The 72089-nt window shown below is 38.3% G+C and overlaps 1 protein-coding gene across 1 annotated transcript; it reads right to left on the bottom strand.

The window, feature by feature from the left end:
• Positions 1 to 32974: 32974 nt before the first annotated feature.
• RTL4 (retrotransposon Gag like 4) lies at positions 32975 to 62935 on the bottom strand. The gene is made up of 2 exons (XM_003822045.5): positions 59114 to 62935; positions 32975 to 35793 (listed from the first exon to the last, which is right to left on the bottom strand). The coding sequence occupies exon 2, from the start codon at positions 35561 to 35563 to the stop codon at positions 34631 to 34633; it is 933 nt and encodes a 310-aa protein (XP_003822093.1). The 5' UTR covers positions 35564 to 35793; positions 59114 to 62935; the 3' UTR covers positions 32975 to 34630.
• Between the last annotated feature and the right edge of the window lie 9154 nt (positions 62936 to 72089).

Genomic DNA, 72089 nt, shown 5'->3' with positions numbered 1-72089 from the left:
TGATCTTGGTTATTTCCATTCTTCTGCTGTGTTAGGGTTTGGTTTGTTCTTGTTTCTCTAGTTCCTTGAGGTGTGACCTTAGAGTGTCAGTTTGTGCTCTTTCAGTCTTTTTGATGTAGGTGTTTAGGGCTATGAACTTTTCTCTTAGCACCGCCTTTGCTATATCCCAGAGGTTTTGATAGGTTATGTCATTACTGTCAATCAGTTTGAATAATTTTTTAATTTCCAACTTGATTTCATTTTTGACCCAATGCTCATTCAGGAGAAAGTTATTCAATTTCCATGTATTTCCATGGTTTTGAAGGTTCCTTTTGGAGATGATTTCAAGTTTTATTGCACTGTGGTCTGAGAGAGTGCTTGATATAATTTCAATTTTCTTAAATTTATTGAGGCTCATTTTATGGCCTATCATGGTCTATCTTGGAGAAAGTTTCATGCACTGTTGAATACATGTGTATTCTGCAGTTTTTGGATGAAATGTTCTGTATATATCTGTTAACTCCATTTGTTCCAAGGTATAGCTTAAATCCATGTTTCTTTGTTGACTTTCTGTCTTGATGACTTCTCTAGTGCTGTCAGTGGAGTGTTGAAGTCTCCCACTATTATTGTGATGCTGTCTATCTCATTTCTTAGGTCTAGTAGTAATTGTTTTATAAATTTGAGAGCTCCAGTGTTAGGTGCATGTATGTTTAGGATTGTGATATTTTCCTGTTGGACAAGGCCTTTTACCCTTATATAATGTCCCTCTTTATCTTCTTTAACTGATGTGGCTTTAAAGTTTGTTTGGTCTGATATAAGAATAGCTACGCCTGCTTGCTTTTGCTGTCCATTTGAATAAAATGCCCTTTTCTACCCCTTTACTTTAAGTTTATGTGAGTCCTTATGTCTTAGGTGAGTCTCCTGAAGGCAGCAGATAGTTGGTTGGTGAGTTCTTATCCATTCTGCAGTTCTGTAACTTTTAAGTGGAACATTTAGGTCATTTACATTTAATGTTAGTATTGAGATGTGAGATACCATTCCATTCATTGGGCTATTTGTTGCCTGTGTACCTAGGTTTTTTTGTTTTTTGTTTTTGCTTTTTAAATTGTAGTTTTGTTTTATAGGTCCTGTGTGATTCAGACTTTAAAGAGGTTCTGTTTTAATGTGTTTCCAGGATTTGTTTCAAGATTTAGAACTCTTTTTTTTAGCAGTTCTTGTAGTGGTGGCTCAGTAGTTGTGAATTCTCTCAGTATTTGTTTGTCTGAAAAAGGCTGTATCTTTCCTTCATATATGATGCTTACATTTGCTGGATACAAAGTTCTTGTCTGATAATTATTTTGTTTGAGGAGGCTGATGATAGGGCCCCAATCCTTTCTGGTTTGTAGGGTTTCTGCTGAAAAATCTGCTGTTAATCTGATAGGTTTTCCTTTATAGTTTACCTGGTGCTTTGTCTCACAGCTCTTAAGATTCTTTCCTTCACCTTAACTTTAGATAACCTGATGACAATATGCCTAGGCAATGATATTTTTGTGATGAATTTCCCAGGTGTTTTTTGTGCTTCTTATATTTGGATGTCAAGTTCTCTAGCAAGGCCAAGGAAGCTTTCCTCGATTATTCCCCCAAATAATTCAAACTTTTAGATTTCCCTTCTTCCTCAGGAACAACAATTATCCTTAGGTTAGGTTCTTTAATACAATCCCTGACGTCTTGGAGGCTTTGTTCATATTTTCTAATTCTTTTTTCTTTGTCTTTGTTGGATTGGGTTAATTCAAAGACAGATTCACAGCAAAACTCTACCAGACATTCAAAGAAGAATTGATGCCAATCCTTTTAACACTATTCCACAAGATTGAGAAAGAAGAAACCCTCCCTAATTCATTCCATGAAGGCAGCATCACTCTAATACCAAAACCAGGAAAGGACATAACCAAAAAAAAAAAAAAAAAAAAAAAAACTACAGACAGATATCCTTGATGAACAAGGATGCTAAAATCCTTAACCAAATACTAGCTAACTGAATACAACAACATATCAAAAAGATAATCCACCATGATCAAGTGGGTTTCATACCAGGGATGCAGGGATGGTTTAACATACGCAAGTTAATAAATGTGATACACCACATAAAGAGAATTAACAACAAAAATCACATTATTATTTCAATAGATGCAGAAAAAGCATTTGACAAAATCCAGCAACTTTTATGATTTAAACTGTCAGCAAAACTGGCATACAAGGGACATATCTCAATGTATTAAAAGCCATCTATGACAAACCCACAGCCAACATAACATTGAATGGGGAAAAGTTGAAAGCATTCCCTCTGAGAACTGGAGCAAGACAGAGATGCCCACTCTCACCACTCCTCTTCGACATGGTAGTTACTGGATGTCCTAGCCACCGCAATCAGACTAGAGAAAGAAATAAAGGGCATCCATATCAGGAAAAAGGAAGTCAAAAATGTTACTGTTTGCTGACGATATCAACATTTACCATGAAAACCCTAAGGACTCCTACAGATAGCTCCTAGAACTGATAAAAAAAATTCAGCAAAGATTCCAGATACAAGATTAATGCACACAAATCAGTAGCTCTTCTAGACACCAACAGCAACCAAGTGGAGAATCAAATCAAGAACTCAACACCTTTTACATTAGCTGAAAAAAAAAAACAACCAAACAAACAAAAAACCAAAAAACTTAGGAATATACCTATATACCTAACCAAGGAGTTGAAAGACCTCTACAAGGAAAACTACAAAATGCACTGAAAGAAATCATAGACAACATGAATATATGGAAACACATCCCATGCTCATGGATGGGTAGAGTCAATATTGTGAATAAGACCATATTGCCAAAAGCAATCTACAAATTTAATGTAATCCCCACCAAAATACCACCATAATTCCTCACAGAATTAGAAAAAAAACAATTCTAGAATTCATATGGAACCAAAAAAGAGCCTGCATAGCCACAGCAAGACTAAACAAAAAGAACAAATCTGGAGGCATCACACTACCTGATTTCAAACTCTACTATAAGGCCAGATTCTCCCAAACAGCATGGTACTAGTGCAAAAATAGGCACATAGACCAGTGGAATAGAGAATAGCAGAATAGAGAACCCAGAAATAAATCCAAATACTTACAGCCAACTGATCTTTGATAAAGCAAAGAAAAACATAAAGTGGGGAAAGGGCACCCTTTTCTACAAATGGTGCTGGGATAATTGGCTAGCCACATGTAGGAGAATGAAACTGGATTCTTATCTCTCACTTTATACAGAAATCAACTCAAGATGGATTAAAAACTTAAACCTAATACCTGAAACTATAAAAATTCTAGAATATGACATTGGAAAATCTCTTCCAGATATTATCTTAGGCAAGGATTTCATGACCAAGGACCCAAAAGCAAATGCAATAAAAACAAAGATAAATAGCTGGGACCTAATTAAACTAAAGAGCTTTTGCATGACAAAAGGAACAGTCAGCAGAGTAAACAGACAACCCACAGAGTGGGAGAAAATCCTCACAATCTATACATCTGACAAAGGACTAATATCCTGAATCTACAATGAACTCAAATACATCAGTAAGAAAAAACTAAACAATCCCATCCAAATGTGGGCTAAGGACATGAATAGACAATTCTTAAAAGATCATGTACAAATGGCCAATAAACATACGAAAAAATGCTCAACATCACTAATGATCAGGGAGATGCAAATCAAAACCACAGTGCAATACCATCTCACTCCTGCAAGAATGGCCATAATCAAAAAATCAAAAAACAGATGTTGGTGTGAACATGAACAGGGAACACTTCTACACTGCTGGTGGGAATATAAACTAGTGCAGCTGCTGTGGAAAACAGTGTGGAGATTCCTTGAAGAACTAAAAGTAGAACTACCATTTTATCCAGCAATCCCACTACTGGTTATCTACCCAGAGGAAAAGAAGTCATTATTCGAAAAACATACTTGCACATGCATGTTTATAGCAGCACAATTCACAATTGCAAAATCATGGAACCAACCCAAATGCCCATCAATCAATGAGTGAATAAAGAAACTGTGGTGTGTGTGTGTGTGTATATATATACACACACACACACACACACACGAAAATATATATATGTGAATATATATATTCCATATATACATAGTATTCCATCATATATATATTCACATATATGTTTTCATATATATGTGAATATATATGAAAAAATATATATATGAATATATATATGAAAAAATATATATGTGAATATATGTATGAAAATATATATATGAAAATATATATATGTGAATATATATATGAAAATATATATATGTGAATATATATATGAAAATATATATATGTGAATATATATATGAAAATATATATATGTGAATATATATATGAAAATATATATATGTGAATATATATATGAAAATATATATATGTGAATATATATATGAAAATATATATATGTGAATATATATATGAAAATATATATATGTGAATATATATATGAAAATATATATATGTGAATATATGAAAATATATATATGTGAATATATGAAAATATATATATGTGAATATATATATGAAAATATATATATGTGAATATATATATGAAAATATATATATGTGAATATATATGAAAATATATGTATGTGAATATATATATGAAAATATATGTATGTGAATATATATATGAAAATATATGTATGTGAATATATATATGAAAATATATGTATGTGAATATATATATGAAAATATATGTATGTGAATATATATATGAAAATATATGTATGTGAATATATATATGAAAATATATGTATGTGAGTATATATATGAAAATATATATATGTGAATATATATATATGATGGAATACTATGCAGCCATAAAAAGGAATGAATTAACAGCATTTGTAGTGACCTAGATGAGATTGCATACTATTATTCTAAGTGAAGTAACTCAGGAATGGAAAACCAAACATTGTATGTTCTCACTGATGCTTGGGAGCTAAGTTATGAGGATGCAAACACATAACAATGATATGATGGACTTTGGGGACTTAGGGGGAAGAGTGGAAGGGGGGCAAGGGATAAAAGACTACAAATATGGTGCATTGTATACTGATCGGGTGGTGGGTGCCCCTAAATCTCACAAATCACCACTAAGGAACTTACTCATGTAACCAAATATTCCTGTTAATTTTTTTAACTTATGAAATAAAAATAACTCTGGATGGTTTAAAGACTTAAATATAAAACCCATAACTATAAGAACCCTAGATGATAATCTAGGCAATACCATTCAGGACATGGGCATGGGCAAAAATTTCATGACAAAAACACCAAAGGAATTGCAACAAAAGAAAAAGTTGACAAATGGGATCTAATTAAACTAAAGAGCTTCTGCACAGCAAAAGGAAATATCATTAGAGTGAACAGACAACGTACAGAATGGGAGAAAATTTTTGCAATCTATCCATCTGGCAGAGGTCTCATATGCAGTCTACAAGAAACTTAAACAAATGTATAAGAAAAAAACAAACAACTCCATTAAGAACTGGGCAAAGAACATGTACAGACACTTCTCAAAGAAGACATTTATGTGGCCAGCAAACATATGAAAAAAGCTCAACATCACTGATCATTAGAGAAATGCAAATCAAAACCACAATGAGATATCAGGTCACACCGGTCAGAATGGCAATTATTAAAAAATCAAGATAAAACAGAAGCTAGTGTGGCTGTGGAGAAATTGGAATGCCTTTACACTCTTGGTGGGAATGTAAATTAGTTCAAACATTGTAAAAAACAGTGTGGCAATTCCTCAAAGACCTAGAACCAGAAATACCATTTGACCCAGCAATCCCATTACTAGGTATACACCCAAAGAAATATAAATCATTCTATTATAAAGATACATGCACACATATGTTCATTGCAGCACTATTCACAATAGCAAAGACATGAAATCAACCCCAATTTCCATCAATAATAGCCTGGATAAATAAAATGTGGTACCTATATACCATGAAACACTACGCAGTCATAAAAAGGAATGAGATCATGTCCTTTGCAGGCACATGGATGGAGCTGGAAGCCATTATCCTCAACAAACTAATTCAGGAACAGAAATCCAAACATTGCATGTTCTCACTTATAAGTGGGAGCTGAACAATGAGAACACATGGACATGTCGGGGGAAAGAATACACACTGGGGTCTGTTGGGGGATGCCAGGGGAGGGAGAGCATCAGGATAAATGGGTAATGCATGTGAGGCTTAATACCAAGGTAATGGGTTGATAGGTGCAGCAAACCACAATGGCACATGTTTACCTATGTAACAAACCTACACATCCTGCACATGTACCCTGGAACATTAAATTAAATTGAATTAAATTTTTAAAAAGGAATAGGGTATTCTATTTTATTTAAGAAGATCATATGTGAATGCTTAGTCTCTCAAACTAGAACCTTATCAAGTCCTTCCAGGGCCATAACTAACTCTCTTATTTCTCATATGTCCTTAGACACACATAGACTAATGTCTAGTACAAAATATTGTTTAAGAACATGAATTTCAATCCTAGCTTCATCACTTATCAGCTCTATGACCATGGACAACTTTATTATTTAACTCATCTGTGTCTCTTTATGAATTCATAAATTGTGAGCTAATAGTAACATTTACCACATTAGGATTTTGTGAGGATAAGTGATTTAATGCATATGTAAGGCACTTAAGATAATGCCTTATTCTAAGTCATAATTAGCTATTATTATAGCTATTGGATGTTATTAACTTTATTAGTCAATATAGCAAATATTAGCTATTATCATAATATTTTCCATTAGTAGTGGTAGTTGGGGTCTGGTGAAACTAAGTTCAAATTGTAGATCTGGAGGACACAAATAAATGGAATGATATCCTGTGCTCATGGATTGGGGGAATTAACATTGTTAAAATGTCCATACTAGGCACAGCAATATATAGATTCAATGCAATCACTATCAAAATCTCAATGCTATCCTTCACAAAAATGGAAAAGAAATCCCTGAAATTCGTATAGAAACAAAATACCCCCAAATATCCAAAACAATTCTGTGAAAGAAAAACAAATTTGGAGGTATCACAGTTCTTAATTGAAAATTATATTACAAAGCTATAGTAATAAAACAGTGTGGCACTGGCATAAATACAGTCATATAGATGAGTGGATTAGGATAGAGAGCCCAGAAATAAATCCAAACATATATGGTCACCTAATTTTTGGCAAGAGCACCAGGAAGACACATGGGGAAAGGACTATCTCTTCAATAAGTGGTGGGTAAACTGGACTTACACATGCAAAAGAATGAAGTTGGACCCTTATCTTACACCAAACACAAAACTTAAGTAAAAATGAATAAAGACCTAAATTTAAGACTAGAAACTTTAAAACTTCTAGAAGATAACAAGGTAACATAAGGATAAAGCTCTTCTACAGAATATATATATACATATGTAAATAAAATAAAATAGCAACCTATCGTTTGGAAAAAAATTTGCAAACCATATGTCTGATAAGGGGTTACTATTCAAAATATATTAAGAATTCATACACCTAAATAGTAGACAAACAAATAATATAATCATAAAAATAAGCATATGATCTAAATAGACATTTCTTCAATGAAGACATACAAATGATCAATGGGTACATAAAAACATGCTCAACATCATTAATCATCAAGAAAACGCAAATCAAAGTCACTATGAGATATCATCTCACATCCGTTAGGATGACTATTATCAACAAGTTAAAAGGTAACAAATAGTGGCGAGGGTGTTGAGGAAAGTGAACTCTTGTACGCTGTTGGTGGAAATGTAGATTGGTACAATTGTTACAGCAAAAAGTAGAGAGGCTTCTAAGGAAATTAAAAATAGATCTACCATGTGGTTCAGCATTTCCTCTTCTAGACATACTGTATTAGTCCCTTCTCATGCTGCTATAAAGAACTGCCCAAGACTGGGTAATTTATAAAGGAAGGAAATTTAATTGACTCACAGTTCCGTAGGACTGGGGAGGCCTCAGGAAACTTACAATCATGGCAGAAGGGGGAGCAAACACATCCTTCTTCACTTGGTGACAGGAAGGAGAAGTGCAGAGTGAAGAGGGAAAAGCACCTTATAAAACCATCAGATCTCATTAGAACTCACTATCATGAGAACAGCATGATGAAACTGCCCCCATGATCTAAACACCTTCCAAGAAGTCCATTCCCCAAAACGTGGGGATTACAATTTGGATTAAAATTCAAGATGAAATTTGGGTGGGGACACAGTGCCAGAGTAAGTCATTCCACCCCTGACCCCTCCCAAATCTCATCTTTGTTACATTTCAAAACACAATTATACCTTCCCAACAGTCCCCAAAAGTCTTAACTCATTTCAGGCTAAACCCAGAAGTCCAAGACCAAAGTTTTATCTGTGAGAAGGCAAGTCTTTTCTGCCTAGGATCCTGTAAAATCAAAAGCAAGTTAGTTACTTCCAAGACACAATGAGGGTACAGGCATTGGGTGAATGCTCCAATTTTAAAAGGGAGAAATTGGCTCAAGGTCTGCAGCCTTTACAGGAAGCATAGTGGCATCTGCTTCTGGGGAGGCCTCAGGAAGCTTCCAATCATGGCAGAAGTCAAAGGGGGAGCAGGCACATCACATGGCGAGAATGGGAGCAAGAGAGAGAGAATGGAGGCAGGGAGGTGCCACATACTTTTAAATGAGATCTTGTCATTTACACACACAAGAATGAGATCTTGTCATTTGCCATAATATGGATGAACTTGGAGGAAATTATGCTAAGTGAAATAAGCTAAATACAGAAAGAAAAATAATTCGTGATTCACTTACATGTGGAATATTAAAGAACAATCAAACACACTGTGGCACTTCATATCTGTAGTTTCCACATCCACAAATTCAACGAATCGTAGTTTTAAAATATTTGGACAAAACAGAAAATACACAGTAAAAAATACTAAAAAGTACTACAAATAATAAACAATACAGCATAACAACGAGTTACATAGTGTTTACATTGTATTATATATCATAAGTAATCTTGAGATGATTTAAAGTGTACAGGAGGCTGTGCATAGGTTATATGCAAATACTACACCATTTTATATAAGAAATTTGAGCATTGGTCGATTTTGTTATCCACAGGGGTCCTGGAACAAATCCCCCACAGATACTGAGGGACAACTCTATACAGAAATAGGGAACAAAACAGTGGTTACTAGGGTAGGGTTGAAGAGGAAATGGAGAGGTGTGGACCAGAGGAAACAATGTAGGAGATATATAGAATGAACAAGTCTGGAGATCTATTGTACATCATGAAGACTACAGGTAAAAAAAAATTGCACTGTATTTAAGAATTACGTAAAATGAATAGATTTTAGTTGCTCTTGCCAAAGAAACTCCCACAAAATAATGGGTAACTATGTGAGATGATGGATAGGTTAATTTGTTTCACTATAGTAAGCTTTTAACTATCTATATGTATTTCAAAACATTGTGTTGTATACCTTAAATGTACGTAGTGAAATTTATTCTTTTAAAATCCTGAATCTGTCAATTACTAACACTTTCTGTGGCTCCCACTTCCATTCTGTGTCATTGTGAACTTGCTGCTTAAAAATACACATGCACATACATGTACACACATGTGCAGACTCCTGTGTTATATCTCTGTGTCAGAGACTTGCTAATTTTCCACCATCATCCATGTTTTTCCCTTTGGTATTCTACATTGCAGTTAGGTAGGGGCATGTAACTACATACTGGCCTTTGGGATGTGGGTGGAAGGGATGTGCATGATTTCCAGGTTGGGCTCATAAAATCTCCCCTGAGGTCCTCTTTGCATTGGTCTCCAGTTTGGATGCAGAAAGTGGAGTAAAAAATACCAAGGCCCTAGAAAATGATTGGAGGAGATTGGACACCAGAGTTACTATGTGGGAGGTTGCTTGCTGACCACCTGATTGGACTATGATGTGAATGAGGAATAAACATTTTACTATGTTAAATCCCTAAAATGTTGAGGTTGTTTGTAATAGCAATTAAAATTTTAGACTAATATAATAATCCTCTAATTTGCATGATCAGTGCTCAATTAGTGCGCACATGCCATGGATTTCCTAAATGCGAGAGCTATAGCTACAGGGTCAAACATACTTTATTTAGAAACCAAGCCATTTTCAGGCCTGGCTCTTATGCTGACCAAGGGTGGCTGCATGTATTCCCTCTCTACCAGCTGCTCTCCCTTGCAGAGCTGGCTGACCTGCCCCAGCCTCGCCATAAAAATGGTCTACTCTGCCATCATTTCCTTGGGAATTAATTTGCCCTTTGTTTTGGCTTACTGGCTGCCTCTATCTCAGGGAAATCTCTTCAATGGCCTAATTTGGCCTGGAATGGGCTCCAGATCCACCATTTTGAGCCTAGTGATAAGCCAAGCCTAGGGGAGCACTATCAGTCCAGCAGTCTCCACCCACAATATGGCTTTGACACACATACCTACACATCTACTTGTGTGCCTGTTGCTAAAATATAATCACCTAAAGATTCCAGTAGAAGTAGTTCCTAGACTGGCTGCTCCACCTCTCCCAGCTCATATTAGTAGTCTAAGGGAATGGGCTCCCATTCACTTTAATTTGAATGAGAGAAGCTAGGGACTGGGAAGAGGAAAGGAAATACGGAGAATGGAGATGTTCTGCTGCTAAAAAGTGTGGAGAGAGAGAAAGAGAGAGATGGACGTACGCCAGGGGATAGAAAACCCAAGACAGAGAGGTCTGGGTGATGCCATGCTAAAGGAGATGGGAACAAGATTTTTTTTAAAAAAAAAAGAAAGAAGGAAAATAGAAAACTGTTCCCCATAGTGTCTCTACAGTACCCTGTCTTCCTTTTCTCTCTCTCTTTTAAAAGATTCCTGTTCCCATCCCTTGTAGCATAGCATCCCCCATACTTTCCTATCTTGTGTTTTCTATCCCCTGATATATCTCCACTTCTCTGTCTCTCTGTCTCTCTGTCTCTCTGTCTCTCTCTCTCTCTCTCTCTCTCTCTCACACACACACACCCACATATGCACACAGTTAGCATTTTTTTTTCAGTAGCAGATCTAAAAATTAAAAAAATCGAACCCATGGACATAGAGAGTAGAAGAATGTTTACCAGAGATTGGGAAGGGTAGTAGGGGGCTGGAGAGGAGATGAGAATGATTAATATGTACAAAAAATAGTTAGAATGAATGACTAAGACCTAGTATTTGATAGCACATCAGGGTGACTTTAGTCAATAATAATTTAATTGTAAATTTTTAAATAAAAGCATAAAATTGGATTGTTTCTAACACAAAAGATAATTCCTCAATGTCTCCTTTGTTTCTCCACAAGGAAACAGATAATTATGATTTTTTAAAGATAAGCCAAGAGTGCAAAGAAGGGGAAAAGAAAGGTGGAGGTGGGATACCATAGAAAGTCACATTACTATCCACCCTTCCTGGACCTTGTCTTAATGATGGTGGGAGGAAAGAGGAAGTATGTGCTAATACAACCAGCCTGGGAGAACCCACTCCTGCTCCTCCGCCTTGCCCCATACCTGAAGCCTCTTGGAGTTAATGCCAATTCCTAAAGGCACAATGCCCTCCCTAGAACATGAAACCCAGATGAGCCTCTGATACTACTACTCTTGGGGTGACTGTGTAGAACAAGTAGAGTTGGTACAGAGTTGTTAGGGGCCAAGGGTGAGTGAGGAGCATTGTAAATTAAATAACTATCTTCTAAGTCTTTCCAATTCTCCAATCTTTTCTGTCTCTTTTCCTATCCCTTTCTCCCTTTCTTTCTTGTCACTCTCTTTTTACATCTGGTGTACACAGTTGGAATATTTATACTCCTGGGTTCATAATACACTATTATCTCTGGCTCCTAAATGGCCTTGTTTATGTATTTATAAACCCAATATGATAAACACACCTGTTAATCTACCACTCAATGAACAAAGTACATTACCAACAAATTTAGATCTGTTTTATCCTAATCTGTCTTATCCCTTTATGCACTTCCTTGCTGCAAGAGGTAACTATTTTGTAGTCTTTGTTTATTGTTCTCATGATTTACTTTCCACCTTTTCACCTTCACACACACACACACACACACACACACACACATCTATATCTATCTGCACCAGCAGTTTGGCCATTCAACTATTTACCTAGCTGTATGACTCTGAGTCTTAGTTTCCTCTTCCATATAATGACAATAATAACAATACCTACCTCAGAGAGTTGTGAAGATTCAGTGCCTTCATGAATATAAAGTACCTAGAGAAGCACTCGGCATATGATTAAGAGTAGTAGTAGTAATAATACCCTGCTATTCCCTGAATTGTCCTTTTCTTCCTTTGCTAGGTCATGTGCCACCTCCTCCAGGAAGACCAACTTGATTTCCCCAATTTAAACCAATTCTTAATTTTTCTACATTCCCAGGGTACCTATTCACACCTTCATTCTGGCCCAGAAGTCTAATCCCGCTCATTGCCTATTTTGTAAATAAAGTTCTATTGGCTCATTTATGTGTTGTCTATGTCTAATTTCACACCACAATACCAGGGTTGAGTAGCTGTGACAGAGACCATACATCCAGCAAAGCCTATATCATTTACTATGTGGGTAATTACACAAAAAAGTGTGTTGATCCCTGCCTTAGAAAATAATCTCTTTAAGTATAGGGGCCATGTCTTATGCATCACTATAGTCCCCCACATGCCTAGCACAGTGTTTTGCCTACAGTTGGTTAATAAAAAATGCTCAAAGAATAGATATAAGTGAGGTGGAAGGTCTTGTTTGTCAAATTCGAAGCTGAAGTTTTATTTTTCCGACAGTGTTGACATCAGCCAGTGTTTCAAAGTATGTGGATTCCAATCTCCTTGTTGGTGGGAGAAGATGACTTGGAGAGGGCACTGGAAACATGATGTCAGAAAAGCTAGCTTGCTTTGCTCCCTGCACTGGCTTCCTCATCACTGCCATCTGGCAGTCTTTGATTTTAGAATCTCTAGTTGGCCTCCAACTCTTCCCAGTTCCTCCAGTTTGAGAAACAGTTGAACTGGTTGACCTTTGGAGATCTCACCCAGATTTTACACACATATTGGATCTTACTTTCCCTCTGTGTTGTGGTTCAATTATTTCTGTCACAGTGGTTACAACGAGAGGATTCAGACTCAGGGAAACCTGAGTGTGATTCTTGACTGTGTGAACCCAGTCCTATTGCTTACTGGCTCTGAGCCTCTGTTTCTGGATCTACAAATTGGACATAATAGTACATATCTCATAGGGTTCTTAGAGGGTGTAAATGAGATAATGCCTGTACAACACTAAGCACAGTCCTGGGCAAATAGTAAGCACTTGTTAAAGGTAGCTATTGTCATCTTCATCATAGCTATCATCATCACCAGAGGACACATCTTTCCTGCCATGTTTAAGCCACTTGAACACAGGGGCTGTGTCTCAGCCATTTCTGCATTCCCACCATGCCTGGTACATAGTCAGCTCTCAATGTGCATTAATTGCTTTAATTTTAACCTCTCACCCCAAAACTGAAGCTCATGGCAGGGACACAGATGTCAAGCTCTGCCTTACCTCACACTCTCCACTGCCTGCATCTCAAGGCATCTGGGTGTTAATCAATGCCATATATCAAAAATGGCATGACATATGTGGTAAGTATACCAGCCTTGGGGTGATTCCAAATTAATCTGTCTACATTCTCCAAATGAATAGTAGCTCTATTAAAATTCTCACCTGTGACAAATACATAGTGCATTTCTTTCTTTCCTGAAGAAAGAAATTGCCACTGGGGTGGTATTTCAAAATGCTTGTTTCAACAAGTCTAAATTGCTAAGAGATTGTGCTTAGATTCAAATCTAAAGGACTAGAAAGTCTAAAGGCCAGAATTTCAGTCTTTTATAGGCACAGAGAATAAAAAGGGCATTCAAAAGCTGGCAACCATTTTTCCTGATTCACCACTGAATTGGGCTGAGAAACGGATACGTTAGCCTGGGAATAATGTACTGTGTTTTAGAAATCTCATTGCTTATATTAATAAAACGCCACTGTACAGAGGCTCCCAGCATGTCTGGACTTGGCTATTTCCATTGATTTATTTAACACTCTCCTCAGGAGGATAAATGGGATAGACAGCCAGTGAAAGATGGCTGTGGGGGCAGCATCCAAACCCTTGTCAATTCGGCAGCAATCAGCACAAAATCTGGGATCCTAATTAAAGGTCAAGCCTCTAGGTACTCAAAGCCAACAGCAAAACCCAGGAAGGGGGGAGTTTGCTTTCCTCAACTCTTGTCTCCTCTTTCTGTATGCTTTGTCTGACCAACACCCCAATCCCACATGAGGTGATACATTTCTTAATTTTCTTTTGCTTTAAAAAATTATTGAAGTAAAATTAACATGATATAAAAATAAGCTTTGAGAAACAGCTTTATTAATGTATAATTGATATACAAAAACTGCACATATTTAATGTATACAATTTGATGAGTTTGGATATAGGCATGTAACTGTGAAATCATCACTACAATTATGGTAATAGACATATTCATAACCTCTAAAAGTTTCCTATGTCCCTTTTTTGTGGTAAGAACACTTGATATAAGATCCGTTTTCTTAAGAAATGTTTGCATGCACATTCTAGTCATCCACACTTAAATAAATGATATAGCTCAATGTGGGCCTTTACCAGGGGCATTTGCATTTACCTAGAGGTCACTGGATTCAATGTAAAGGAATGACATGCTAACTAGAATTTCGGGAGTGGAGAAAGGAATTCTGGGGGACAAGGTTCTTCCTTGGCCACCATCTCATTTTCTCTTGTTACAAAACATAGTGAGATGCTTTAATGGATATCAGTGTTTTTAAGTAGACAGCAATTAAACAAAACTAAGATGAACTTTAGGAGAAGCCAAGAAGAATCTTGACATATGCTGATATTTCTAGGGGCTACTGTTTAGTTTCCTAACTTCATGTATCAAAAAGGTCTGTGAATGAAAATGGTATTATAGAATTACGGTGAAAGAAAGCCACTGGATGAAGCTGAAAACATACTTTTGCTGGAGGTTTCCTTGAGAACAAATATCCACTGGATGGGTTGTAAATAAGATTGGCTTCATGGGCATGCAACCAGTGCAGTCTCACTTGGCACCACATTCAGAAGAGTCCCATGTTTGATGTTTAATGCTTTGCAGTTGCTGTCCTGAAATTCTTAATTTTACTTCTGAGCTTGTGTTTTCTAAAATAAGCCTGATGGCACAATGAAGAATGTGCTGGTGGGCTACAGCCGTGGCTTACATGTGCTCTCATCTCCTGCCACCTCTCTACCTCCCTGGAAAGGGTTCCTCTGCTTTCTAGTGCCCCAGGCCCCACCTGGCCTTTCCTTCCCCACCCCTGCTTAATGACTACTGTCTTTCTCCATCCCCAATGGGGGTCTGGCACAGATATGCCTAGAGTCAGAGACGGGGCATGTGTTCAGCAGTGTCCTAGACAAGGGCATGCCACTCCAATGTGGCAGCTTCATGGCACATTTGGCAGGTGATTTGGTGGGAGTAAACCTCCTACCTTCCTCAATCCAGGTACGAAGTATGTCCCACTATGGAAGTTTGCAATCCCTTGGGATTACCCATTCACTGTGGGTTGGGATGGCAGGATTGTGGGAAGAGAAGTTAGACTTTTCTGTCCCCAGATATGGCACAGCATGTCAGCCTGGTGGCTGGTGGGAGGAGAAAACTCATGGGACTGGGTCCCTAAGCACTGTGAGAAGGTTTCCATTCACCTGGCATTTATTCCCATGCCCAAGAAAGCATGACATTAAATAGAATAGAAAAAAATACCATGACAGTGGACTTCAGTTCTGGATAAAGATGGAATAGATGCATTTTTCCCTATTCTTCCCAATAAGGTCAGCTAACAATCTTGTATATTATATTTTTAATTTTTTTACGACTCTGAAAGGTGAAAGAAGACTGCAGACCAATTAGGGATCTCAGGACCTGAGGAACTATGTGGCAATTAGTTCCCTGGGTTTCCTTTTTGCCTTATATATCCTGGACTGGCTGCTAGAGAAAATGCCAACTCAGTAACAATAACCCCAAAACACCAATGGGCGCAGACACAAAAAGTCCGAACAAAAAACCCTACTCTCTCTAGCCAAAGGACTAGAAAAGAAGCAGCCTAGCAAGACAGAAAACTTTTAGACAATTAATGCTCTACTCCAGCCACACACCATAGAACAAAACTGTGGTCCCATCCTCCCATGCCAGCAAAGGTGAAATGGGCAGTGTGTCCTCCAACCTCACCAGATACCTAATTGCCCACCTGCTGGGATGGTGTCGGAGAGGGCCAAATAAGGCAATGAACCTCCACGGGAAGCCTGGACTTGCACTTCAAACCAATGATAATAAGACAGTCCTCCTCCCTTCCCAGTGAGGTGGTGTCAGAGACAGCCAAGTGGCAAGCCAGGAATTTCACCACTGCTCAGTGGTTATGAAGTTTCTCCCTCACCTCTCAGTATCAGTGAAGACCATATAGGAAGAGTACAAGGCACTCCTCCTCTTCTCAACCAGGGTAGTAGCAGTGGAAGTTTAGTGGGAAGCCTAAACTCCCACTCATGCCCAGCAGTAATGAGGCACTCTTCTCCCACAAGGTATCAGAGGAGCAAAGGGGAAACCTGGACTTTTACCCCCATTGTACAGTAACATAAAAGCACCCCTCTTCTCTACTGTTGCAGCATCAGAGGAGGCCTGCTAAAACAGAAGGCTTAAATAGACCCAGGGTTGCCTAATGTAATACCCCAAATGTCCAGAATATAGTAAAAAAAAGAATCACCTCTTATGCCAAGAAACTGGAAAATCTCAAATTCAATAAGAAGACGGATCAACAATACCAAGTTGATAGATGTGTAAGAATTATCTGACAAGAATTTTAAAATAGCCATAATAAAAATGCATTAATAAGCAATTATAAATATAAAAATGAAAAAATAGAAATAGTGAAGGAAGCCTAAGCAAAGAAATAGAAAATGTAAAGGATAATCAGATGGAAAATTTTGAATTAAAAAATATAATAACCCAAATATTTTTAAAAAACTCAATGGATGGGCTCAATAGCACAATGGAAGGGACAGAGGAAATAATCAAAGAACTGGAAGATAGAACAATAGCAATTAACCAACCTGAACAACAGAGAGAAAACAGAATTTAAAAACTGAACAGAGCCTCAGGGACTTGTGAGACTATAGCAAAAGATCTAATATCCATGTTACTGGAGTCTCAGAGAATGGAAAGAGGCAGAACTGAAAATATACTCAAGGAAATAATGACTGAAACTTTCTAAATTTGGCAAGAATATTACAGTACATATTCAAGAAGTTTAGCAATCCCAAACAGGATAAACCCAAAGGGATTCACTCCAAGAGACACCGTAGTCAAACTTTCGAAAATGAAAGGCAGAAAAAATATTGAAATCAGTAAGAGACAAACAACAGTTTACCTAGAGTGGGGAAAAAATCAAATGACAGCAGATTTTTCATCAGAAATCATGGTGCCAGAGGGAAGTGGCATAAGACTTATTGACTAATGATAATAAGCTATCAACCATAAGTCCCATATCCAGCAAAATTATCTTTCGGGAATGAAAGGGAAATCAAAATTCTTAGATGAAGACAAACAAAGAAAACTTGTTGTTAATAGACCCACCATAATAGAACTTTTCTGTTTCAAGAAGTTATTGAAACAGAGAGAAAATGATAAAAGAACATCTTGGAATGTCAGGAAGGAAAATAATATTGCATTGGATAGTAAAATAATTATTAATTCTACAATAATAGTAAAGAAAGAGAGAAGAAGAGAGGAAGCCCTTCTTCTTTATGGAAGAATGTCAGCTAATAAATGTAGAAAGAATGGTAGAATTAGTAAGTTACCATTTTACATCACCCCAGTGTAATAGCAAGTATAAGCATAGACCATTACTGGAGGTTAAAGCCATTGGGTAAAGAGTTGTTAGGATAGATAGTCAAAAGGTCTCAGGGTATCACCCCACGTTTAATTTTAACTGTCAAAGAAAAAGGATACATTTACAATGTAGAGATCTGATAGATTCATTACTTAACCATGGGATCAAACCCAGAATCAGCAATATAGGGACAAACGAACAATCTGGGCATTACCTATGTAGTGGCCTTTTTCAAAACATTTAACTTGAATATAATCATGAAGAAACTATCAGAAAATTCCAGAATGTGGAATATTATACATTATGGAATAGACCTGAGCTTTTGGAAACTATCAATGTCATGAAAATCAAACTAGCAACAAAAATAGCAGGAGACTCATCAAGATTAAAAGAAACTAAAGAGACTTCACAACCCAAATGCTGTAGGTGGACTTCAACTGAATCCTGAATCATAAACAAAATTATTAAAGACAATTTTAGGAGAAATGGAAAAATAAAATATGAAGTGAATAGCAGATGATACTGTTGTATTAATGTTAAATTTCCCAAGTGTCATGTGGAAAAATCCCTTATGTTTAGAGGTGCCTGTTGAAATATTTAGAGTTGAAGTGCCATGATATTTGCAATTTTCAGAGAAAGAGAGAGAGGGAGAGAGAGAGAGAATGGTAGAGACAGAGAAAGCAAAAAAAAAATCTTGCAAAATATTAAAAATTGGTGAATCTAGCTAAAGGGTTGTAGTGGGTTGAGGAGTGTCCCCTGCCTGCCTCAATGCCCCCCAAAAGATATTTCCAAGTCCTAATTCCTGGTATCTGTGAATGTGAACTTATTTGGACAGTACAGTCTTTGTACATATATTTAAATTAAGGATTTCAAGATGATATTATACTGGATTTAGGGTGGCTAAATCCAATGACCTGTGTCCTTAGAATTAGAGGACACAGAGGCACAAAGAATAAGGCCATGTAGAGACAGAAGCAGAGATTAGAGTTTTACTGCCATAATCCAAGGAATGCCAGGAGTCATCAGAAGCTGGAAGAGGAAAAGAAAGATACTTCTTTCTTATAGGGAGCTTGGCTCTACCACCACTTTAATCTCAGACTTACAGCCTCCAGAACAGTGAAAAAATAAATTTCTGTTCTTGTAAGCCATCAAATTTGTAGTAATTTGTTGCAACAGCCACAGGAAACTAATACAAATGTATACCAGCTTTACACCACACTTTCTTTCAGCGTTTCTGTAGGTTTGAATTTTTTTTAATGGAAAAAAAATCTCTTACTATGATAGGATAAGAGTGAGACTACATGAGAAACAAATTATGTAGTACCTTTAATGATACTTTTCTCCCCCTGCTTTTTAAACTAGAGGCTCCATATCTTCACTTTGTCTTTGTTCCCACAAATTGTACAACCAGCTAAAATGTTGAAGGAGTTGTGGCATTAGGATAGATTTCTTTAAACCTCTTCTTTCTGTGGTCAGTATTGGTTAATGCAGGCTTGAATATGGGAGGACAAGAGACCCCTACAGGAGAGCCAAGGGCTGCATAGCCTGGGAACTGAGCAAAGTCTCACAGGGGACCTTGATGACCTTGAAAGTTTAGAAACAAAACCAGTTATTTCCTTGCATTGTTTGCTTGGTTTCCTTCTTGTCTTCTCAATCATATTGTAAGATTTTCAAGTCTCAAGACCTTGCGTTTCACTTCCTTGCATCCCTTATATTTTGTGGCATAGTGCTAGGCCCAGGGTTAGCTAAGTGTTCAAAGATTATTTGAATTGGGATTGTCATGGGCTTAAAGGAGTGCAGGAAACATGGGTGACATCAGAAGAAATTTAAGAATCTTCAACCTAGTCCTTCCTAGGTGCTAAAATGAAGCAAAAGTACATCTCTGAAATTGAGATTCATGTCTTTTGGGGTAAAGGGAGAGAAGCAGAAATGCATCCCTGGTTGAGAAAGGGAGAGACATTTATATGTTCATATTGACTTCTATCCATATGTAGTCTCCAAGCAAGACCATGTCTACAATAAGTCCCAAGAGATAAAAGAAGAATCCATGTAATGGGATTGAGAGTTTGACAAGAATAACCTATTCTGAGTATCAAGTTAAACATCATTTCTTATCCAAAGATATCTGTGTTATTATTTCCATCATATGTTATATGGTGTGGGACCATGTATATTTTGACAGAACCTCTGCATATATCTTTAAAATGTCTGTAGAACTTTTGTATGCCTTTTATTAATTTTTTAATATAACAAACACATGGTGCTTATTGTGTGCCAGGCACTATTTTAAGTTTGCATAAATATTAATTCATTTAGTCTTCATAACAGCTCTATACAGAATAGGAAACTGAGGAACAGACAGGTTAAGGACATGGCAAATGGTTATGTGGTGAGAGGTAGAGCCAGCATTTGAACGAAGGCAGTCTGACTGCAGAGTTCCCCACTCTTAACCACTATATCTTGCTATCTTGCCATGTACTTGGCAAAGGTTCAGGTGTTGATCATGAGAAAGATCCTGGGCCACAACTTGCCCCACAAACCCTATGCAGCCATCTTACATTTGTTTATTAAGTAATGACAGGACTTTGGAGCAGAAGCCTGTAATCCTTTTGGAGGGTGATTGGCCTACACAGGGTCAGCTTGTATCCCCAGTGGGCCAAACAAAAACTCATGAATCCAGAAGACTCTGAAAAGCTTCTCCTGACAGTAAAGCTGAGAATTTCTGTATTAAAGGATTAAAAGTGGGGCAGAGTGCATAATACTGACAGTTTTTGCCTAATACCACTACTACAATGTGGGAACTTTGTTGCTGTTACTAGGCATCCAACAACTTTTTGCTGTCACTACTCAAGTTGCTACAAGCAATTCGGCTAAAAATATTGTAGTTTTGATAGCGAAAATCAATGTATCAGACTCTTTGGTTGCAAAAGAGAGAAAACCCTACAAAGATTCCTTTTATAAAAAAATTTTCATTAGCACACATGGCTAAACACCTTCAGGTGCACCTGGATTCAGTGATTCACGAAACCATCATCAGGATTTGATTTCTTTCTCCCTACCCATCAGTTCTGTTTTCTCAGGATGTCTCCACTCTAATCAAATGGGGTCTCCTCTCCTAATCGAAAGATGACTGTCATCAGCAATCAGAGCTACTCCTATATCCCATTCCAATAAATAAAAAATCAGAGCCCTCTCCCAAAAAGTCATAAAATTCATTTCACTCTTGGAATAGTCGCAGTGGCCAGGCAAAACCCATATGATGATTTATTTACGCCTGGGTACCAGGTCTGGAGGTGGAATGTCACCCAGGAAGGTGGACTAAAGTGGGAAAAAAGTTAGATTTCCACATGAAAATTAGAAACCATTGCCAAAAGTAGAATGCTTGGTGAGGAAGCAAACAGCAAATGTCTCCCACAACCATACCTGGCCAATCTATTAGAGTTGTTTGATGCAGAAAGTATGGGTATTGATAAATAGCGCCAGAGAAACATTTATCTAATCTATGAAAAATGTTCTGGATAAGTCTCTAAACCAAGACTATTTGATCCCATCAATTCATCATATAGATAGAACTAATTTAGAAGCAGGAAACAAAGACTAGGGACAAATGGGCCATTTGAAACAGGAAATCTAGACAGTCAGATGTCCCAGGTTTGATTTAATACTTTAATATATTATAGATTCCAGGTCAGGAAAGTTGTAAAGAACCAGATAGCAAATTTTTTGGCTTTGTGGGCATATAATGTCATAGTATGAAAGCAGCTATAGACAATATATAAACAAATGGGTGTGGCTGTGTTGCTATAAAATTTTATTTATAAAAATAGGCAGTAGGCTAGATTTTGCCCATAGATGATAGTTTGTTGACTCCTGTTGTAGATAGATAGTAAGGTACGATGTAGGAGTATGGTCTCTGGTGATAGATGTATATGCATTTGAGTCCTGCCTCTAGTACTAACTCTGTGTCCATGGGCAATTTCCTTAACTACTCTAAGACTCAATTTTCTCATCAGCTTAATAGGTATAATAATAGCATCTATCTAAGAAGGTAGTGAGAATTTAAAGAGAAAGTAACCATAAATCCAAGGACACAATGCCCAACATGTAATGAATGGTCAATAAATAGTAGTTGCTACTTATTATTATAATTATTATTAAGCAAGCCAGTGTGGGAAAACTATAGGAAAATCTTGTGAGAGCACTAAAAAGGAAGAAAAAAACTTCCATGTCAGGTTTAAAATATGAATTTATTACATCATATTCCAACTACATCTTTATATTTATTATTTTTCTTTTTTTATTATACTTTAAGTTCTGGGTTACGTGTGAGGAATGTGCAGATTTGTTACATAGGTGTACACGGGCCATGGTGGTTTGTTGCACCCATCAACTCGTCACCTACATTAGCTATTTCTCCTAATGTTATCCCTCCCCTAGTCCCCACCCCCCACAGGCCCTGGTGTGTGATGATCCCCTCCCTGTGTCCACGTGTTCTCATTGTTCAACTCCCACTTATGAGTGAGAACATGTGGTGTTTGGTTTTCTGATCTTGTGATAGTTTGCTGAGAATGATGGTTTCCAGCTACATCCATATCCCTGCAAAGGACATGAACTCATCCTTTTTTGTGGCTGCACAGTATTCCATGGTGTATATGTGGCATATTTTCCTAATCCAGTCTATCATTGATGGACATTTGGGTTGGTTCCAAGTCTTTGCTATAGACTGCCACAATAAACATACGTGTGTATGTGTCTTAATCATAGAATCATTTATAATCCTTTGGGTATATGCCCAGTAATGGGATTGCTGGGTCAAATGGTATTTCTAGTTCTAGATCCTTGAGGAATCGCCACACTGTCTTCCATAATGGTTGAACTAATTTACACTCCCATCAACAGTGTAAAAGCATTCCTATTTTCCCACAACCTCTCCAGCATCTGTTGTTTCCTGACTTTTTAAAGATCACCATTCTAACTAGTGTGAGATGGTTATCTCATTGTGGTTTTGATTTGCATTTCTCTAATGACCAGTTATGATGAGCATTTTTTCATACATCTGTTGGTTACATAATGTCTTCTTTTGATAAGTGTCTTTTCATATCCTTTGCCCATTTTTTGATGGGGGTATTTGCTTTTTTCTTGTAAATTTATTTGAGTCCTTTGTAGATTCTGGATATTAGCCCTTTGTCAGATGGATAGATTGCAAAAATTTTCTCCCATTCTGTAGGTTGCCTGTTCACTCTGATGATAGTTTCTTTTGCCATGCAGAAGCTCTTTAGTTTAATTAGATCCCATTTGTCAATTTTGGCTTTTGTTGCCATTGCTTTTGGTGTTTTAGACATGAAGTCTTTGCCCATGCCTATGTTCTGAATGGTATGGCCCAGATTTTCTTCTAGGATTTTTATGGTCCTTGGTCTTATGTTTAAGTCTGATCCATGTTGAGTTGATTTTTGTATAAGGTGTAAGGACGGGGTCCAGTTTCAGTTTTCTGCATATGGCTAGCCAGTTTTCCCAACACCATTTATCAAATAGGGAATCTTTTCCCCATTGCTTTTGTGTGTCAGGTTTGTCAAAGATCAGATGGTGGTAGATGTGTGGTGTTATTTCTGAGGATTCCGTTCTGTTCCATTGGTCTAAAGTTCTGTTTTCGTACCAGTACCATGGTGTTTTGGTTATTGTACCCTTGTAGTATAGTTTGAAGTCAGGTAGTGTGATGCCTCCATCTTTGTTCTTCTTGCCCAGGATTATCTTGGCTATGCAGGCTCTTTTTTTGGTTCCATATGAAATTTAAAGTAGTTTTTTCCAATTCTGTGAAGAAAGTCAATGGTAGCTTGATGAGGATAGCATTGGATCTGTAAATTACTTTGGGCAGTAAGGCCATTTTCATGATACTGATTCTTCCTATCCATGAGCATGGAATGTTTTTCCATTTGTTTGTGTCCGCTCTTATTTTCTTGAGCAGTGGTTTGTAGTTCTCCTTGAAGATGTACTTCACATCCCTTGTAAGTTCTATTCCTACGTATTTTATTCTCTTTGTAGCAATTGTGAATAAGAATTCACTCCTGATTTGGCACTCTGTTTATCTGTTATTGGTGTATAGGATGCTTATGATTTTTGCACATTGCTTGTGTATCCTGAGACTTTGCTGAAGTTGCTTATCAGCTTAAGGAGATTTTGGGCTGAGATGATGGGGTTTTCTAAATATACAATCATGTCGTCTGCAAACAGACACAATTTGACTTCCTCTCTTCCTATTTGAATACCCTTTATGGCTTTCTCTTGCCTGATTGCCCTGGCCAGAAATTCCAATACTATGTTGAATAGGAGTGTTGAGAGACGGCATCCTTGTCTTGTGCCAGTTTTCAAAGGGAATACTTCCAGATTTGCCTATTCAGTATGATATTGGCTGTGGGTTTGTCATAAATAGCTCTTATTACATCGAGATATGTTCCATGGATACCTAGTTTATTGAGAATTTTTAGCATGAAAGGCTGTTGAATTTTGTCGAAGGCCTTTTCTGCATCTATTGAGATAATTATGTGTTTTTTGTTGTTGGTTCTATTTATGTGATGGATTACTTTTATTGATTTGTGTATGTTGAACCAGACTTGCATCCCAGGGATGAAGCCAACCTGATCGTGGTGGATGAGTTTTTGATGTGCTGCTGAATTCGGTTTGCTAGTATTTTACTGAGGATTTTTGCATTGATGTTCTTCAGGGATATTGGCCTAAAATTTTCTTTTTTGTTGTTGTGTGTCTGCCAGGCATTGGTATCAGGATAATGCTGGCCTCATAAAATGAGTTAGGGAGGATTCTCTCTTTTTCTATTGATTGGAATAGTTTCAGAAGGAATGGTGCCAGCTCCTCTTTGTACCGCTGGTAGAATTGGGCTGTGAATCCATCTGGTCCCAGACTTTTTTGGTTGGTAGGCTATTAATCATTGCCTCAATTTCAGAACCAGTTATTGGTCTATTCAGAGATTCAACTTCTTCCTGGTTTAGTCTTGGGAGGGTGTAGTGTCCAGGAATTTGTCCATTTCTTCTAGATTTTCTAGTTTATTTGTGTAGAGGTGTTTATAGTATTCTCTGATGGTAGTTTGTATTTCTGTGGGATCGGTGGTAATATCCGCTTGATCATTTTTTATTGCATCTATTTGATTCTTCTCCCTTTTCTTCTTTATATGTCTTGCTAGCAGTCTATCTATTTTGTTGATCTTTTCAAAAAACCAGCTCCTGGATTTGTTGAATTTTTGAAGGTTTTTTTGTGTCTCTATCTCCTTCAGTTCTGCTCTGATCTTAGTTATTTCTTGTCTTCTGCTAGCTTTTGAATTTGTTTGCTCTTGCTTCTCTGGTTCTTTTAATTGTGATGTTAGGGTGTTGATTTTAGATCTCTCCTGCTTTCTCTTGTGGGCATTTAGTGTTATAAATTACCCTCTACATACTGCTTTAAATGTGTCCCAGAGATTCTGGTAAGTTGGGTCTTTGTTCTCATTGGTTTCAAAGAGCATCTTTATTTCTGCCTTCATTTCATTATTTACCCAGTAGTCATTCAGGAGCAGGTTGTTCAGTTTCCATGTAGTTGTGCAGTTTTGAGTGAGTCTTTATCCTGAGTTCTAATTTGATTGCACTGTGGTCTGAGAGACAGTTTGTTGTGATTTCTGTTCTTTTACATTTGCTGAGGAGTGTTTTACTTCCAATTATGTGGTCAATTTTAGAAAATGTGTGATGTGGTGCTGAGAAGAACGTATATTCTGTTGATTTGGGTTGGAGAGTTCTGTAGATGTGTATTAGGTCTGCTCGGTCCAGAGCAGAGTTCAAGTCCTGAATATCCTTGTTAATGTTTTGTCTTGTTGATCTGTCTAATATTGATAGTGAGGTGTTAAAGTCTCCCTTTATTATTGTGTGGGAGCCTAAATCTCTCTGTAGGTATCTAAGAACTTGCTTTATGAATCTGGGTGCTCCTGTATTGGGTGCATATATGTTTAGGATAGTTAGCTCTTCTTGTTGAATTGATCCCTTTACCATTATATAATGGCCTTCTTTGTCTCTTTTGATCTTTGTTGGTTTAAAGTCTGCTTTATCAAGACCAGGATTGCAACCCATGCATTTTTTTGCTTTCCATTTGCTTGGTAGATCTCCCTCCATCCCTTTATTTTAAACCTATGTGTGTCTTTGCATGTGAGATAGGTCTCCTGAATACAGCACACCACTGGGTCTTGACTCTTTATCCAATTTGCCAGTCTGTGTCTTTTAACTGGGGCATTTAGCCCATTTACATTTAAGATTAATATTGTTATGTGTGAATTTGATCCTGTCATTATGATGTTAGCTGGTTATTTTGCCAGTTAGTTGATGCAGTTTCTTCATAGTGTCAATGGTCTTTACAATTTGGCATGTTTTTGCAGTGGCTGGTACTGGTTGTTTCTTTCCATGTTTAGTGCTTCCTTCAGGAGCTCTTGTAAGGCAGGCCTGGTGGTGACAAAATCTCTCAGCATTTGCTTGTCTGTAAAGGATTTTATTTCTCCTTCACTTATGAAACTTAGTTTGGCTGGATATGAAATTCTGGGTTGAAAATTCTTTTCTTAAGAATGTTGAATATTGGCCCCCACTCTCTTCTGGCTTGTAGGGTTTCTGCTGAGAGATCAGCTGTTAGTCTGATGGGCTTCCCTTTGTGGGTAACCCGACCTTTCTCTCTGGCTGCCCTTAACATTTTTTCCTTCATTTCAACCTTGGTGAATCTGACTATTATGTGTCTTGGGTTTGCTCTTCTCAAGGAGTATCTTTGTGGTGTTCTCTGTATTTCCTGAATTTGAATGTTGGCCTGCCTTCTAGGTTGGGGATGTTCTCCTGGGTAATGTCCTGAAGAGTGTTTTCTAACTTGGTTCCATTCTCCTTGTCACTTTCTGGTACAGCAATCAGATGTAGATTTGGTCTTTTCACATAGTCCCATATTTCTTGGAGGCCTTGTTCATTTCTTTTCAGTCTTTTTTCTTTAATCTTGTCTTCTTGCTTTGTTTCATTAAGTTGATCTTCAATCACTGAATATCCTTATTTCTTCTTGATCGAGTCGGCTATTGAAGCTTGTATAGGCTTCATGAAGTTCTCGTACTGTGGTTTTCAGCTCCATCAGGTCATTTAAGCTCTTCTCTACACTGGTTATTCTAGTTAGCTATTCGTCTAACCTTTTTTCAAGGTTTTTAGCTTCCTTGTGATGGGTTAGAACATGCTCCTTTAGCTTGCAAAAGTTTGTTATTGCCAACCTTCTGAAGCCTACTTCTGTCAACTCATCAAACTCATTCTCTGTCCAGTTTTGTTCCCTTGCTGGCAAGGAGTTGTGTTCCTTTGGAGGAGGAGAGGTGCTCTGGTTTTTGCAATTTTCAGCCTTTTTGCTCTGGTTTCTACCCATCTGGTTTCTACTCATCTACCAAAGGTTTTATCTACCTTTGGTCTTTGATGTTGGTGACCTAAGGATCGGGTTTTTGTGTGGATGTCCTTTTTGTTGATGTTGATGCTATTCCTTTCTTTTTGTTAGTTTTCCTTCTAATAGACAGGCCCCTCAGCTGCAGGCCTGTTGGAGTTTGCTGGAGATCCACTCCAGACCATTTTCCTGGGTATCACCAGTGGAGTTTGCAGAACAGCAAATATTGCTGCCTGATCCTTCCTCTGGAAGCTTTGTCCCAGAGGGCCACCTGCCTGTATAAGGTATCTGTTGGCCCCTACTGGGAGGTGTCTCCCAGTCAGGCTACATGGGGGTCAGGGACACACTTGAGGAGGCAGTCTGTCTGTTATTGGAGCTCAAATGCCCTGCTGGGAGAACGACTGCTCTCTTCAGAGCTGTCAGGCAGGGACGTTTAAGTCTGGAGAAGCTGTCTGCTGCCTTTTGTTCAGATATGCCCTGCCCCCAGAGGTGGAATCTAGAGAGGCAGTAGGCCTTGCTGAGCTGCAGTTGCTCCACCCAGTTCGAGCTTCCCTGCTGCTTTGTTTACACTGTGAGCATGGAACCACCTAATTAAGCCTCAGCAATGGCAGATGCCCCTCCCTTCACCAAGCTTCCACGTCCCAGATTGATGTCAGACTGCTGCGCCAGCAGCAAGCAAGGCTCCATGGGCGTGTGACCTGCTGAGTCAGGTATGGGAGGGGATCTCCTGGTCTACCAGTTGTGCAGACAGTGGAAAAAGTGCAGTATTTGGGCAGAGTGTACCGCTCCTCCAGGTACAGTCACTCATGGCTTCCCTTGGCTAGGAAAGGGAAATCCCCTGACCCCTTGCACTTCCTGGCTGAGGTGATGCCCCACCCTGCTTTGGCTCGCCCTCTGTGGGCTGCAACCACTGTCCAACAAGTCCCACTGAGATGAACCATGTACCTCAGTTGGAAATGCAGATATCACCCGTCTTCTGCGTTGATCTTGCTGGGAGCTGTAGGCTGGAGCTGTTCCTATTCAGTCATCTTGGAAGCGAATCCCCAACTACATTTTTAAAGTAATATGCTTTGTGTCATCAATTTCAACTCAGTGAAGAGACTTGTGGCTCTCAAGGAAGAATCTACAATGACTTTTTTTCTCAAGGTATGGACAAAACCCAGAAAGGCCAAGAAGTTTTTGGAATCATTTTTAGGAAGCAATAGTAATAAAAAAGTAAATTGTATCTTGTTCAAATGTATTTAGTGCCCACATCTGGAATGCTGGGTACATTTGTAATGATTGTCCTCTGCTAAAGACAGCAGAGCGGGTGAAAGTTTGGAAAGGGCATGATGGATGTTTACTGGTCTAAATGGGTGAATACATGAGCATACACTAAAAAGATGAGGACGTTTCAGCCTAGTACACTAACCTGGGAAGGACAGGTAGTATAGTAGTGAAGAACACGGCTTTTTCTGTTAGAGAGACCCAAATATGAATCCTGGCTCTATGACCTATTAGCTAGTGACCTTGGACATGTTACTTAAACTCTGTGAGTTTACTTGTTTTCACCTGTAAAATGAGAATACTGATAGTGCATTTCTCATGAGGCTATTGTGGAAATTATGCACATAATTCCACCGCTCTTATACTTGGCATATAATAAATGCTCAGTAACTTATTATTTAATGCCTCTAAAACCAAGTATGAGGTGACAGCATTAACACAGACTCCTTCATATCCTGGAATAATTGAATGGAATGGGGGATGCCTTTACATTATACATAGGTGAAGTTAATGCATGTAAAGGGAAGTCTGATTTAAATGGCAGGTATTAAACATGTGGTCTCCATTGCCCCATGAGACGTTACAGGCTGAAAACAAGTAGATTTAATAAAAAAGTCATGGATGATAGAATTATCATAGGCAATTAAGGGAAAAATGATGTTTGATAGTCATTCCCAAACTCGTGGTTAATGTCAAAGAGAACAAGGCTATCTTCTCATAAATTCTCTTCAGAGTCAGATTGTTAGACTGGATATTCCCTGAGGTTGACACCATGAAGGGAGTTCTCAAATTTAAATGGCTAACTGCTCTCTGAATTAACCAAACTCCTATTTTAATATTGATTTTCTAATGACCATAGCAGATAACAGTAATCAGAAGACATTGAAATTGTCTCCTGGCATTCCTGCAGCCACTATAAACATCGTTTTTCAAAAAGACTCAATGGCTTTGTAGGAAGAGCTACTGAAATATAAAGCCTTTATGTTAGTCAGAAACCTTTGTTAAAATCCTGCCTCAAAAAGCAAGAGCCTACCCAATCAGATAATGTAGATTCAGTGTATTTTTAGGGATTTCAAGGAATTTTCTCCAACTCATTAGAAACACAAATGAAATTACAAATTCCTAGAAGGCATTGATTTGTTTCATGCTTCCTTTGTAGGCTGTTGTTTAGAACAAGAGTTTCAATCAGTGGCTATGTGAATACCAGTTACTAGAGTAGCCTGTCTTCATGAAGTGGTTATGGGATGTGTAATTGAGTAAGTTATGGTAATCAGGAGGGGTGTGAGTTAGAGAGTTTCCCTCTTCTGAGATCACAATGCTCTGGCATCAAAAAGATATGCTTTAAAATTCTAGTTCAACCACTTACTGCTTGATGAATTTGGGAAGGTTGCCAAACTGTTCTAAACCTTAGTTTCATCATCTTTAAATTGAATTTATAACACTTATCTCATAAAGGTGTGGTGAGCATTAAATGCCAGAAATGGATATTCCATCTTTCAGTGATATGATATTTAAATAGGCATTATTAATAAAGCTTTCAGCACAGTGCCTGGCATAAAGTAGGCATTCACCAACTATTAGTTTCCTTTCCCTAGATGTCCCCAACCCACATTTTATGTCTAAAGGGATGAGTCTTCTATGTATAGGGAAGGCTGAAATTCTACATAGTCCTTCACTGGGTTACTGTGAAGCAAATGGGGTTTTTGGAATACAGTCACAACTGACTTATCACTGAGCTGGCTAGATAAGAGAACCAGGGCCATGTAGAGCAAATGCTAGAAATCAATGAGCAGGAAGCAAGTCCAAACAGATCTAAGAATCACAGCTGATAACAGGAAGTTATACCAATAAGCATGAATGCTCAAAACCATAGTGGCTATAAATGACGGGACAGTGTGGTCTGGGTACTAAGACAAGTTGACCAAGATAGTTCTCCTGACTCTACTAAATGGTGTAACTCACTTCTGGGACTCCTGTTTTTGAAATGTGGTCAGTGACTCTTGCCGCAAGATGACACTGAAGATCCACGACACTAAATTCTCTTGAAGATTTTTCTCTTTTTTTTCATTATACTTTAAGTTTTAGGGTGCATGTGCACAACGTGCAGGTTAGTTACATATGTATACATGTGCCATGTTGGTGTGCTGCACCCATTAACTCGTCTTTTAACATTAGTTATGTTAAATGCTATAACCTAATGCTATCCCTCCCCCCTCCCCCCACCCCACAACCCAAATGGAGTTTGGGCCATCATAGGGAGGCAATGAAATGGCCACCGATGTGATACCAATGTGACAGGGCTTTACGGATATGAAACAAGCACCCAGAGCCCTTTTAAGGGCATGAGATGTTAGCTTTTGCCCAGATGGTGGTAGAAATTATGTGTATCCTAAATTATTTATTTTGCTTCAGAGATGACTATCGTGGTCATAGGCAAGAAGGTGTGACAATCATCATTCTAGAGATTATTCTAGAGATTATCTTCTAGAATTCAAAAAAAAGGTGATGTTTGTTGTGTCATCCTGGATAAAATAAGGACAGTGACATTATGGGTCTTGTGCGTTGTCATCTGGACAGAATGGAGGTGATGAGAATGAGGCCAATCATGCAGTTCTCCCTGTCTAACGGTGCATTTCAGTGGCTCATGTCTACAGTCATGTGTTATGTTTCATCCATGCCAGATTATTCTGACAGGTAGAATGAACTCTGAAATATTGTAAAAGGCAATTGCTTATGGCAGGTACCATGCTTCTGCATGCAAGTGAAGGTAAATGCAGAAAGTGAAAACTGTAGGTATTTAGAAATTTTATTACAGCTGTAGACAAATGAGGGAGATAAGGGAAGCTGGCTGACTGTTGAGGCGAAGTTCCCAAGGAGGCCAATGTTCAGTAGACTCGCTATGATTCACACTATGGTGCTGACTTTGCAGAGTGAGAATCTTATTTTTTTCAGTGTACTCAGAGGTAATTAGAATCAGGAGGACTGGTACTATTTAAACCCACAAAAACTGATGTATAAGCCAAACACCAATGTATTCAATTATAATAAGAATTAACTCTGAAATAGGCTAGAACACGCATGTCAGCTGGTTAGCAAATTTTCTCTCCCTAACAAAGTTTATAAGGGAAACTAATTACAATCAAGTTACTTTGAGAGCATGGAATCAGAGCAATGGAGTTAGGTGACCAGATGGCTGACACAAATTGGGATGGCCATTGCAGGGGTGGACACGCCAAACAGTCTGCTGGTCAACAACTCACCTCTGAATCTAGGGGGATTACCAACGTTCTGTTTCACTTCTTGCTTTTCTGTGCCCCATGAATACTATTTTCTTGTTGACAAATTATTCTTCAGACTTATCATTAAATGATTAGATTCTATCTTGCTGGGTGGCATCAATATGTAGCAGATCAGCTTCCTTAAAGCTACAACCTTGTTTGGATCTGGTGGTTCCCCAAGCCTTTGCAGTTGCTGATTCCATCTTTGAGTAGGTTATATCTCATCTGTTCTCTGTAGATTCTAAGTAGTTTCACTCTCAGAGAAATTCACATAGCTATGATTTCTTAGGACACACCCTTGTAACTCTCTTTATGCTAAATCATGAGTCATTCTAGTTGAAGTGGATGGCATATAATGGATGGTGTCACTATAACAAAAATTTTGAATTGGTAAAATGGTTGCTAGCTAGTAGGCAGTAAAGCATTATTCCAGCATCCCATTCATATGCTCAGTCTGGCTGCTGGATTGTATTGCACAGTGTACAAGAGGTCTTTGATTTGGAGCACCTCAACAAGGGACCCCCAGAAGTGGAGGGTGAACTGAAGTTCATAGCCCTGGATTGGTTATATTTTCTGAGAGGCTAAGTTTGAAGATTTCTAAGGAAAGAAGGTAATGTTGCTGCAAAGAGAAAATCCAAACAGGGAATAAAATGATATATCTTTGGGAAAGAACCCAAAATGATGAATTGTGGCCCTAAAATAAGGAAAGATTGTTGATTAAGCCAACTGAATGCTCCTATCAGCATTCCAAGACCATACTGGGTTTGGTAAGGAAAGTGACTAGAGGCCATGAGGTTAGTCCTTTATTATAGAATTGATGGAGCTAGAACAAGATACTTCCAGGTAATTTCAGAGTCACTCTACGTTCAATAGCTCTACTTGTTAGAGGATCTCATACAATCCCAGTACTATAGTCGGAATTTCTTAGCATAACTGGAATATGTTAACTCAGGTCTCTGTTGTGGGAGCATATAGAGTAATGTGGTTGTGCAGCGAGCCGTTGTTAAAAGAAACCATTCGTGAATGCAAATAAGAATTGGCACAGTGGCTAGCAAGGCACAAGGTGAAAATATCTATTTATTGGTGCTACAGAATCAGAGTAGTAAGGTCCTAGTTAGGTTTAAGTATTGTCAAAGTTAGCATAATTCTCCAGAAACAAAGCCAAAGTACAATGGGATTTCATGTTCTGAGAGGCCTTGATGGTTGCTAGGGAATATGTGATTACTGATATTTCTCCAGGATATCCATTTTGGGGACATGCATCAGAAACAAGAAGCAGGGAACAGAGGGCTGGTAATTACCAGCAGTGATCATTGCTGAACAGTTTTAACATTTTAGGGAGTTGTGCCTTTCTAGCATAACACTACTTTTGTTCAGAAGCATCAGGAATCTACACAAAGCTGGTGTGTACCAAGAGTAAAACATAAGCAATAAAATCCCGACTTCCTGAGTTTTGTGCACAGATGGTTTTAATGTATGTGCCCCAGGATTTTTCAGATGAGATAGTGTAGGAAGTTTTTTGCCATTCATTGTTTTTTAAGATCCTCAATTAGATGAAGGACTTCAGAGGTGGTCCATAAAGGTAGAGCTCAATAGCAATGAGTAGTAATCCTAGATGGTGACTACATTGAGGCTTCTAGAGTTAGAAACTACTGCAGGGTCTGGCTGTCAGTCTTCAGTGGAGATTTATTTGGCCAGGTCCCTTGTCCAAGGCAGCAAGGACATGCTACAGATACAGTAATTATGACACACCATCCCCAACTCTCACTAAATACCTTTCAGAAATCCTTATCCTAGAGCATATTGACTTGGCTATAAGACATGCTGGAACCTCAAGTAGGGTTGTTGGAGAAGAGAGGAGTAAGTTGGAGTTGGTGGGCTTGGCTAAAAGCATACACCTGCCTGATGGGCTAGCCTGCAAAGAAAAAGGGACCAACAGTTCCAAGCAGTATTCAAATGCCCATTCAATCTGGTTTGTAAATAGCCAGGAGGTTCTGTTTGTTGGGAAAGCATGAGTCTTTAGATGGAAACAAAACATATAGCTCTATGGAAGGGTGGCAGAGCTGTGGTTCCAGGAAGGTTGATTTATGCTGAAGGTAGATCGTAGTCAATAGGTGAAGCATGGTCCAAACTCTAGGAGGAGAATATAAGCAGATTATAGGAATGTCATTTGGACTTCAGCCAAAGGTCCTAAGCCAACAGGAAACTAGGATACAGACCAATAAATATGAAGGTAAAAGTCTTGGGCTCATTTCTAGGCACACAAGATTCAGGATTTGGGCCACAAACTCAACCCAGATGTCACCCATTGGTCAGGATAAGGTTCCCAATGTGCTTCCAGGGTTATTTTCATTGGCTCAGACTGGGCAAAGTTTTGCCTGCAGGTTTTTGGTGCTCTTGGAGAATTAATCCCAACTGCAGAAAGTGCCTGTGAATTGTTTTCATCATTCTCGGGTTAGGTTTCGTGAGGGGTAATTTGCCAATGAACAAGATCTGATTGTTTAAATTCCCCCAAAGCGTGTCAGTTCATAACTGCCTATAAAGTGGTGTCACAGTTCCCCATCTGTATTTTAAAAGTTAATGCAGGTTATAAATCAGTAAGGCTGGGATGTAAGTTTAAAAAGTGACTTTCCTGGTCTCCTCTTACTGGTGAGCTGTGTTATTTGTCGTTGCTGGAGCTCGAGAACGTTTGGCAAGGCAATCTCTTGTGAAGTGACCAGATTGGCTGCAGTAGAGGCACAACTGAGTTTCTTGCTGGCGGGCTCGTTTGGCTGGGGTGAGAGGCAGCTGGCCTTCTTGCAGATGTATAGGCCCTTTCTTGGGTGGTGGATCTGTGGGGCTAAAGAGGGCTTGGTGTTGGATCAAGGAAGCCAACAATGGGAGCTGGGTCTCTGACTGTAGGAGCTCTGGCCTGTCACTATGTTTCTTGTCCAACTGAATGCACTGAGTGATCAGGTCTGGAAGATTGTCCATCATATCAGTGACACTCTCTTCATCCTGGTTGGGATCAGCTAGTGCCTTTTTGAACTGACCACTCTGATTTGTTTCATTACAGATCAGATTTTGAGCAAGGAGGTGGAAAGTAGCAGGGTCCTGTTGAGAGGAGTTGTCTCCTTTGTCAAACTTAGCATTCATCAGAGGATTGATTTCCTGTTTTGTGGGTTTACCAAATGACTGCTGGAACTCAAGAATAAGATTCTCATATTGCTTCAGTAAGGTACTCTTGTCAGGCCCAGATATGATCCCACAGCTTTCTAACTGCTGAGATAGGTAATCAAAAAAGAGTTTGATCTGGGCATCATTTGCAGTATTAGAGATTTGGAGAGCTGTCAAGTAGGTAGTCACCTGAGTGAGGAACTCTGAGCAATTGGCAGGGTCACCATGAAACTGGGTGAGATGCTCAAGTGAGTATGGTACAGGCATTACTGTGGTGGCCAGGGCAGGCATGACTTGGCCCCTTTTAGCAGTGTTCTCTGTGGTTGGATGCTGCATTTGAGGCCGCAGAATCAGATTCTCTGCCTGAAGAAAGGAAGGCTCTACCTGCATGGTAGGTGATGATTTCGTGCACTTCTCCATTATATCTCCTGGAATCAGGTGGGATTGAGTAGAATTGAGTACTAGTACTGGAAACCAATGGAGACAGTGGATTTGCTCTGTGATCAGAGACGGAGTGTCATGAGCAAGTAGCCAAAGCTGTTAGCTGTGAAGAAGACACTAGGAGATGCTAACAGCTGAATTGGAGAGATGCCAAAAAAGTGTTGTCCGCCACTCAATGTTGCCTCTTCTTCATGGAAAAGGCCAATGGTCTGCACATTTGGAAGAAATAAGTTACCTTAGAACACATAAAGGACTTGGGATTAAGAAGATATATACAACAGTCACAGTACCTTTCTCTCCTCCCTCCTTTTCCTTGTAATATAAGGGCAATTTGCCCTCTGACTAAACCTTTGTTCTAAAGCAAGCTTGGTCAACCTGTGGCTGGTGGGCCACATGCAGCCCAGGATGGCTTTGAAAGCAGCCCAACACAAATTTGTAAACTTTCTTAAAACATTATGAGATTTTTTGTGATTTTTTTTTAAGCTCATTACGTATCATTAGTGTTAGTGTATTTTATGTGTGGCCCAAGACAATTCTTCTTCTTCCAATGTGGCCCATGGAAGCCAAAAGATTAGACATCCCTGTTCTAAAGTATCTTTTTTCCATCAGAGAGTCAAAGAATTTGAAAACCCAAAGTGATCTCAGGTGATTATCCAGGCCAAATTCATAATTTTGCAAATAAGAAAACAGAGACCCAGAGAGGTAAAGATGTTTTCCTAAGGTCACACAGCTAGTTAATATCACAGCTGGCATGCTCATCAGGGTTGTTGTCCAAATGGCACTTCCCCCAAGACCGTAAATGTGCTCATTTGCATATACTGCTTGGACATGATGATGGTTCATGCACCTGGCTCCTCAGAATGTGATCTGTGAACAAATGGCATTGGCACTACCAGAAAGGTTGTTAGAAATGCAGAATCTTGGGTCTCACCCCAGAACTACTAAATCATTTTTCACACTTTAATAAGATTCCCAAGGTAACTAGAATATGTGTTAAAGTTTGAGAAATGCTGCTCTAAAGAGCACTTAGTTTGAATTGGAATAATCACTGGTTGGACTTGACCGTAAGTGCCCCAAGCCTAGCCTGCATTGCTGTGGGGATATGATTCCTGTGATGGCAGTTAATCCATGTTTTCTATCTTTCTAGTCCCTGTCTGAGGTCACAATTTCTTGCCATGGAAATGATTAAGATATCACAGGCAAGACTAAGAGGTAAGGTTGAGAACCTAGCAAACAAGAACTGAATATTCTTAAAATTAAAAAGATCAAAATGTTCAGCAGTCTTTCCAGCATTGATAACAAAAATAAAGCAACCAGTAAAAGTTAAAAACAACCCCAAACATATGGAATAGCAGTTGAACTATTCTGCACTTCAATTCCTCTCATTGCCCTTTCCTTGTGTAGCATGCTATTTAAATATATTTAAATTGTCCACTGGTGGGAAAAAATGATGTATCATTGAATCTTTTTAAATGTAAGACTTGATTTCCCTAGGTTTTATTTGATGGCTCATTTTCTCTAGACCTATGAAAAAATTATTGGAAGACAAATAGTATAAGATTGGAGGCCAGAAACATGAATCCAACCACCAGCATTAATCAGTTGGATGATCCTGAAGAACTCATTTAGGTCTCGGTTTCCTTTTTTACCTAATGAGGATTACTTTTTTTTTTTTTTGAGACAGAGTCTCGCTCTTGTCCCCCAGGCTGGAGTGCAATGGTGCAATCTCGGCTCACTGCAACCTCCGCCTGCCGGGTTCAAGCGATTCTCCTGCCTCAGCCTCCCAAGTAGCTGAGGTTATAGGCGCCTGCCACCATGCCCGGGTAATTCTCGTATTTGTAGTAGAGACACGGTTTCACCATGTTGGCCAGGCTGGTCTCAAACTCCTGACCTCAGGTGATCCGCCTGCCTCGGTCTCCCGAAGTGCTGGGATTACAGGTGTGAGCCACCGCACCTGGCCAGGATTACTATTTTACTTACCTCAGAAGGTGGTTATATCAATGAGATAACAGATTGGTGCTCTGAGTGGCAAAAAATGAAAGATTTACTTCCAAAATATTTCCAATGTAGATGAAAAATGCCCGGTGGAGAGGCTCTGCCTTTATCACATATTGTCAAAGTAGGGAGATACTATCATACCCTCCTTTTTTTCTTCCTTTCCATATCTCACCCTTCTAATTTCCTGATCTGTCTTCCAGACATCTACCACTTCCCAGATGTCCATCAATGAGTCCATTACTGCCATTCCAGCTAGGTGTCAACTGATAGCTAAGATGTTCTTCAATAAGGGTTAATGATTGGCCTTTCCAGGCAGGGCATGGTGGCTCACGCCTGTAATCCCAGCACTTTGGGAGGCCGAGGTGGGTGGATCATGAAGTCAGGAGATCAAGACCATCTTGGCTAACATGGTGAAACCTCATCTCTACTAAAAAAAAAAAAAAAAAAAAATTAGCTGCACGTGGTGGCACGTGCCTGTAGTCCCAGCTACTCGGGAGTCTGGGGCAGGAGAATCGCTTGAACCTGGCAGGCAGAGATTACAGTGAGCCAAGACCATTCCACTGCATTACAGCCTGGGTGACAGAGTGAGATTCTGTCTACAAAAAAAAAAAAAAAAAAGGTCTTTCCCAGGGCATTTGCTGTTCACTCCAGCTTTAATGTCATAAGAATCAACTCAGACCCAATCCCTAGCAATTCTGATTCAATAAGTCTGGGATGGATCCCAGGAATCTGTATTTTAACAAGCTGGCCTGTTGATTTCTGATGCTGGTGGCTCTTGTGCAAAACACTGTCTAGATAAATCTCAAAGAATAAAACATTATTAGCAATATCACAGAGAAGTAGGGATGGGGAGGGGACATATTTGCAGGTAGAAGATTGGCTCTCAAATAACATAAAATGGGTGGTACACTATTCTACCTCCACATAAAGCACACAAAGAGCCCACATTGTCCTTCACTACTGCTCATCTCTCCCATTTGGTAGAATTCAACAGTTAAGGATGTCACTTCTAAACTCAAAGCGACTTGGTTTGATCTATGAACTATGTGATTCTGAGCAAGTTATTTAGCCTCTTTGAGAATCAGTTTCCAAATTTTAAAATAGACATGATTATAATACCTGCCTCATAATGTTATGAAAATTAAATGAGATGAAGAGAGATTAGCATGGCTTCATACACATAGCAAGTTCTCCATACATTTTTTTTTGAGACAGAACCTCACTCTATTGCCTAGGCTGAAGTGCAGTGGCATGTTCACAGTTCATTGCAGCCTCGATCTTTCAGGCTCTGGTAATCTTCCCACCTCAGCCTCCCTGGTAGCTAGGACTACAGGCACATACCACCTCACCTGGCTATTTTTTTTTGTTGTTTGGAGGTGAGGTTTCAACATGTTGCCCAAGCTGGTCTTGAACTCCTGGGCTCAAGCAATCTACCTTCCCAAATTCACCCACTTTGGCCTCCCAAAATGCTGGGATTACAGGCGTGAGTCACTGCACTCAGCATCCATAAATGTTAGCTATTATTATTGTAGGTCCGCAAGCTGTTATCTGACTGTGTTTTAGAATTTAAATTTTTTCAGATTTTTAGAAAGGTAACATGGAGTATCTACTGCTTATTACATAATACCTTCAGCAATGTCTGGGAAACATCCCATAATTAAGCCATTAACATTCCTGTAGGGAAAAAAAATGTCTGAATAGTCATACTAAAAAGGATAAAGTCTAAGTGCATGACAATTCAGGTCAAGTTTTGCTGTCAAATGAGTTTTGGCACCAAATTAATGAAAAAAAATTGCTTCCATTTTACAGAGGTTTATGATTTCACAATTGAGATAAGAGATTACACGGACCTTTACATTATTATAACAATGTCCTTTGATTGGAAATGTGAGATTTTAAATTTTCCTTCCTTTCCTTGCCTTCTCTTTCCTCCACTCTCAGAAGTTCCAGAATCTCTGTTGAGTTCTGTTTCTTTACAGAATTATGTATTCAAGGTGGCACAGCATTCAATTTTCCTAATTATGTAGCACTGGTGAAACACTTGCTAAGTTTATAAGCATTAGTCCAAATGCAAATCATCCAATGACACTGTTGTCAGTGGCAATTGCTTAATCCCTCCAAAAAAAAAAATCTACCTTGCCTCATCATTTTGGAAATTGTTCTCCTTTAAAGGTCAGTGGCCTTATATTTTATTGCCCCAGAGGATCCTGGGACAAAGCTTGCCAGTTCAGAGGTGTTTCAGACCACAGCCTTGAAGAGAAAAAGCAGAGATAGAGCCAAAACCTGAAATACACAGGCTTGAGGGATCAGACTTGTGAGCTCGGACAAGGTCTAACACAACTGCATACATTTAAGCTTTTATTTACTAGGTATGTGTTTCAACTACAAAAACAAAAAATGGGTTTGGTAAATTATTACAGGTCATTTTAGTGTTTGTATTTGGTCTGGCTCAAAGCCATAGTTAACAGTTTCCTCGAACATAAAACTACTTTACTCTGGAGTCCCTTGAGATCCCATTTGGAGAAGAGTCAGCAGTACCCTGCTGCTTATAAGAGAGCTTTTTGACTTTACACTGCTTTAATTTCAAACTGTTCTACATAATCCCTTGGAAGAGGAGCTTTGACCTAAGGTCATGCAACTACCCAGAGCAGTTGTATATTTTACTCTTGATCTCCAAACTTTCTGAGGAATGCTGTGGCCACAGAAGCTAAACTGAGACATAAATAACTCTCAAGGGGTGACCAGAAGGGCAAACTGTTTGGATTTGTCTGGAGACCTGGGTGTGGGCCTAGCTCCGCCACCATCCAGATCGATGGCCACATGGGCAAGTCACTCGCTCTCTCTAGGCTTGTTTCCTTACTTGTACAATGAAGGCATCGGGCTTCCCAAACTTTAGCACACATACAAAATTCTGATTCAAGAGGGTTAGCAGGAGACCCCAACATTGACTATCAATCATCCCTCCAGATGATATTGAAGTAAGAGGCCTTCAGATTTTACCTTGTGAATATCGGGTGACTGACCACACAGAGCACCAACATTTCTCAGAGGTTCTCAAATTTCAGGGTACATCAGAATCCCCTGGGATTTTAACATGCAGATTCTTGGGCTCACTCCTGGAAAGTGTGATTCAGTGGGACTGAATTTGATCTCCATTTTAATCAATCTCTGCAGATGATGCAGTAAAAGTTCCCTTGATGACACTTTCGAGAAATTCTAGATTGAATACCCTCAAAAGGTCCTTTCTGTTTCAACATTATCTACGTTTTTGAAAGTAGAAAATATTTGGCTCCAACAGGAGCCCCTAAGGTGCATGATATGTGGATTGCTTCTTTTCATGGCTTTATCTGAGCCTCCATAGGCCCCTGTAAACAGTGGACTGGCGCAGGCTGTCTCAGGCTCATCAGATGCAGCTGGCTTAGGGGCAAGAGAGAGGGTAGCAATTGAGCTGAATCTGCTCTTAGGGCTCTGTGGGTCCTTCTGGAAAGTATGCACCACTCTCTTCTTCTCTGCCTGGGAATGAGATTAAAAAGCCATCCCCATATCCCTGTCAGAGCTGGAGCAGCCCAGCTGAGGGTCAATTTGGCCATTGCTATGTCTCAGACCTCAGAACTTCCTTTAAGCTTCAATCTTCCTTCTGGCTCAGCTGGACCCATGGCCTAGCTTCTTATGAAGTTAAAAGTGTCATGAACACTCTCAATAGAATTTCCTGTTACATTTCCCCAGTTTTCCTTTTTAACATACTTAATTCTATTAAGGAACCACACTTGATCCATCACCCTTTCTGCCCATGGGCTTCATGGTCTGTGTGTACAGAGATTTAAATCTCAAAAAACCCACCTTATATTCATCGTTTCATCCCATCTTTACTGCAATTTTCCAGTTCAGAAAACAAAACACTGAGATATTAAGTCAAGTGAAAGAGGAAGGGAAGCTTGGTATGTAAATAAGTGGCTCCAAAGGACTCTCATTGTTCTCAGAGACAAGGAAGAAGCTATCCAAAGATGCAGTTGGGAGGATGGGGATGGGGATGGGGATGGGGATGGGACGAGTCTCTCCATGAAGTAAGTTACCAGTTCTATATCACCGGGGAATAAGCAGAGCTAGGATTACCACCTAGTTGGGAGTTGGAGTAGGGGGCTCCAAGAATCAGAGAAGAGGGAGCATCATGAAGAGAATCTGGTCCTTTCAAACCCATAGATTCTATAACTTGCCTGAGCACACAGCTAAAAAGCAGGTGAGAAACTGGCTGCTGGTTTTCTGCAATCTGGAATACGACCCTCAGACCCACAGCCAACCTTAATCTTACCCACTATGCTCATCATCCCTCTGTTCCTGTTCCTGGAGTAGACTCAATGGTTAAGATACAGCAATGGTGGTTTACCAATATGAGGGCTTAGTTTGGTTTCTCTGTCCATTCCCAATGTGACCATAGTTTCAAAGAGTACATGCTGTTTCAAGTAAACAATTACAGAAAGAGTGGAAAAATTTTGATCTGCAGATTCCAAATTGTCATATAATCGGCCCATAAATTTGAAATAAAAGCTCTTTTCCTGCCTTCATGCTCCCTGCTGTCTCTTTCATCTTTAATTCATTAAGTGCAGTTCACTTACTGCTGAACACCACTTGCAACTGATGAGATGACAGAACCTAGCCTACTTATATTCAAACTTTTTTTGGATTTCCAGGTCCCTGTGGTACACAGGCAATCTGTGCCCCTGGTCAAGGTGGAGAAAGCTTAATATAAGCAACTTAGGATACGTCATGTTTTTTGACTATGAGAATCCTCTTTCAGATTTACAGATGAAGAATCTGAGGCTCAGGAAATAAAAGTTATTTGGGCCATGTTTAAGACTCTCTGTATTAATGTTCCAACCTGAAACTCTTAGCCTTTCTCTCCTCTCTAAGTCTTGACTATGAGTGAATGAGGAATACAGGCATTATAGAGTATGGGGCAGAAGCAACCTTATAATGTCACTTAATAATTGGTAACATTCCACACATGTGCAGAGCATTTCATGTGATCTGAATATTTTCCTACTGTTCCATGTATCCTTTTAATAAAATGTGATATAGGCAAGGCATGTATTCAACACTCCCTCCCAGAAGATAAAAAAAGAGTTGTCTAAGGACATACAGTTACTTAGTATTAAATTTGGGACTAGAATTCTCCACATTTGATGCTAACACCACTATGTTCTGGAAATAGTTTCAAACAGTAGAAAAAACTCATGGGCTTCGGAGTTAGACGGATGTTGGATTAAAATCCCAGTCTAGATTCAAATTCCAACCTATGAGACCTTGGGTGAATTACTTCTCTGAGACTTAGTTTTCACATCTGTGTTGCAAGACACTATATGTATTTACACATAGTTGAGATAATATATGTAAAGTTCCTGGCATCCAGCAGATATCAACAATAGAAGCCACTATTTTCTAGAGTCACTGGAAGGTTGCCTACCAAACATCTTTGTCAGTAGCTCCAGTTTCTATCTGAGAAACCATGTTTTTCTGGGGAAGGTGATTCTACCTGAATTTGTTGGTATGGAGCAAGTGACTTAAACTAAGCCACTTAGCATATTACTTGCTCTAGTGTTTCTCCTTTGCACTCTCATATCACTTGCAATTAGTTATTGCAGGCCTATTGTCCCTATTAATTCAATATGGAAATATTTAAATATGGGAATTATTTATTTCTGTATTCCCAGGGCCTAGCACTAGCTTACTTCCTTATACATAGAGGCGCTCAGAGATTCTTTCTCGAATTTATATGATCTGTCCATAACAGCCATAGTTAGAACTAGATTTTAGCAGAGGTGGTTTTACTGTTCCCCATTCACTATCTCTTCTTTTATTATTCCTTTTTTTAATTTTGGAGATGGAGTCTCACTCTGTTCCCTAGGTGAAGTGCAATGGAGCGATCTTGACTCACTGTAACCTTCGCTTCCCAGGTTCAAGTAATTCTCCTGCCTCAGCCTCCCAAGTAGCTGGGATTACAGGCATGCACCACCATGCTGGGCTAATTTTTGTATTTTTAGTAGAGATGGAGTTTTGCCATGTTGGCCAGGCTGGTCTCAAACTCCTGGCCTCAAGTGATCCACTCGCCTTGGCTTCCCAAAATGCTGGGATTACAGGTATGAACCACTGAGCCCGGCCTATTCATTGATGTAAATGGAAAACCCAGCCCTGCTCCAGTGTACCTCAGTATGTTTTCATATTACAGATGCCCAAGTTAACCAGATAGAAATATAGAACAAGACTGGTGGCAGTGGGAAAAATGCTCAGGAGGCAGATGTCCAAGCTGTGGACTTCAGTGGGTTTAGCCAGAATAGTGAGAAACAGTAGCCTTGGAGACCCTTGAGAATGTGTTTTGTTTGGATGAATGGGTCATTTAGTTTGTGGCTACTCTCCTCTTCAAACAGTTTCAAATTAGCCCAGGGCCTATGTCAATATTATCTAGAAGAATTTAGAATAAAACAAATGCAAAATAATCCAGATAACAATTGTCTAAAGATAATGGTATTTTCAACCACCCTTAATGAAGACAGAATAATTACCTACATCTCATGTGTTGTGCCCTATGCATAACTGGCCCACAAGTTTGAAAAACAGAGCAGATTCTGGGGAGTGTAAAAAGACAAAGTAGGAATGGGTGGGCTTCTCTAGCAGCCCAAATAGCAGCAGCTGCCGCAACCTTCCTTCTGCACCGTTACTATTAGAACTCTTCCTTTTCATTGTCTGATATTTCTCAACCCCTTGACATTGGGACAGATACAGGTTGGTAGAGCTTTGAGCTCTGCTAGTTGCTAGCTGTGTAACCTGAGGCAAGTTAACCTTCACAAGCTTTATTTTCTTTATCCATAAAATGTGGCCAATAATATTCACCACAGAAGGTTGTTCATTTATTTATATAATAAATTTTTATTGAATATCTGTTTTATGTTAGACACTTTTTTGAGCACTGGGAAACAATAATGAGCCCTCACTGAGCATGGATATTCTGGAATTACTGAAGCTGAAGCAATATATGGAAACTCCTTATCTCAGTACCTGGCTCATTGCAGCTATTTAACAAACAATAGCTGTCATTTTATTAGTCCGAGATATAAGAATGTGTTGATTACAGTCCTATGATCTGGAGTCAGATCTGGATTTAAGTTCTTATTTAGAACATTAGATCCATAAGAACTTGGCCAAGTTTTTTAACCTCACATACCTTAATTTTCTCACCTACAAAATAACTATTAATAATCATAACTTTCTTATAAGTTTGGGAAGAACAAATAAGAGTAGATGTGAAACTTCCAGCAAGTCTCTCCTCAAAGGGCTAACAACTCTAGTTTGAAACAGGTTCAGTTGGAACAAAAACAAAAAGCTTTTCAAGGAACATGTCTCTTGAGTTGCTTAAAATTTGTCTACAGCAAAAAGGAAAGTAAACGGAAGAACTATTGTTAGAAGGACAGATAACTCTGTTGGAATTCTAAGTACAGATATTGCAGGGAAAGACAATTTGTAGGTGACAAGTAAACAGCTCCCTTCTTCACACCCGTCACAGGTGAGGAAACACTGTCACCATACTTAATACCTTTGCTTATAATAGACTCAAAATGACCCCTTTGTAAAGCCCTTCTGTCCTGAGCCCCAGATTTCAGCAAGGCCATGTCTCCTTCTCTCATCTTGCTAATAGTTCATATTTTCAATAAGGCTTAGCTCAAGTAAATTAAATTGAAATGAAGAAAACAACAATACAAAACATCAATAAAACCAAAGTTGTTTTTTTGAAAAGTTAAACAAAATAGATAAACCTTTAGTGAAACTAAGAAAAAAAGAGAGAAGACCTAAATAAATAAAATCAGAAATGAAAAAGGAGACATTACAACTGATATCGTGGAAATTCAAAGGAACATTATTTCCTACTATGAACAACTATCTGTCAATAAATTGGAAAATATAGAAGAAATGGAAAAATTTGTAGACACATACAACCTATGAAGAAATCCAAAACCTGAACAAACCAATAACAAGCAATGAAATCAAAGCCATAATAAAAATTCTCCCAATAAAGAAAAGCCTAGAACTCAATGACTTTACTGCTGAATTTAAACCAAACATTTAAAGAAGAAGTAATATTAAGTGTACTCAAACTATTCCAGAAAAGAAAGGAGGAGGTAATACTTCCAAATGTCCATACTACCCAAAGCAATGTATAGATTCAATGCAATCCCCATCAAAATACCAATGACATTCTTCATAGAAATGGAAATAGTAATCCTAAATTTTACATGAAACCACAAAAGACCCAGAATAGCCAAGGCTATCCTGAGCAAAAAGAACAAAAATTGAGGAATTACATTACCCAACTTCAAATTATGCTACAGAGCTATAGTAACCAATACAGCATGGTACTGGCATAAAAACAGAAACGTTGGCCAATGGAACAGAATAGAGAAACCAGAAACAAATCCACACACCTACAGTGAGTTCATTTTTCACAAATGTGCCAGGAACATACACTGGGGAAAAAATAGTCTCTTAAATAAATGGTGCTGGGAAACCTGGATATTCATATGCAGAATAATGAAACTAGACTCCTATCTCTCTCCACATATAAAAATTAAATAAAAATGGATTAAAGACTTAAATCTAAGACCTCAAACTATGAAACCACTAAAAGAAAACATTGTGGAGACTCTTTAGGACATTGGACTGGGCAAAAATTTATTGAGTAATACCCCACAAGCATAGGCGACTGAAGCAAAAATGGACAAGTGTGGATCACATTAAGCTAAAAAGCTTCTGCACAGCAAAGGATACAATCAACAAACTGGAGAGACAACCCACAGAATGGGATAAATAAAATATTTGCAAACTACCCATTTGACAAGCAATTAATAACAAGAATATATAAGGAGCTCCAACAACTCTACGAAAAAAATCTAATAATCTGATTTAAAAATAGGCAAAAGATTCGAATAGACGTCTCTTAAAAGAAGACATACAAATGAAAAATAAACATGTGAAAAGGTGCTCAACATCATTGATCATCAGAGAAATGCAAATCAAAACTACAATGAGATATCATTTCATGTGAGTTAAAATGGCTTATACTAAAAAAATCGTGCAATAACAAATGTTGGTGAAGATATGGAGGAAAGGGAACCTTGTGCACTGTTGATGGGATTGTAAATTAGTACAACCACTGTGGAGAACAGCTTGGGGGTTCTTCAAGAAACTAAAAATTGAGCTACCATATGATTCAGCAATCTCACTGCTGGGTATATACCCAAAAGAAAAAGAATCAGTATAAGGAGGAGGAGATATCTGCACTCCCATGTTTGTTGTAGCTCTGTTCACAATAGCCAAGAATTGGAAGCAAGCTAAGTGTCCATGAACAGAGGACTAGATAAAGAAAATGTGGTACTTATACACAATGGAGTACTATTCAGCAATAAAAAATGATGAAATTCAGTCATTTGCAACAACATGGATGAACTGGAGGTCATTATGTTAAGTGAAATAAGCCAGGCACAGAAAGATAAACATCTCACGTTCTTACCTATTTGTTGGATATAAAAATCAAAACAATTGAATCTGCAGAGATAGAGAGTAGAAGGATGGTTACCAGAGTTTGGGAAGGGTAGCAGGGTGGGGTTGGGTGTTGTTGGTGGAGGTGAGGATGGTAATGAGTACAAAAGAGTAGTTAGAATAAATGAATAAGTTAGAATAAATAATATTTGATAGCACACGGGGTGACTGTAAGTCAATAATAATTTAATTGTACATTTAAAAATAACTAAAAGAGTATAATTGCATTGTTTGTAACACAAAGGATAAAGGCTTGAGGGGAGGGATACCCCATGTTCCATGATGTGTTTATTATGCAGTACATCTCATGTATCCCATAAATATGTACACCTACTATATACCCACAAATATTAAAAATAAAAAATTATAAAAAAAATAAGATTTAGCTCTTCCTCCCTTCTTGTGTTTCTGTGTCTTTGATGACCTCTGTATTCAGGATGCTATTGTCATTGGCACTTGGGGTGTCAAAACAATAGCTGGGGTTGCAATGGGACATGACTCTGTGCAGAACATTAGCTTTTAAAATCCTATTTTATTGGTGGTATACTTTACATACAATAAAATTCATTCATTTGAAATGTACAGCAAAGAGGCCAGGCACAGTGGCTCATGCCAGTAATCCCAGCACTATGGGAGGCTGAGGCGGGTAGATCACTTGAGACCAGGAGTTGGAGACCAGCCTGGCCAACATGGTGAAACCCCATCTATACTAAAAAAAAAAAAAAAAATACAAAAATTAACTGGATGTGGTGGTGGGCACCTGTAATCCTAGCTACTCGTGAGGCTGAGATGGGAGAATCACTTGAACTCAGGCGGTGGAGGTTGCAGTGAGCCGAGACTGTGCCACTGCACTCCAGCCTAGACAACAGAGCAAGACTCCATCTCAAAAAAAAAAAAAAAGAAATGTAAATGTACAGCAATGAGTTTTTGACAAATGTGTACATCTGGGTGACCAACACCACATTCAAGATATAGACTCTTTCACTACTCCCCAAATTTTATCATGTTCCTTTTCAGTAAGTACCTCCACACCCAGCCCCAGGCAACCACTAATCTACTTTTTGTTCACATTGATCTGCCTTTTCTAGGCATCTTATATAAAGGGAATCATATAATATTTGGGCTTTTGTGTCTGGCTTCTTTCACTTAGTATGTTTTTAAGGTTTATCCATGTTGTGGCATGTCTCAGTACTTCATTTCTTTTTGTTGCCAAAAAGATTCAATTGTATGGATATACCACCTCTTGTTTTACTTGCTGATGGACATCTGAGTTATTTCCAGTGTGAGGCCATTACAAATAAAGCTGCATTTGTACAAGTCTGCATGCCTACATAAATTTTCTTTTTTCCTCTAGCTTTACTAAGATATGATTGACAAATAAAATTGTATATATTTAAGGTGTACATCATGATATTTTGACATACATATACATTGTGAAATAATTACCACAATCATTTATCTTTGTTTAGATATCTAGGAGTGGGTGATGAGGTAAGTCTGTGCTTAACTTTATAAGATACTGCAAACTGTTTCCCAAAGTGGCTTTACCCTTTTGCATTCTCACCAGCAGTGTATGAGTGTTATAATCATACACCCTTGCCAACATGTGGCATTTTAAGTCATTTAAAATTTATTTGTGTGTGTTTTCACAGATGCTCTTGAAGGGCCATGAGCCATTTGCTCTCTCCCCTATTGGCTGTTCACTATAATCTCTATCCCGCTGTCTTTTGAAAAATATTTTAAGAAATGGTAGGAAAAGCTTAATCGGGGGTAGGGATCAGGAAAGCTGTCTTTACATATCAGAGAGCCTTCATGGGTAAAAGGAGGCAGTCTAATTCCATGAAGAGCAAACATTAGTAGTATGGAAGCTGCAAGGTAGCATATTTGGGAATCCTACAATATAGAACCTTCTAATTTTAGAACTGCCTAACAACAGAATGAGTTTCTTCATTAAAAAAAAGAGGTTCCTATTACTGGAGGTATTCAAACAGAGATTGGATTAACGCTTCATGGGAATGTTTCAAAGCAGATTCATGCACCAGATAAATTCTGGTTGCATGTGCTCAAATGTTTCTATGAGAATGTGAAGCTAATAATATCAAAATTTTGTGACTTCTGACTTTTCCTTTCTGTTCTCTGCCCTTTCACCTGACTTCTGGCTGACCTCCAATTCCTAATGCTTTAGTACAACAAATGTCTGGAAATCAATCCCCATTAAAGTAATTTGAAGATTTTCCTTTCCCAGAGTTTCTGAGTTGCAGTACATTTCCCAAATAAGAAGGTGTAATGGTGAAATTTCAGGCAAAGCAACAATCAGTGAATAAGATGTTTTGGCTAGAATTTCATGCCTGTCACCACTCATATTAGATATAGCACCTAAATCATCTAGTCTACCTACTGGCTAATAATGTAGGCCTTAAAAAGAAATCAAAGAGACAGAAAGCAAAGCTCCTAAATATGATTTGCAAAGCAGGGGAACAGATGAGGACTAACAAACTTCTTCTCAGCTTGGTTTTCACATCCGCATAGACCTGACTATCAAAAATTGTCCATCTGCCAACCCATTTTTGTATCCAACACCCTCTAGCCCTGATATGGTACTGTATGTTTTTAGAATACTGCTTACATCAACTGACAGCTTTTTAAAATATACCCATCAGGAGTGATGTATCTTTTATTCATCTTCACACTTTAAGTGTCTGTCAGGCTGTCAAGTCTTCCTGTCTTCTGCAAGGATGTATCATCACAAAGGAAACTGGTTGTGACCTGCCACCAGGCCTCAGAGATTCAGTCTGCAGGGAGGCCCTGCTGAGCTGCACCAGAGAAACTTGTTCCCAAGCCATCTGATCTCCTTCATAAAAAATAATCCAAGAAGGAAACAGAATGGAATTGCATCAAGGAAATGTTCATTTAACTTGCATTATAAGTGAATAAAAAATGGAATCAATATCTCTAGGGATGGCTAAAGAACCAGCCATCAAATGGGTTTGAGTTGACTTTATAGTGGAGGCAGTGCATTGAGCTAGGCATCCTCAAATGCATTTGTCACCCGTAGTAGCAACCTTATAGAGGACACTTGTGTTCCTCTTTCTTCCATCTTTTTTTCTGTCCAAATGGCTTTTAATCATTCTCATTTGCAAATATCTTTTCCAGGTGTGTTTTAGTCCATTTGTGTTGCTATATAGGAATGCCTCGGGCTGGGTAATTTCTAAAAAGAAAAGTTTATTTGGCTCATGGTTCTGCAAACTGTACAAGAAGCATGGTGTAAGCATTTACATCTGATGAGGGCCCCAGGAAGCTTCCAATCATGGCAGAAAGAGAAGGGGAGCCAGCATGTCACGTGGAAAGAGAGGGAGCAAGAGAGAGAGGACAGAGGTGCCAGACTCTTTTTAACAATTAGATCTCACAGGAACTAACAGAGCAAGAAGTCACTCATTATCCAGAGGACAACATGAAGATGTTCATGAGGAATCCATCCCCATGACCTAACACCTCCCAACCAGGCTCCACCTCCAACATTGGGGATCAACATGAGATTTGGAAGGGACAAATATCCAAACTATACTAAGGGGTATTGGCAGATTTTTCTTTACAAAAATCATGGGAGAAGTATCTAGCATATGGGCAGTATCATCTCAAAACATAAAGTCCTCTTGTTTCTAGGTCATTCCAGGAAGATGTTTAAGACTCGGAGAGGGCAAGTGATGGACTCTGTGTAATTCGAGGAGAAAGGAGTAAAACTCTAAACTCTTTATTACATCCAACTCCAAGCCTCAGAGAGAGTGAGGACTGAGAGTTCACATATCAACAGTGGTATAAGTCATGATTTTGAGTAACTCAGGGTTGGCCATTACTGCAGAAGATAGAGGAATGCTGAAAATTGGCCATTACTGTCACCATTGATATGGAATTTTCTGGCAGCAAGACTGTGTTCCAGCTCCCCATATACTCTACCTCTGATAGTCATGTAGATGAGGAGTTAATCTGCCAAAAGCCCTCACGACCTTATGAGTGCTGGCTCAAGAACTGGTGGAGTTGAGGCCTACTGGTGATGGCCATAAGGAAATAGAGCTATGAGGAACTGGAGAAAGCTGGTGTGTTGACTTCCCTGCTTCTGGACTACATAAAGACATTGGTTTCCCCCAGAGTTTATTATTTTAAAGCTTACTAGCTTCGACGATTTTCGAAGTGACTGAACTTTGCTGGGTTAGGGCCTCCGAGTTTAACACTCCCTATTACAGGCCTTATCACTTAGTTAAGGATGAGTGGCATAAAACAAGCTCTCAATTCAGCTTACTTGAATGGCTCCTCTGGTCCCATGTGCATATTAGGAAGGAACTTTTGCTTAAAGCTCTGGGTAATTAGTATGACAACCAACTAATCGTGACTTAAAATAAATCTATTTATTGACCACCTGAAAAATCTCTAGGATCCAGAATCATGACCTAAAATAAACTTGTCTTCATAGAGATGAGTAGGACAGGGGAGATCTGAGGTATAAGGAGTACTGGAAGAAGAGTTTGTTCCCCTGGAGAAGGGAAAGTGATTCTGAGCAGGGCAAACCCTAGTGGGTCAGAGTAGGACTTGAGTTGGAACTTGCAGTCTCACTGCGTACGATCAAGGAAAAGCAGATTTCAGGAATGCTTCCATGCCACTGCTGCCACCCATGGGCTAGAACTACAAGTCTCAGTCTGGGAGAGTCTAGGAGTGGGGGCAGAGGAGAGCAGTGGTGGGAAGAAAGCCATGCTGGGAACTGTAGTACTGTTGCCTCGAAGTTCATTGGAGCCAGCTGCAATGCATCAGGATACTCAAGCAGCCTTATGGAGAGGTCCACAGGGTAAGGAGCCAAGGCCTCCTGACAATAGCCAGCATCAACTTGCCTACCATGGGAGGAAGCCATCTTAGAAGTGGAATCCCTGGCCTCAGTCAAGCCATCAGATGACTACAGCCACAGCTGATATTTTGACTACAGCCTCATTAGAGACCCTGAGCTAGAATCACCCAGCTAAGCCACTCCTGAATCTTTTACCCACAGAAACTATGTGAGAAAACAAATGTTGGTTGTTGTTTTACCTCCCCTCCACACACAGTAAAAGATGAGTAGAAGTTTTACAAAGACAGAAGTCATCTTTAAAAAATGACCAAAATGGGCACCTAACTGCTGAAGACCCATGGCATTTTGTACCAGCTTACAAAATGGACACTAAGCCCACCTACAACAGCGCTAAAAGAAACCAAACATCTGATGGATATGGATGTCAAAAAAAGGCAAGACATAACAACCTCTACCACCACCACCACCACCATCACCACCACCACTACCATGACTTACAGAGTGTTTATTTTGGGCCTAATACTGTATTTCTTTTACATCTGAAATTTCATGTAATCATGAAAACAATCGAATAAGATCATTCTTATCCTCATTTTACAGAGGGAGAAAATGATTCTGAAAGGTTAGTGGCTTGCTGCAGATCCCTCCATGAGATTCAAACCCAAGTCTATTTGACTCAAAGCCCTACATTCTTTTTTAAACTATTTTTATTATATATTGACAAACTGTTGTTGTATATATATATATATTGGGTACAAAGTAGTGTTACAATTTTCAAATACAATATAGAAAGATTAAATTAAACTAATTAACATCCATCACCTCAAATATTTAACATTTTTGTGATGAGAAAATTAGAAATTTATCTTAGTGATATTGAAATGCACAGAACTAAATTATTAGCTATATTCACCATGATGTGCAATTGATCTAAAAATCAAATTTATTCTTCTTGTCTAGCTAAGAAAAGCTCTATATTCTTAACTAATTATGCTGGACTGTCTTGTAGAGATGATCTGGTGAAAAATATGCTGGTGTTGATAGAAGCATCAACTTCTTAATTGGTAGATTCCCTTGAGCTCCTAACTTATTCCCTCTTCATCTTTTCCATCTATTGTCTGCCAAGTCGTGACTGAGACAGGAAAGTAGGTAGAAGCTAATGGCCCAGAAGGAATAAGGCCTGTATGTTTCGATTTAATAAATTTGGAGGCTTTTCTGCAAATGTGTTCATCATCTCCATTTACTATCATTGGTATATGAAAGACACTGGTTGTTCCTATTTTACAGATGGCAAATCCAAAAGGTAAAGTATCCTCCATCACGGTGCCAAAATGCCCTAAACACCAGCCCAGTGTTTCTCATTTCACAGGCTATCCTGTGACTGCCACTGAGGCTCCTGGGTGACTACTGACTTTTTCTGGTTGGTAAGGAACTCCTCCAGCCAGCAGAATTAATGTTTAAGGACTGTTTTGTGTTTAGCAGACTGAAGAGTCAGACTGAAAGTTATGGTGAACAACAGCCTTTGGGTTATAGTTCTCACATCTGGGGCGCTGGAGAAGCCAGTAGAAATATACTCCGAAAGTTCCATGATACAAAAAAAAAAAAAATGTCCTTCTCTCATAATTGGAGAAAAAGTGATTTATCAGGGGCTGCCATGGAATGTTCTGGTTATTCATATCTCCTATCGATTTGTGCAAATACACATGTATAAAAGAACAAATCATATTTGCTTTCAGAAACATTGTTTTCTGTTCATAAAGAGACTGGTAATTTTATGAGATCTATTGATTTTTCCTAAAATAACATGATTTAGTTTTGAACTCCCACACCAACAGCTCAGAAGGCGAGGCGCTGGAACTTTAAATTATTGATTTTTTTTTTTTTTATTGTAAGAAGGAGTTTGAAGTTTTTTCCCCAAGTGTCTATGCCTTCTCCATCCTACCCATTCAACTCCACTTTTACATTTTCTTATTAAAAATCCTTAGCTTTGATAAAGGAGAAATGAAACAAAGTTCGTTAGGAAGAAACCTCTAGTATGGTAGTTTTTTTTTTGTTTTGTTATGTTTCAGATGGAGTCTCTGTTGTCCAGACTGGAGTGCAGTGGCACGATCTCGGCTCACTGTAACCTCCATCACCCGGGTTCAAGCAATCCTACTGCCTCCACCTCCTGAGTAGCTGGGATTACAGGCATACACCACCATGCCAGGCAATTTTTGTATTTTAGGTGGGGGGGGGGGGTTTCACCATGTTGGTCAGACAGGTCTCGAACTACTGACCTCAGGTGATCTGCCCGCCTCGGCCTCCCGGAATGCTAGAATTAGAGGTGTGAGCTACCGCGCTGGGCCTAGTATGGCATTTAGAATCAATCAATAAGCAAAACTGTGAAGTTTGAACATGACCATCTGATAAATATTTTTCTTAAAGGAACAGAAGGGAGAAGTAAAGCATGCATGTATGGATTTAATAACCTAATGAATTATATCCTTAGGCAAAAATGAAGCTTAAAAAACAAATTTTAAAAGTTTTTTGTTTATGCTTTGTCAATAGTTCTCAAGATAATATCACTTGTCTCATTTCGGACTTTTTCTAGCTTCCTTCTAACACTGAGTTTTTCTTGAGCTTTACCTTCTGAACTTTCCACTTTCCTTTTACCTCCATCTCTCCTACTGAGAATGAGCTCAAATTCAAGGGAATCCAATTACTTGGAGATGTGTCATGAGGGCATGGGAGTTTGTTAGCAATTACTTCTTTCAAATTTATTGCCTTTACGAAATGTATTTTCCTAAAACGAAAACAAATTCTCCCCAAAGACAGTAATGTTATTTTTTAGAACTCTCAAGAAGATACTAATAGTAACTGCAAAAAAGGTTGTACCATAAATTATAAATAATCACACAGGCACTCCAAAAACATGCAGCTATCTCCTTGAGAAAACTGAATGAATACACAGTGGACATTCAATCTGAGCATGTTCTGAAGAATTGAAACATGTGCAAGGGGTTGTCAGTATACAAGGATGCTTGGTAGTGTTGGTTGGTGGTGGGGTGGTGGACTAATATTAGTGTGACTTTACCCAGTAATATGGTTTTGGCTCTGTGTCCCAACCGAAATCTCACCTTGAATTGTAATTCTCATAATCCCCAAGTATTAAGGGTGGGACCAGGTGGAGGTAATTGGATCATGGAGGCAGTTTCCCCCATGCTGTTCTCATGACAATGAGTGAGTCTCATGAGATCTGATGGTTTTATAAGCGTTTACAGCATTTCCCCCTGCTTGCACTCATTCCATACTGCTGCCACATGAAGAAGGTGCCTGCTTCTCCTTTGCCTCCCACGTGACGTAAGCTTCCTGAGGCCTTCCCAGCAATGCAGAACTGTGAGTCAATTAAACCCTTTTCCTTTATAAATTACCCAGTTTCGGATATTTCCTCATAGCAGTGTGAGAACAGACTAATATACCCAAGACTCACTAAGCTGATGCCGAAGAGATCCATGGTAAACAAAGTGCCCAGAAGATAACAATAATTTGTTTCTAAAATTCCAAGCTTTACTTCTGGTTTCTGGTCCAGCAGGTAAGAAGCTTTAGAAATAACCACTCGGGTTTTTTGAAAGGATCAACAAAATTGATAGACCGCTAGCAAGACTAATAAAGAAGAAAAGAGAGAAGAATCAAATAGACACAATAAAAATGATAAAGGGGATATCACCACCGATCCCACAGAAATACAAACTACCATCAGAGAATACTACAAACACCTCTACGCAAATAAACTAAAAAATCTAGACGAAATGGATAAATTCCTCGACACATACACCCTCCCAAGACTAAACCAGGAAGAAGTTGGATCTCTAAATAGACCAATAACAGGCTCTGAAATTGTGGCAATAATCAATAGCTTACCAACCAAAAAGAGTCCAGGACCAGATGGATTCACAGCCGAATTCTACCAGAGGTACAAGGAGGAACTGGTACCATTCCTTCTGAAACTATTCCAATCAATAGAAAAAGAGGGAATCCTCCCTAACTCATTTTATGAGGCCAGCATCATCCTGATACCAAAGCTGGGCAGAGACACAACCAAAAAAGAGAATTTTAGACCAATATCCTTGATGAACATTGATGCAAAAATCCTCAATAAAATACTGGCAAACTGAATCCAGCAGCACATCAAAAAGCTTATCCACCATGATCAAGTGGGCTTCATCCCTGGGATGAAAGGCTGGTTCAATATATGCAAATCAATAAATGTAATCCAGCATATAAACAGAGCCAAAGACAAAAACCACATGATTATCTCAATAGATGCAGAAAAGGCCTTTGACAAAATTCAACAACCCTTCCTGCTAAAAACTCTCAATAAATTAGGCATTGATGGGACGTATTTCAAAATAATAAGAGCTATCTATGACAAACCCACAGCCAATATCATACTGAATGGGCAAAAACTGGAAGCATTCCCTTTGAAAACTGGCACAAGACAGGGATGCCCTCTCTCACCACTCCTATTCAACATAGTGTTGGAAGTTCTGGCCAGGGCAATTAGGCAGGAGAAGGAAATGAAGGGTATTCAATTAGGAAAAGAGGAAGTCAAATTGTCCCTGTTTGCAGATGACATGATTGTATATCTAGAAAACCCCATTGTCTCAGCCCAAAATCTCCTTAAGCTCATAAGCAACTTCAGCAAAGTCTCAGGATACAAAATTAATGTACAAAAATCACAAGCATTCTTATACACCAATAACAGACAAACAGAGAGCCAAATCATGAGTGAACTCCCATTCACAATTGCTTCAAAGAGAATAAAATACCTAGGAATCCAACTTACAAGGGATGTGAAGGACCTCTTCAAGGAGAACTACAAACCACTGCTCAATGAAATAAAAGAGGATACAAACAAATGGAAGAACATTCCATGCTCATGGGTAGGAAGAATCAATATCGTGAAAATGGCCATACTGCCCAAGGTAATTTATAGATTCAATGCCATCCCCATCAAGCTACCAATGACTTTCTTCACAGAATTGGAAAAAAATACTTTAAAGTTCATATGGAACCAAAAAACAGCCCGCCTCGCCAAGTCAATTCTAAGCCTAAAGAACAAAGCTGAAGGCATCATGCTACCTGACTTCAAACTATACTACAAGGCTACAGTAACCAAAACAGCATGGTACTGGTACCAAAACAGAGATATAGATCAATGGAACAGAACAGAGCCCTCAGAAATAATGCCGCATATCTACAACTATCTGATCTTTGACAAACCTGAGAAAAACAAGCAATGGGGAAAGGATTCCCTATTTAATAAATGGTGCTGGGAAAACTGGCTAGCCATATGTAGAAAGCTGAAACTGGATTCCTTCCTTACACCTTATACAAAAATTAATTCAAGATGGATTAAAGACTTAAACATTCGACTTAAAACCATAAAAACCCTAGAAGAAAACCTAGGCAATATCATTCAGGCCATAGGCATGGGCAAGGACTTCATGTCTAAAACACCAAAAGCAATGGCAACAAAAGCCAAAATTGACAAATGGGATCTAATTAAACTAAAGAGCTTCTGCACAGCAAAAGAAACTACCATCAGAGTGAACAGGCAACCTACAAAATGGGAGAAAATTTTTGCAACCTACTCATCTGACAAAGGGCTAATATCCAGAATCTACAATGAACTCAAACAGATTTACAAGAAAAAAACAAACAACCCCATCAAAAAGTGGGCAAAGGACATGAACAGACACTTCTCAAAAGAAGACATTTATGCAGCCAAAAAACACAAGAAAAAATGCTCACCATCACTGGCCATCAGAGAAATGCAAATCAAAACCACAATGAGATACCATCTCCCACCAGTTAGAATGGCAATCATTAAAAAGTCAGGAAACAACAGGTGCTGGAGAGGATGTGGAGAAATAGGAACACTTTTACACTGTTGGTGGGACTGTAAACTAGTTCGACCATTGTGGAAGTCAGTGTGGCTATTCCTCAGGGATGTAGAATTAGAAATACCATTTGACCCAGCCATCCCATTACTGGGTATATACCCAAAGGACTATAAATCATGCTGCTATAAAGACACATGCACACATATGTTTATTGCGGCACTATTTACAATAGCAAAGACTTGGAACCAACCCAAATGTCCAACAATGATAGACTGGATTAAGAAAATGTGGCACATACACACCATGGAATACTATGCAGCCATAAAAAATGATGAGTTCATGTCCTTTGTAGGGACATGGATGAAATTGGAAATCATCATTCTCAGTAAACTATCGCAAGAACAAAAAACCAAACACCACATATTCTCACTCATAGGTGGGAATTGAACAATGAGAACACATGGACACAGGAAGGGGAACATCACACTCTGGGGACTGTTGTGGGGTGGGGGGAGTGGGGAGGGATAGCTTTAGGAGATATACCTAATGCTAAATGACGAGTTAATGGGTGCAGCACACCAGCATGGCACATGTATACAAATGCAACTAACCTGCACATTGTGCACATGTACCCTAAAACTTAACATATAATAATAATAAAATAAAAAAAAAGAACCACTCGGGCCTAACAACAAATAAAAAGCTAAACAAACTGAAAAAGACAAACAACTCTTCTTAAATGTGTCAGAGAAGTGAGGTCACAGGGCAAACTGCTGCCCCCTAAATTAGAGAGACAGACAGGCAGATGGAGAGAATTCCAACATACAAAAGCAGAAACCCAGGAGCAGAAATTTCCATAGGAACCAGTGCTGCAGTAGGAAAACCTGAATTGTAATTGACAAATTGCTGGAGGCTTAATGTGGACAAGCAAGAGTTAAAAACTCCAGGGCGACTCTGTCATGGGGCTTCCACATTTTTGTGAGTTTTATTACCAGGAGCTCTACTAGGTCCTCACAGTTAATACTGTAGAAAATTCCCTTTATTCTTCTGGTAGAGAAGAAATATGAAACATTTTGAAATAAGCCAGAGCATTCTGTTCTTCTTAGCAATGCCTGCCTTTAACAAAAACTTTTTTTTTTTCACCAGAGCCTAACAAGCTAGGGTTGTACCAAAGCCTAATCTTCGTGGATGAAAGGAAATATGCAAATCCAGCCCCCTCCAACCTACCATGTAGGAGAAGGGAAATATACAAATCCAAACCCCTTCAGTCATCCTGTGGTACCTAAAGAGAGAGAGAGAAAAAAGAAAACAGAAACACTGGTGAAGTTCACAGTCCAGGGGCATATGCTTATTAAAGGGCTGATACCTAATCATAGGACTATGGAATGCTAACTCTTCCCCTCCACCTTACTACTACATTACTAAAGGCCTTTTTGACACAGATCTTTTTGCCCAATACATCATATCTATCTTTCAACAAAAAATTACAAGGCATACTAAAAGATATGGGCATGGTGGCTCATGCCTGTAATCCCAACACTATGGGAGGTCGAGGCAGGTGGATTGTTTGAGTCCAGAAGTTCTAGAAGAGAGTGGGCAACATGGTGAAACTCCATCGCTACAAAAAATACAAAAAAATGAGCAGGGCATGATGGATTGCACCTGTAATCCCAGCTGTAATCCCAGAATCTGATGTGGGAGGATTGCTTGTGCCCAGAAAGTGCCCAGTGCAGTGAGCCGAGATTGTGCCACTGCACTCCAGTCTGGGTGACAGAGTGAGAATCCGTCTCAAGAAAAAATGATAAAAAAATAACACATCGTGAAGAAAACAGACAAGCATCAGAGCCAGAGTCAGATATGGCAGTAATGTTGGAATTATCAGAACAATAAATTTTTAAAACCATGATAAATATGCTAAAGGCTTTAATTGGAAAAGCAGGTAACGTTCAAGAACAGATGGATAATGTCAGCAGAGAGATGAAAATTCTAAGAAAGAAAAAGAAATGCCATATATAAAAAACGCTGGAACAGAAATGAAGAATGCCTTTGATGACCTAATTAATATACTGGACATAGCCGAGGATGGAATCTATGAGCTTAAAAAAATCATAATAGAAACTTCTCAATTTGAACAAAGAATAAAGAAAAAAGACCGAGAAAAAACTCTCCAGAACAGAATATCCAAAAACTGTGGGAAAATGAAAAATGCATAACACATATGTAATGAGAATACCAGAAGGAGAGGAAAAAGAGAAAAGAACAAATGCAACATTTGAAACAATAATGACTGAGAATTTTCCTCAAATTAATGGCAGACACCAAACCACAGATCCAGTGATCTCAGAGAACATTAAGCATGATAAATGCCAGAAAATACACCTAGGCATATTATATTTAAACTTGAGAAAATCAAAGATAAATAAATATCCTCAAAGAAGCAAGAGATAAAAAAAGTCTTATCTATAGAGAAACAAAAATAAGAATTACATCACATTTCTATTCAGACACCATGCTAGCAAGAAGAGAGTAGAGTGAAATATTTAAGATGTTAACAGAAAACTCCTCTCCCAACATAGAATTCTATACACTGTAAAATTATCCTTTGAAAGTGAAGGAAAAAAATAATTTCTCAGATGAAAAAAAAATTGAGGAAATTTGTTGCCAGTAGACATGCCTTGCAACAAATGCTAAGTGTTTTAGAGAGCAGAATGGTATTCGTCAGAAACCCAGATCTACATAAAATAAGGAAGAGTATTAGAAAAGTAATAGGTAAAGGTGAAATAAAAACTTTTATTTTTTTTTTTTTGGCTTAACTGATCTAACTGACAACAGTTTGTTTTAAATAATAATGGCAACATAAATTTGCTTATGTATGCCTAGGTATAAGTGAAATACATGACAACAATGATACAAGGGAAATGAGGGAGGAATTAGGAATGTTTCATTATTATAAGGTACTTGTGTTATCCATGAAATGGTATGGTGTTATTTAAAAGTCAACTTGGGTTAGTTATAAATGTATATTGCAAACACTAAGGCAACCATTAAAAATTATAAAAGGGAAAAACTTATAAAAGGAAATAAAATTAATATTCTAAGAAAGGAGAGAAAAGGGAATCTCATAAGATGTTTAATTAAAACCAAAAAAAGGCTGAAAATCTGTGGAAGATAAAAGAGGAAACAAAGAACACGGGCAATAAAAAGAAAACAGTAACAATATAGTAGATACTAATCCAACCATGTCAATGATCACCTTAAACATCGATGGTCTCATTACCTCAATTTAAAGACAGACTGTCAGAGTGTATCGAAAAACAAGACCCAAGTATATGTTGTCTACAAGAAATCCACTTTAAATATAAAGACACATTTAGATTAAAAGTAAAGGGAAGAAGAAAGACATACCATTTTAGCACTCATTTTAAAAGTAGGAGTAGCTATATTAATTTAAGACACAGCAGACTTCAGGGCAAGGAAAGTTATTAGGGGTAAAGGGGAATTACAGAAAAATACAGGGACAACACAAGAAAACCTGGCAATCTTTAGTGTATATGTGCCTAATGAGAGAGTCTCCAAATACCTGTGGCAAAAACTGATAGAATTGCAAGAAGAAATAGATGAATCCACTGTTATAGTTGGAGACTTTAACATTTCTATCTTAGAAAAGGACAGACCTTGCAGGCAGAAAATCAGCAAGGACATAGTTGAACTCAAAAGCACCATCAAACGACTCTATACAATTGACATCTATAGAAAAATTCACCTGACAGCAGGATCTACATTCTTCTTAAGATCACATGGAACATTCATCAAGATAGACTACACTGTGGGTCAGAAAATACCCCTTGACAAATTTAAAGTTATGGAAATCATGCAATGTCTGCTTTAAGACCACAGTACAATTAAACCAAAAATAAATAACAGAAAGGTAGCTGGAAAATTCCAAATACTTGGAGATTAAACAACCCAGTTCTAAAAAATACATGGGTCAAAGAGGACATCTTCAGAGAAATTTTAAAAATATTTTAAACTAAATAAAAATGAAAATACAGTATGGAGATTTCTTAAAGAACTAAAAATAGAACTACCATTTGATCCAGCAATCCCACTACTGGGTATCTACCCAAAGGGAAAGAAGTCATTATATGAAAAAGATGAATGTACACACGTTTATAAAAGCACAATTTGCAATTGCAAAGATATGGAACCAACTTAAGTGCTCACTGACCAATGAATGGATAAAGAAAATGTGGTATATATACACCATGGAATACTACTCAGCCATGAAAAAGAACAAAATAATGTATTTTGCAGCAACTTGGATGGAACTGGAGGCCATTATTCTCAGTAAAGTAACTCAGGAATGGAAAACCAAATATCACATGTTCTCACTTACAAGTGGGAGCTAAGCTATGAGGATGCAAAGGTGTGAGAATAATATAATGGACTTCGGGGACTCAGAGGGGAAGGGTGGGAGGGGGATGAGGGATAAAAGACTACATATTGGGTACTGTATACACTGCTCAGGTGATAGGTACACCAAAATCCCAGAAATCACCACTAAAGAATTGATCCATGTAACCCAAAACCACCTGTACCACAAAACTACTGAAATAATAATAAAATAACAAAATAAAAAAATTAAAATACATTTTATCAGAAGTTGTGGAATGCAGCAAAAGCAGTTCTTAAAGGGAAATTTATAACATTAAATGCATATATTAGAAAAGAAGAAAAATTTTAAATTATTAATTAGGAAACTAGAAAAATAAGAAAAAAATCCAAAGTAGGAGAAAATAAATAATAAAAATTATTCAGTACAACGTTGAAAACTAGTAGTGAGAGATGACACCTTGCTTTGTTCCTGATCTTAGCAGGACAACTTTGAGTTTCTCACATTAAGTATGATGTTAGCTCTAGGTAAGCAATAGATAAGGATGTTCTTTATCAAATTGAGAGGTTTTTTTCTCTATTCCTAGTTGGCTGAGAATTTTTCCCAGGAATAGATGTTCGATTTTGTCAACCTGCTTTTCTGCATCTCTTGATATGATCATGTGATGTTTTTCTTTATTAGCCTATGGATGTGAAGGATTACATTAATCGATTTTTGAATGTTGAACCAGCCTTGGGTACCTGGCATACATCCCACTTGGTCATAGTGTGTAATGATTTTTATACATTGTTGGATTTTGTTCCCTAATATTTTGTCAAAGATTATTGCATTTGTGCTTATAAGAAATATTGGGCCTCAGTTTTCTTTGCTTGTAATGACTTTATCTGGTTTTAATATTAGAGTAATGCTGTTCTCATGTAAGAGTTAGGAAGTATTTCCCTTGCTTATATCTTCTAGAAGATATTGTAGAGAATTGGTATAATTTCTTTCTTTAATGTTTTGTAGAATTCACTGCTAAACTCATCTGGGCCTGGTGCCTTCTGGTTTTTGGAGGTAATTACTTGTTTATTTGATTTTTTAACAGATACAGGCCTATTCCAATTTTATTTCATTTCATTTTGTTTTGTTTTACTTTAAGTTCCGGGATGCAAGTGCAGAACATGTAGGTTTGTTCAACGTTGTACTGAAAGCCCTACCTAATATAACAAGACAAGAAAATGAAATAAATATAGATAGATAGGGAATAAAAAATAAAACTTCTTTTTTTGCAGGTGATATGATCATCTATGTAGAAAAATCTGACTGCTTTCCTATATAACAGCAATTAACAAGTGGAATTTGAGATTAAAAACACATTGCCGTTTACACTGGCACCCCCAAAATAAAATACTTAGGTATAAATCTTTAAAAACATGTACAAGATCCTTATAGAAGCACTACAGAACTCTGATAAAATATGTAAAAGAAGAACTAAATAAATAAAGAGCTATTCCAGATTCAAGGATAGGAAGATTCAATATGTTCGAGATGTCAGTTCTTTCCAACTTGATCTATGTATTCAACACAATCCCAAATCAAAAATCATAGCAAGCTGTTTAGTGGCTATCATCAGACTAATTCTAAAATGTATATGGAGAAGAACAAAATCAGAGGACTGATACTACTGGATTTCAAAATTTAATATAAAGATAACAATGTGGTATTGGTGAAAGAATAAATGAATAAATTAATGAAATTGAATAGAGATCTCAGAAATAGACCTATATAAATGTAGCCTACTGATCTTTGATAAAAGCACAAAGGCAATACACTGGAGTAAAGACAGTCTTTTCAACAAATGGTGCTAGAACAACTGGACATCCACATGCAAAAATCATGAATCTAAACACAGACCTTATACATGTCAAAAAATTAACACTAAATGTATCATAGACCTAAATTAAAAATGAAAAACAATAAAACTCCCAGAAGACAATATAGGAGAAAATCTTTATGACCTTGGATATGGCGATGACTTTAGATACAACATCATATGTGCAAACCAAGAAATAAATAATTGAGAAGCTGGACTTCATTAAAATAAAAACCTTCTGCTCTGTGAAAGACAATGTTAAGAGAGTGGGAAGATAAGCTGAAGATTGGGAAAAATATTTATAAAAGGCACATCTGATAAAGGACTGTTGTCCAAAATATACCAAGAATCTTTAAAACTCAACAATAAGGAAATTTTTAAAAACCTGATTAAAAAGTAAGCAAAATATCTGAACAGATATCTCACCAAAGAAGATATATAGATGGTAGGAAAGCATATAAAAGGGTATTCAACATCATATGTCATTAGAGAATTGCAAATTAAAATAACAGTGAGTTATTACTGCATATCTATTAGAGTAGCCAAAAATCCCAAACACTGACGACACCAAATGCTGGACAGGATGTGGACAACAGGAACTCTTATTCATTGCTGGTGAGAATGCAAAACAGTACAACCCCTATGGAAGGCAGTTTGGTGGTTTATTACAAAACTAATCGTCCTCTTACCATATGATCCAGCAATTACACTCCTTGGTACTTACCTAAAGGAATTGAAAACTTAAGTCCTTACAAAAATTTGCACACTGATGTTTACAGTAGCTTTATTCATAATTACCAAAACTTGGAAGTAACCAAGATTAATAAAGGCGACTCAATTAATAAACTGGGGTACATCCAGATAATGTAATATTATTCAGCACTAAAAGAAATGAGCAACGAAGCCATGAAAACACATAAAGGAAACTTAAATGCATATTACAAAGTGCAAGAAGTCAATCTAAAAAGGTTATTACTGTATAGTTCCAACTATATGACCTTCTGGAAAAGGCAAAGGTACAGAGAAAGTAGACAGATCAGTGATTGCCAGGGGCTAGAGGAAAGGGAGGGATGAATAGGCAGCGCACAGAGGATTTTAGGGCAGTGAAACTATACTGTACAATAGTACAACAATAGATACATGCTATTATACATTTATCAAAACACATAGAATGTACAACAGCAAGAGTGAATCCTAATGTCAACCATGGACTTTGGATGATAATAATGCATCAATGTAGCTTCATCCATCATAAAAAATGTACCACTATGGTGCAGGATGTTGATAATGGGGGAGTTTGTGGGAGGCGAGGGGGTCAGAGAATATATGAGAACTCCCTGTACTTTCTGCTCAATTTTGTTATGAGCCTAAAACTGCTCTAAAAATAAAATGTATTAATGTAAAAAAACCAACTTCAGTAAAATATTTCTTAAATTCTCAGCTCTACTCTTTCTATACCTTTCCCATATGTTAGAAAAAAAGAAAATCCAGGCAATCGAAAGCCTTTTTCCTAGGTAGACATTATGACATTAGTGCTTTTAACCTGCTTCTCACATGGGGCCATTTATTAAATTGCTACCCAGTATGCTTCAGATTAGTTGCAACCTTAGCAGAACTGTGCACATGAAAGATTCATGTCTTGGGTACTAATCCAAGAAGATCATTCACTACAACCTCAGATGTAGCAGTTACCAGAAGATTTATTTTCAACCTCCTCACACAATGATAATCAGCCTTTATGTTTTCAATGAGTGGTTTGCAATGCCTGTGAACTTTTCTACAACTCAAAGTCCAGAAGGTTAATCAGATTGTGTTTAGCTAGACCAAAGAGAATCTTTAAGTGGAAATAATTCTGTTAAAGCCAAAGCTCCCCAAAGATATTAACAACATCTGTGCATTTGCTGCCTTGTAAATAGCATATTTATTAAAGATTTTTCATCAACACTCTTCCCGGCATGTCCTGGGGTTGTTATAACTGTATTTGAATTAATTTATGTTCTTTCATTTATATTAAGTCTACAAGTATTAAGTTCCAACTGGAAAAAACTGTCCTTTTGGATTTATATGGTTGATTCTGATTACTCTATGAGGGGAGTTTACAAAATCATCCCAGACATCAGGTACACAAACTAAAGACTGGTTTCAGCAATCGGGACTGAGTATCCTGATTTGGAAAATGAACCTGGCAGAGAGAGAAAACATGGGAAAGTACAACCCATGTAAGTTATGACCAAATTCTGGGTTTTAGGATATTAGATAGGCAGGATGTTAGGTAAGTACAGCCCCAGGACCTGGGCAAGATGTCAATTGACAAATGTACTAGTTTGAATGAAATAGGGATTTGAAGCCAGGGAAGATAAACCACATAGTATATTTTTCAAATTTTGCATTAATTCATTTGTAGCAAGACCACTTTTAAAATCACATAAGGAAGCTCATGAGACATCCTTGTGGAGCCCTAGGAAACTAGAAACATCCCCTAAAACAAGAATCAAGAACACAAGGTGGCCAAAACAAGAAGTCAATACAGCACAAAATGTTGAGTACAGTTGGTCAGTATGGGATTTATCAAGCACAAACTTCTAGGTTCCTTGCAATGAGAGTTTCACATAGAGGTAAAGATACAATTTTCAGGTGACAGCCCAGAACTTCTTTATAAAAGAATCCATTTTTAGTACAGCCTAATGGTCTGAGTGGATTGAGTCTTCCATAAAACTGGCGTATTATTTGATCTTTGTATGTAGGCTCATGCTATATAACCAGGGCACTTGGGCGGGGGGCAGGGGGTGCTATTGACCAATAGAATCTATGAACCTCCACTTCCTTTCCTGTCAAAGACTAGTTTGAGTTGACAGCTAAGTACTTGGGGAGATCGGTAAGTTGCTTTGCCTTCATACATCCATAATCCACATGCATCGACCAAGTCCCTTTATCTATACCTGAAAGGAATTGATCTATCACCAGACACATGGTTAAGGAGTGAGTCAATTGATTCTCCTGTCATTTACATTTTGGCATAAAAATCATAGGAATCCCATCCCCCCCACACGCACAATGAAATAAAACAACACAAAGACATGCTTGTAAATTAATCACTCAATTTAAATATTATTTTGAGCCAAACATAATTCCACCCAGCAATGTGGGACAAAATATTTGAGTAACAGTGACATGGAATAAAATAAAATAATCAAAAAAGAAAACAAATAGCTTAACACTTTCATAACAAGCCACTTGGTAGTTGAGGTAGGTATTACTATCTCCATTATTCAGATGGGAAAGCTGAGGCTCAGGGAGGAAAACTATAACTAAGGATGCAAACACAGCACTAGAAGCCAGGTCCATCTTAATCATAATCCAATTCTTTTCCAGCTACATCTTAGCTTGCGGGGGAGAACTGAAACTAAAGGAGCAATTTACAAGCAGAATCTAGACTCTTAAGAGTTTATAGTCAACATTATATTCTTAAGGCTTTTGAGAGCTTGGATGTACAAGCAGTGGACAACACTGATCTTTATCCCTGAGGCCCTCTTTAAGGTGCCTCATGCCTAGTAAATTTATTTTCTTTTACTTAGAAAAAAAATTGCTGGTGGTGGGTCAGAGACGACCAGAGCAACAATAAAAGATAAGACCAGGGAAGGAACCCCCCTTTGCTGACTAACATCAGAATACTACACACACAGTGATTATTAGAGTTTGCTATCTATGATGCCAGCTATCTCTCAGCTTGCAAATAATCCCTGTTTTCTGGGTCATAGATAGCAAATAGGTTTCATTTCACACGCCAAATCTTGTCAATTGGTAGTGGCCATTTGCAGTGCTATATCAAGAATGATTCTAAGGTTGATTCTAGACAATAAGAAAGAATACTGTGATGTATTTAAAATGTTTTCCATGGACACAGGAATGGGGAGGGACGGCACCTGGGCCAAGCATTTGCAACTCTTGAGTTGGCATCAGTCTATGCAAGAAGATCGCATAATAAGGCAGTTTTACAGAAGACTGAATCCACTCAGACCATTAGGCTGTACTGAAAATGGATCCTTTTAGAAAGAAATTTTGGGCTGTCACCTTAAAATTGTATTTTTACCTCTAGGTGAATCTCTCTTTGCAAGGAACCTACAAGTTTGTGCTTGGTAAATCCTGTACTGACCAACAGTACTCCATATTTTGTGCTTTCTTGACTTCTTATTTTGGCCTTCCTGTATTCTTAATTCTTGTTTTAGGGGATGTTTGTTTTTCTATAAAGTTCTTCTCCTCAGCTCCACATGAAGATCCATCCTCTTTCTGCTTATCATGCTCATAAGGAAAAAAAGATTTTCAGAGTTCTGGGCTGCTGCTTTGGATCCAATATGTTATTTAAACTTTGGAGTCAATTTTGTTAGTCAAAAATCTATCCGTTATTCTGGTTACTCTACTGTGAGTTGGTATTGTTTTTCTCTTCTCAAATTATTTTCTAGACATGAGGCTGTAAAGAGTGTTCTCAAGCAGCTCTGTTTAGTTACTCTTGTGGTACAACTTCCTTGCAGATTAATTGACTTAGTCTTTTTTGGTGGAGGGTTGTGTTCTATCAATTACTAGCTGTGTGACCTTAGGCAAATGAATTCACCTCTCTAAGCCTCAGCTTTTTCATCTAAAAATCATAGAACCCACACACATAATGAAATAAAACAAGAAGAAGACATGCTTATAAATTAATCACTCAATTTAAATGTTGTTTTGAGCCAAAAATAATCCCATCCAGCAATGTAAGACAAAATATTTGAGTAACAGTGACATAGAATAAAATAATCAAAAAAGGAAACAAATAGCTTAACACTTTCACAACAAGCCACTTGGTAGTTAAGGTAGGTGTCAGTATCTCCATTGTTCAAGTGAGGAAGCTGAGGCTCAGGGAGGAGAACTATAACTAAGGATGCAAAGACAGCACTAGAAGCCAGGTCCACAGAGTTTGCTATCTATGATGCCAGCTATCTCTCATCTTGCAAATAATCCATGTATTCTGGGTCATAGATAGCAAATAGATTTCATTTCACATGCCAAATCTTGTCAATTGGTAGTGGCCATCTGCAGTGCTGCATAACTCTTTCACAGGGTTGTTGAAAGGATTAAATAAGAGAGTACCTAGAAAGTACTTAGAAGCATGCCTATTTTATAGTAGTCACTCTATAAATGTTAATTTTTGCTCCTCTATTTCTTAGAAATAATATTTTTCACTTTAATTATTTATTGGACAGCTAGACACCTGACTGTTTTCACTCAGATTTGTTATTTTCAGAGAAAGAGATTATGAAAACACTTCATAAATAACAAACCTTACACAAATATTGTTAGCAATAGAATTATTAAAATATTATTACCAAATTGGACAAAATTGATTCTCAGATTGATCCATCTGTTTCTTCAATATTTTTGTTGGGCTAAACTGTCTCTTTATTCTATGCATTAACTGCTTTACGTATTTCCCTCAATTCAGTTATGTTCAACCACTACTTATCAAGAGTTCCAATGCATCCAGCAATTCTGCTAAGCACTGTTGTGGATAACACGTAAATAGAAGACCAAGTTCCTTATTACAGAGCTTATGTAGTAGAAGTCAAAATCAGACTCAAACACAAAACCATTAAGAATGAATGTGTGGAACCAAATTCCAAACTGAAGAACATCATCAACTCTGTGTACTATACACAAGAATGATGGTATGTGCTCAAGAAGGGGTGTCCTGGCCTCACTCATATCAGCGTTCACTGTGGAGGCTAGTTAGGTTACTAATTTTCCCACTCATTCCTGTAGACGTCAAAGTCCCATTTCTCCAGAGTAGTTTGGGATTGAGGTATCTTGGTATAGTAAATGTTTCAGTGACATAAAAATCTGTATCATTTACGTTGTCCACAAATTCCCAAATACCAAAGAACCAGAACAGTTTTCTTTTCGTAAAAGTTCATGATAATTCAGAAGGCACTTCATGAGCTGTAAATGCACTGGGATCATTAATATGCATATAGATTATCATTTGCCAGGACTAGAGAAAAATTCTGTTTATTTAGATTCTCCAGCATGAATTCTGGGTAATGAAGACCTTACATTTGTACAAATTATCCTATTTTTAGTGTTTTCACATTTATTCCCACAATTTTTCTTTATGGTAGCCTATTGTGAAATAGGTGGAATAGGTGTCAATAGTCTTGACAAATCCAGTTTTAGTCAATAAACTCTAATGAATGCTTACTACATGCCAGTTACCGTGCTAGTGATATAAAAATACAACAGAGCCCTTGTTCTCACAAATTCATTTAGATTACTAACACCGGTACAGCTGTTGATAATGCTAGTATGGCACTTAACACATTATGATAAAAAATGCAACAGGAATACAAAAAGGGAAGTGTTAATCTCACCTGGATTAAAAAAAAGGTGAAAGCCTTACAATAGTGGTGGAACTTTAACTGGGCCCTGATGCGTAAATGGTTTTTACCCGGCAGAAAAAAAGGAAGGGTATACTAGGCAGAAAGATGAGCATAAGCAAAGAATGTAAGATGTAGATAAGTATGATGAAACCTGGGGCTGGTGAACAGTTCTGTGGGCCCTATGTGGCCAGGCATATGATATGTGGCTATCAGTAACGGGAAATAAAGCTAGAAAAATAAACTTGGGTTGAATTGGGAAGGGCTTTGAATGGTCTGCTGAAGAGCCCATAATAACTACTGCTACTTTTAGCACTTCCTATGTGCCAAGCAATGTGCTACCTGCTTTAAGTATGCATTCTCATTTTTCTCCTCACAAAGATTGCATGAAATCAGTATTGTTTTAATTCCATTTAAAATTGGCCCAGGACCTAAGTGGCAGAGCCAGGATATAAATCAAGTCTGTTTGGTGCCACAGCCCATGGTCTTAATCCCTCTGTGCACTGCCTAACATATTACGTCTCTGTTGGCAGGGCTCGCTGATCCGCCTCTTGTGTCCCAGGAATATTCTCACCTTATTTCCCCTCTTTCAGCTCCCTCCTTTAACTCTTTTATAGTAAAACATCTCTTGACACAACAAAATGAGTTAGAAGGAGGGGCTGCTGACTACTTCCACCAGTTCCAACTGGAAGGCTGTTTTGGGGAACATTAAGAATTAGCTGCTCCTCAAGCCTTGGTACTTCCAGACCCTACCTGAGGTAAATACACCTGTGCTTGGTTCATTAGTGCAACCTACTAACTGTTTCACTGGCAAAATGCCCCTACCTATTCCACAGTCATTGGATGAATTATCTGAAGTTATCTGGACATCTCTGGGGAAGAAGATATAACAGGGTTAATCCATTTCTAAACCTCTCTTAGAATTTTAGGAGATTCATCAAGAATGTCAGAAGAAAAAAAAGTCACAGCCACCCACCCACTCTCCTAATGACAGCTTAGATCTTCTCAGAGAAGAAATTTCCCATTTCTGGTGTGAATGTAATTTTCTCTGCTTTGGAGCCCTACCCTGTAATCTAGGGAAGCTGACATTTTCCATTCTGTAATAGGGTAAGGACATTGGTTTGATGATTTTCCTTTGCCAGAAGCTCTTTTTCTTTCATGGCATATGGTAGCCCTGGCTGCATCTGTTCTGATTGCCAAGAGCTTCACCATTTTCTAGGGAGTCTTTACAAAGACAATGGGTCAAAAACCATAAATCCATCCCCTCTATTGTTACAAGAGTCTTAGCCCCCTTACCATTTCTGTGAGGGTATGCCTGTCACCTGATTGGGGCCACACCTGTCACCCAATTAGAGTCAGATTTACATACTTAAATATATATATATATACTACCTTGGTCAACATAGTGAAACCCTGCCTCTACCAAAAAGACAAAAATTAGCCACGGGTGGTGATGCATGCCTGTATTCCCAGCTACCCGGGAGGCTGAGGCAGGAGAATCTCTTGAACTCGGAGGTGGAGGTTGCAGTGAGCTGAGATTGCGCCATTACACTC

The sequence above is a fragment of the Pan paniscus genome, chromosome X (genome assembly GCF_029289425.2).
Source record: "Pan paniscus chromosome X, NHGRI_mPanPan1-v2.0_pri, whole genome shotgun sequence".
Lineage (NCBI taxonomy): Eukaryota > Metazoa > Chordata > Mammalia > Primates > Hominidae > Pan > Pan paniscus.
The sequence above is the reverse complement of the archived record's forward strand: the minus strand, read 5'-3'. Positions and strand labels throughout refer to the sequence as shown.

What these genes read in the sequence shown, in the direction of transcription:
- RTL4 (XM_003822045.5), bottom strand. Translation starts at nt 35,563, where the DNA reads ATGGAGAAGTGCACGAAATCATCACCTACCATGCAGGTAGAGCCTTCC.